Source organism: Rhea pennata, unplaced genomic scaffold (genome assembly GCF_028389875.1).
Source record: "Rhea pennata isolate bPtePen1 unplaced genomic scaffold, bPtePen1.pri scaffold_31, whole genome shotgun sequence".
In the NCBI taxonomy this organism is placed as follows: domain Eukaryota; kingdom Metazoa; phylum Chordata; class Aves; order Rheiformes; family Rheidae; genus Rhea; species Rhea pennata.
This window is the reverse complement of record NW_026907678.1, coordinates 1415855-1486327: the sequence shown is the minus strand read 5'-3', so window position 1 is coordinate 1486327 and position 70473 is coordinate 1415855.

Below are 70473 nucleotides of genomic sequence, written 5' to 3'. Positions count from 1 at the left end.
CCGGCACCGCTACATCTTCCAGCATTCCGCACCTGTCCCCACCCGCCTCCATCACTTCCCCACAGGGCTCTTATCATCCTTGCACACCACGAGTGACTGGCCTCCACTCAGACTTTGTGCCACTGAGCACAACCCTTGGAGCCCAGCAACTCCGTCGGCTTTCAGTCCACCCCCCAGGCCCTTAGCCAGCCTGTAGTGCACCAGTGAGTGCATCCACGGAGGCATGACAAGAGACAATGTGGAGCCATCCTGGAGTCAGCTCAGCCACACTGCCTCTTGCCTCGCTCCCTCTTGGCCAGGCCCTTCCCACCAGAACACCTCCCCGGGGGAGCACCAGCCTGGGGCTGCACTGCCACCAGCAGCCTCCCGCCAGTCCTGGACCTCTTCCTCAGAGCCGGAGCCAGGCACCAGCAGCTCCCACCCTTGCCCACAGCCACAAGACCTTTGTGCTACACATCACCCAGATTGCTGAGGGGGAAGGGGGTCTGCAGGGAGGGCTTGGGGGAGCTCTGCTGGCTCTCCAGAACCCAGGAGGGAGAAAGCAAAGGACATGGTGACTGCTGGAGATACCTTTTGTGTCCTGGTCATGCTGATGGGACAGAAGCCCTGCCCCTGCTCCCTGCACTGGGCCGATCCTCCAAGGGGGTCTTGCTGCCTAATGCCCACACTTCTATTTTGGAAAGAAGAAATGCACGTCACCTAAAAATGCTCCCTAGGCAAGGGGGTGTTCCTCCTGTTGCCCTTGTCTAGAGGAGGCTGTGTCCATTCATGCCCATCCTTTCCCTTCCCTCCACAGCAATGGCAGGAAAAGAGGAAGCTCTCAGAAAAGTGCTACAACGTGACTTGGACGTACATAATTTCTGGCCCTGTTCCTGACCAGGACCCTGTCGTCCTCCCACGAGGCCACAGCATGCTTGCACTCCTCCACAGCTGCTGCCTTGCCCTTGACTTGGGAACTGCAGATCTCAGAACTCCAGACCTCAGCAGCTCCAGGGCAGCAAGAACCAAAAACAGGGCTAGACTGAGTGCAAAAAGAAGTTAAAAAAAAAACACACCATGTGTGCTTCAGAAACAAATAAGCCACCAAGATCTAACAGGCAAAAATGAGAGCGGAAGAGGATGGACGAGGCAGTTTTGGGAGCTGGAAAGAATTCAGGTGACTAAAGCTGGGGTTGAATCCCACCACGAGGGCTGGAGGAGCTGAATCCCACCATAAGGGCTAGAAGGAGCTGAATCTCCCCTGCAAAGCTGGAGGAGGTAAAACCCACCCAGAAATTTGGAGAATGTAAATCCTACTTGGAGACTTGGAGAAGGTAAATGTCACCTGGAAAATCAGATATGAATCCCACCAGGAGAGTTGGAGAAAAAAATCCCCACCTGGAAAAACAGAAGAGAAAGTAAATCTCATCTGAGAAATCAAATATGAATCCCAGCAAGAGGGTTAGAGAAGGCAAATCCCACCTGGAGAGTTGGAAGAAGAGAGAAAACTCACCTGGAAGATCAAGTATGAATCTTATCAGGAGAGCTGAAGAAGTTGAATCCTACAAGGAGAGTCAAAGAAGGTAACTTTCTCCCGGAAAGGAAAAGGAGGTTGGATGCCATCAAAGGATACAGAGAAGGCAGAATTACTGAATGCCTTCTTTGCTGCAGTCTTCACTGCTAAGGGCAGCCCACAGGAGTCCCGGAGCCTGGATGTAAGGGAGAAAGTCTGGAAGAAGGAAGACTTTGCTTTGGTTCAGGAGGACTGGGTTAGAGATCTTCTGGGCAAACCTGACATCCTCAAATTCATGGGCCTGGAAGAGTGTTGGCAGCAGATCGAGGGAGGTGATCCTGCCCCTCTACTCAGTGCTGGTGGGGCCTCATCTCAAGTACTGTGTCTAGTTGGGGGCTCCCCAGTACAAGAGAGACATGGAGCTACTGGAGAGTCCAGCGTAGGGCTATGAGGATGATGAGAGGGCTGGAGCATCTGCCTTATGAGGAACGGCTGCGAGAGCTGGTCCTGTTTAGCCTGGGGAAGAGAAGACAGGGAGGAGATCTTATCATAGAATCATAGAATCAGTAAGGTTGGAAGGGACATCTGGAGATCATGGAAGGGACATCTGGAGATCATCTAGTCCAACCTCCCCACTCAGCAGGGTCACCTACAGCATGTTAGACAGGGTTGCATCCAGGCAGGCCTTGAAGATCTGCAGAGAAGGAGACTCCACCACCTCTCTGGGCAACCTGTTCCAGTGCTCCATCACTCTCACAGGGAAGAAACTCCCCCTCATGTTCAGGTGGAACTTCCAGTGCTTCAATTTCTGCCCATTGTCTCTTGTCCTGTCACACAGGGCAACTGAAAAGAGTTTGTCCCCATCCCATTGACATCCGCCCTTCACGTACTTATACACATTGAGAAGATCTCCCCTCAGTCTTCTCTTCCCCAGGCTGAAGAGGACCAGCTCTCACAGCCGTTCCTCATAGGGCAGGTGCTCCAGCCCTCTGATCATCTTTGTAGCCCTACACTGGACTCTCTCCAGTAGCTCCATGTCTCTCCTGTACTGGGGAGCCCAGAACTGGACACAGTCCTCCAGATGAGGCCTCCCCAGGGCTGAGTAGAGGGGCAGGATCACCTCCCTTGACCTGCTGGCAACACTCTTCCTAATGCACCCCAGGAGACCATTGGCCTTTCTGGCCACAGGGGCACATTGCTGGCTCATGGTCAATTACCAATGTTTACAAGCTCCTGAAGGGAGGGTGTCCAGGAGATGGGGACAAACTCTTTTCAGTAGTGCCATGCGACAGGACAAGAGGCAATGGGCAAAAATCGAACCACCAGAAGCTCCACCTCAATATGAGGAGGAATTTCTTCACTGTGAGAGTGACTGAGCACTGGGAGAGGTTGCCCAGAGAGGTTGTGGAGTTTCCTTCTCTGGAGATCTTCAAGGCCCGCCAGATGCAGTCCTGTCTAACATGGTCTAGCTGACCTTTCCTGAGCAGGGAGGTTGGACTAGATGATCTCCAGAGGTCCCTTCCAACCTTACCGATTCTGTGATCCTACACCAAAAGTTTCACGAGGTCCATCCCACAACAAAGGTTGGATGACATCGATCCCACCATGAAAGCTGGACAAGGTGGATCCCACCAGAAACACTGGAAGAGGTCAATGCCAACAGAGGGGCTGCAGGAGCTGAAACACACCCAAAAGACTGCAAAAGGCCAATCCCACTTCGGAAGCCAGACAAAGTCAACCCCACCCGGCAAATTAGAAAAGGTCAATCGCAGCCCAACAGTTGGATGAGATAGAGCCCAGCTAGAGGGCTGGAAAAGATCAACAACGCCCCCAAATCTAGATGAAACCAATTCCACCACGGAGAAGGAAAAGGCCAATTCCACTCCACAAGATGGATGGGGTCGGTCCCACCAGGGAGGTCAAACCAGCTCAATCCCACCCCAAATGTTGAATGAAGCCAGTTCCACCAAGGAGATCAAACAAGGACAATGTGCCCAAGCATTCAGGAGATTAGTCCATCCTTTGCACACCTCCGTCCCTCGAGCACTGCCCCATGCACACGCCAATGACACACACACACCAACACGGCCACCCCACACACACGCCAATGACACGCACACCAATGACACAGCTGCCCCATGAGCACACCAAGCCCACGCACATGCCAGCCCCCCACACATGCATGTGCATGGCGATGGGGACCAGTGGGGCAACATCCCCCCTGCTCTGTCCCACCCCATGGGCCCGGGCGTCCAGGCACTCCTCTTCCTCCCCCCACCCCAGGGGCCCAGGCACCCAGGCACCCCTCTGTCACCCCACCGCAGGGGTCCACGTGTCTAGGCACCCCTCTGACCCCGCTATACATCCGAAAGGGCCCAGGCATCTGGGCTCCCCTCTGACCCCCCACACCTGACAGGCCCAGGTGTCTGGCCACCTCTCTTCCCCCCCGCAACCGGAGGGGGTCCACGCATCCAGGCACCCATCTGACCCCCCACCCCAGAGGCCAGGTGTCCAGGCACCTCTCTTCTCCCTCTGACTCGAAGGGCCCAGGTGTTCGGGCACCCCTTTGAGCCCCCCATTCCCAAGGGGCCCAGGCATCTGGGTACACTTCTGCCCCCCACAACTCGAGGGGTCCAGGCGTCCAGGCCCCTCCTTCCATGTGCCCAGGAAATCCCCATCCCTTCCCCCGCCAGGGGCCCAGGTGTCCGAGCACCCTCTCCCCCCCACACACCCCGTTACCTGAGCGCCGGCTCGGACGCCTGGGCCCCTCGCCGCGCCCCCTTCCCTCCCCGAGGCCCAGCGATAGCGCTGCCGCCCCGCGCCGGGAACTACAATCCCAGCAGGCAGCGCGGCCGCCGAGCCCCGCCCCCTCCCTGGCCCCTCGCGGGAGGAGCCGCTGTGAGGAGGAGCCTTCCTGGCCCCGAGCCCCGGCTGCTCCGCGCCGCTCTTCAGGCCTCCGCAAAGCTGCCGCGCTGCAGGCGGGCGAGCGCACCGCACACCCAGCCAAGAGCCACCCGATTGGGGCAGCTGGTTTAATTCAGCACACACGAACTTCCTGGGTGCTCGCGTGGCTCACAAGCAGAGCTGCTGCTGCTGCTGCTGCTGCTGCCATTGTGGCTGCTGCTGTGGCCACTGCCGCTGCCCCTGGGGCTCCCACTGCCACTTCCCCTCTGTCTGACATGTGGTCTTCGACTGCCCCTGCCAGTGGGGCTGCCGCTGTGCCCGTCACTGGGGCTTCCACTGCTGCTGCCACCGCCAGTGGATCTGCTGCTGTCCCCGCCACTGGAGCTGCCACTGCCGCTGCCGCTCTGTCTGACACTGGCACTGGAGCTGCCACTGTGCCTGCAGCTGGAGCTTCCACTGCCACTGCCAGTGAGGCTGCCACTGGCACTGGGGCTGTCACTCTGTCTGGCAGTGGGTTTTCCATTGCCACTGGGGCTCCCGGTGGGGCTGTCGCTCTGGCTGCCACTGGAGCTGCCACTGCCACTGCTGCTGTGTCTGCCACTGGCACTGTGGCTGCCACTGGTGCTGCCATGGCCCCTGACACTGCTGCTCTGTCTTCTGTTGCCACCAGGTCTGCCGCTGACACTGCCACTGCCACTGCCACTGCTGCTACTCTTTCTCCTGCTTGTCCCTGTCCCCGCCCATGGCTCTTCTTCTCCCTGGAGAAGGAGGCAGAAAGGAACAGGCTATGCCCGCGTGTGGCAGAAAGGCCAACGTCGTCCTGCTAGGGAGGACAGGGATGTGCACTGGGGGCCAGAGTCGGTCTCTTTTCCCACAAGGGAAAGGCCTGTTCCCTAACTCTTCCCGTGAGCCTTCCTGTCAGCACCCTTCTGCCCTGAAGGGAAGCCCAGCAAGGCTGAACATCCCTTGCTTGTTCACACTAAAGATCTAACTCATCACACAGCTGAAGAGAAACTCTCCATCTTCTAGTGTGGAAACGCCCTGCAGTTCCACAGCCACCAAGAAGAGAGCCCCAGAGGCTTTGTTTTGTTGCTCAGAGAGAGCGCTGGAGAGGCAGATACATTGCAGAAGTAGAGCACAACTGGCATCTCTGAAAACAAAGCCCTGTGCAAAGCCTTCCAGGGCCCAGCAGGCCTCTTGTACAGCCGGTGCCCATAGCACAAGGCCTTGGCAGAGAGCAGGCTGGCACATGAAGGGCCTCAATGAGGAGCACTTACCACTCCAGACCTCTGACGGCCTTCGCTCAGAGGACATACAGCTAGTGCTTGGGCTTCTCTCTGTTCCTTCCTGCCCGGTGCTGCACTCTGTGCAGAGCACTCTGAGGTGACTGGCACTGGCCTGCAAATACACACCGCGGAGAGGTGAGATGAGCACAGGGGGAGTAGGGTCCCTACTTGGCCCTCGCCAGCTTCACACCTGCTCCTGCAGCAGAAGCCCAGGGATTCCACTGGCAGGGGTCACATCAGTGCATCACCCCCACCAAAACACCTGGAGCTGCACATCATGCCTGAAGGAGAGCTCCAGGAGCCCAAGGCAGACTCTCTCCAGGCAGTGAGGAGAGCAGCAGAGTCATCTGTAAGGACAGGCTCCAAGGCACAGCATTACCTGCTGTCCTGCCAACTACACAAGACTGCTCCATGACCCCAAAGACTCTGTGTTCAGGGGTGGGCAATGGATTGTTGCTGGGCACCCAGTGTCAAAGAAGGAGAAAGGTGTCAAGCATTTACACAGAAAGGCCTTAGCAGGTGGAAGATATCACAGAGCTCTGCAGAACCCTCTCCTCACCCACAGAGCCCAGATGAAGGCAGAGCATTTGTGCAGGTCACTGAGACCCAGCTGCTGGGAAGACTTATTCCTAAAGCACTTTCAGAGCAGCCTTCCCCAGCCCTGCCAATTTAGCCCTAACAAACCTGTGATGAAAGGCTGCTGCCTTCATCAGGCAGGGGGAAGGAAGCAAGGCAAAGTACTCACGTTGGAAAAATACTTGGAAGAGGTTCAAGGGACACAGTCGAAGCTGCTTTATTGGCTGTCAGGCTTGAATCCCTGTGTATTTTCATCTGCAAAGGTGAGAAAGAGAGGTGAAATGCTGCCAAGGAAAGGCTCTTGCTGCTGGCAATGGCAGCCCATGTTTGCATGCTTCAGAGAAGAAGCTGCCTCTCAGGACTGCAGAAACACCTTGCTCTTGCTCTTGCTCACAGCAGCCCCTCCATTCCACACAAGAGCAGCTGCAGGGGAATATGGGCAAAGAGCTAAATGTTCTGGCAGGTTTTTGTCAAGGGAAGAGCCAAAAGGCTGATACAGGACAGAATGGAGACGAGAGAGAGGCAAACACAGGGGAAGGCAGCTCACTAAACTCCAGGGCAATGTGCAGGGCAGTCCTGCTAGGGAGGATGAGAGGGGGCAGTGGGGGCTAGAGCAGTTCTGTTTTCCCAGAAGGGAAGGTTCTTCCCCAGCCTCTGCTCTGAGCCTTCCTGTGAGCCTTCCTGTCAGCACCCTTCTGCCCTGAAGGGAAGCCCAGCAAGGTTGAACATCCCTTTCCTGTTTGAACCAAGCAGGAGGGCCCCAGAGGCTCTGCTGGTGTGTTCACGGAGAGCAAGGTGCAACAGCGTGTGCATTCCAAAACTACATTCACCACCGGCGCCTTTGAAGGCAGAACCAGGCGATGTCAGGCAGGGCTCAGTGAACCCATGGGAAGGGCTCTTGCAAGCCAGCGCCCATAGCACAAGGCTTTTGCAGGAAGCACACTGGCAGAAGAAGGGCCTGCAGCAGTGACACTTACCGCTCTGGCATTCTCATCGACTTCATTCCCAGGCCACTCAGTAGGTGCTCCAGCTTCTGAAGATGGCTTCCTCTCACCTGGCACTGCCTTCTGTGCAGAGCACTCTGGGGTGCCCAGGAGTGGACTGCAAATACACACCACGGGGAGGTGGCATGAGTACAGGGGGAGTAGGGTCTCCATTTCAGCTGGACAAGTTGGGCACCTGCTTCTGCCCCAGAAGGCAGGTCTGTAGCAGAAGCACGTGGGTCCACTGACTGGGCTCACATCCACAGATATGGGCATCACCCCCTAACAAAACAGCCAGGGCTGCACGTCATACCCAAAGGAGAGCTCTGGACACAACCACAGCAAAAATTTCTCCCCATGCAGGAAGGCGAGCAGCAGGGTCATCTGCCAGGACAGGCTCCAAGGCACAGCATTACGCGCTGTGCTGCCAACTGCATTAGCCACTGCCCTGTGGCCCCAAGGAGTCTGTGTTCCAGAATGGGCAATGGTTTGCTGCTGGGCACCCAGTGAGAAAGAAGGAGAAAGGCATGAAGGCAGTCCAGAATAAAGCTCTTGCATGGTGGGAGCCAACACAGAGCCTGACCAGAGTCCTACTCCCAACAAACCGCAGAGCCCATATGAAGGCAGAGCATTCGTGCAGGTCACTGGGACTCATCTTCTGGGAAGTCTTGCTCCTAAAGCACTTTCAGAGCAGCCTTCCCCAGCCCTGGCAATGCAGCCCTAACAAACGCGTGCCGAGAAGATACTCCCTTAATCAGCCAAGGGGAAAAAAGTAAGGCAAAGTACTCACGTTGGACAAATCTTTGGAAGAGGTGCAGGGGACACAGTTGGAGCTTCTTTATTGGCTGTCAGGATTGAATCCCTGTGTATTTTCATCTGCAAAGGTGAGAAAGAGAGGTGAGATGCTGCCAAGGAAAGGCTCTTGCTGCTGGCAAGGGCAGCCCATGTTTGCATGCTTCAGAGAAGAAGCTGCTTCTCAGAATTGCAGAAACCCCCGTTGCTCTTGCTCACAGCAGCCCCTCCATTCCACACAAGAGCAGCTGCAGGGGAATATGGGCGAATGGCCAAAAGCTCTGGCAGGCTTTTGTCAAGGGCGAGAGCCAAGAGAGCAGGTTTTGCCAAATGCAGAAGTTGAAAGAGGCAAGCACAGGGGAAGGTACCTCACTAAACTCTAGGGCAATGTTCAGGGCAGTCCTGCGAGGGAGGACAGGAGGGGACATTTGGGGCTACAGCAGGACTCTTTTCCCAGAAGGGAAGGTTCTTTCTCAGCCTCTGCTCTGACCCTTTCCCTGAGTCTTCCTGTCAGCACATTTTTGCCCTGAAAGGAAGCCCAGCAAGGCTGAACATCCCATTCCTGTTCGCACCAAACATCTAAATAATCAGACAGTTGTACAGAAAACCTCCGTAGAGTACCCCTCTTGCTATCAGGAGGAGGGCACGGGGGCTCTGCAGGTGTGTTCATGGAGAGTGAAGGAGTCATGAGAGATGTACTGCAAAACTAGAGCACAAGCAGTGCGTTTGAAGGCAAGCCCCGGGGAAAGTCAAACAGGGGTCAGCAGAAGCAAGGGGAAGGGCTCTTGTCCAACCAGCACCCACACCACAATGCTTTGGCAGGAAGCAGGCTGGCAAAAGAAGGACCTCCATCCGGAGCACCTACCTCTCTTGACTTCTGATAGCCAACCAAGGGCCAGGCAGTTCCCGCTCTGGCTTCTGGCAGCTGCTTCCTCCAGCCCCGTAAATCCCCCTTTGCAGGGCAAAAATGGACTTCTGGCAGCATGCTGCAAATACACACCACGGGGAAGTGTGACACAGAGATTCCCCACCACCCAAACACCCAGGGCTGCACAGCGTGCCTGAAGGAAAGCTCTGGGTGCCCACAGCAAGACTTTTTCTCCAGGCACTAAGGAGAGCAGCATGGTCAGCTCCAAGGACAGGCTCCAGCACACAGCATTACCCACTGTCCTGAGCACTCCAATAGCCTCTGCTGTGTGGCCCCCAACGACAAGCTTTCTTGGAAGCTTCAGAAATGGAACTGGGAATAACTGCTCTGTCCCTTGCAGTCCTTCTCTCTTCACACACTCATGTCCCTCCTTCCCATCCTCTTCAAAGTGCCCAAACAACTCGCCCTCGCCTCTAAGGGCTGCCTGAGCTAAGGGCACACCCTCTCGAGCCTGCTGCTCGCCACCCCTGACTGCTGCCTGGAAATGACCCTCTTTCCTCGTTGCTGCTGGCAGTCAAAGGAAGGGCATTGCCCAAGGGGAAACACCACAGCTTTGGGGAGATATTCACCCAAGGCACTCCTCCCATCCAGCAGCATCCCTTGCAGACCCCTCTTGCACCTCACACCACTTGAGCTTTTCCACTAAGCAGCTCACAAGGCTTGACAAGGGCATGCAGACTCTTCCTCAGCCTCCAAAATTGCCCTGAGACACCCAGCCCTGCTCTCCGGAAATGAGCAGCATCCGCATTACTTTCATCTACGGGCTAGGGGAAAAGGCCCTCCTCTTCCCGAAGGAGCAATTACATTGACTTGCCCAAAGGTCTCGAAGCTGGAAGCAGAGGCAGCAGGGGCAGGAAGCCAAGAGCAGGTTCTGCCAGGCACTTGCTCTTGTCTGCCCAGCCAGCAAGGGAGGCCTAGTCTTTGTGGCAGAGCTTAAAAGGCATTCAGAGCTTGTTGGGACCTTGTGTCCAAGGGAAACATCACCCTCCAAGACACACAAGGCTACAGGGTCACCCTCCGCCATTCCCCTGAGTGTCTCACTTGTCTTGAGGCTCTTCCTCCACTATGCCTTGCCTCAGATTGGTACACCATAGTTTGGGTTCAGGCTGCCTCTCTCGTTGGAGGAGGCGCTGGCCAGACACGTTCTCTGCAATCAGAAGAGAAGAAAAAACTTCAGAGCAGCATCACAGTGGCCCTTGAAACCAGAGTGGCATGTAGATCCTTCAACAAACATCACAGGCCTACGCAGTCAAGCCAAAGGCAGTGCTTTAGCAATGTGTAGGAGAAACACAGAAGGCAAGGGCAGAACGGCCTGCTTTGAAGGTGGAAGGAAGCCTTGGCACAAGTGAGCAGATTGTCAACTCCCCATCAGGGCTGAGCTGCCTTGCCTCTAGTGCCTCATGCTAGGCGAGCCATGGTGCTACAGCCTTGACTCCAATGCCCTGCCAAGGACAACCGAAGGAGAAGGCACAAAGCCCAGCCAGGCATCAGCCACTCCATTACCTTCCTTGCTGCTGGCAACATCTAGTCCCTTCTCCTCTTCCCATGTGGGCTTCACAGCTCCCACAGATGGTCTTCGAGGGGCACTCTCAAGCACATACCTGTACACCAGAAAGACACCACTCACAAGGAAGGGCCCCGCGTGTCCTTTGCTGCTTCTGTGAATTCTGGGTGCACAGGCACATGGCCAAGCTGCTACAAACAGCAGTCTTTCCCAAAGGAAGAATATGCAGGAGAGGTCATCTCCTGGAGGACTCCCTCAGGAAGTGCAGGGACCCAGCACGCCTGCCTGCAGGGCCACAAGCTTCCTCCTCACACTGCCCCAGGCCTTCCCTCTACCCCTGGGGAGAGAGCTCCTTCTCAGCTTTCCAAAGCAAACCCTCCAGGTCAACACTGCAGCCTGTCTGACAGCTCCTGAGCAGGCTCCTGTGCAGGCAGATCAGACAAGGCCCCTTTCCTCCAGCTTTCCACCCTCTTAGGAAATTCTAATCTAGACCTCCACAGCCCTTGCAATCCCTCCCAAGCTCAGGGCAGTGCATCTGCAAAGAACAGCCTCCATTCCTGGGCCACTAATGGAACAAAGGACTTCCCAAGGTGGGACCCAACACAGAGCTCAGCAGAATCCCCACACAGAGCCCAAACAAAGCCAGAGCATGGCTGCAGGACATGGGGAACCAACTCCTCAGAAGACTTGCTCTGCAAGCACAACCTGAGCAGCCTTCACTAGCTCTGGCAACACACCACGACCAAACCTGCAGTGAGGAGCTGCTCCTTTGGTGAGCCAGGGTCTCAGGTGGAAAGGAGCAAACCAAAGTACTCACGTTGGAAAGACAATGAGAGAGCCAGAATGGATCAGGGAAGCCGCGGTTTGGGTGCTTGCAAGAACTGAATGCCTCATCTCTGGCATCTGCAAAGCACAGAGACATGGGTGAGATGCTACGAAGAAAAGGACCTTGCTGTGCACAAGGGCAGACCATGTTTCCACTAATCAGAGAAGAAGCTGCCTCTCAAACAGGGAAACACCCCTCGCTCTTGCTCACAGCCACCCCCACCTCCATTCTACAGACTAGCAGGTGCGGAATAATACAGGCAGATGGCCAGAAACACTGGCAGGCTTCTGTCAAGGGCAAGAGCTAAGAGGCTGATGCAGGAGAGCAGTTGTTGCCTAGTGGAGAAGTCACGGGAGGCAAGCAGAAGCCTTCTGCACCAGAAAGCCCAGGCTGAATGACACAGCTGCACTGGAAACCTGGGGAAAGGCCCTGGCTTGCAATGACGTTGTGACACACCCTGAGAGTCTTCCGCAACTTGAGGAGCAGCTGTTGGACGCACTGCCCCACAATCCCAAACATGACCAGAGGAGGCCTGGATCCAAATGGGATCCTAACACGAAGATCCCAAGTAAAGGCTGACTTTCTGGAAGACTTCTGGAGGAAGCCTAGCGGGAAAGAACTGCCAGGACCTGGCAGTGGGGGGAAAGCGGCTGCTTTGGACTTGGCCAGGCTTGCAAAGGAGTGAGAAGGAGCGCTGTGGAAAAGGCAGACTTACGTCCAGAAGAGCTTTGAGCAGCTGTGGGGAGGCATTCAGCCTGCGCAGAAAGCCTTTGTAAAACCGCATTGTCACCTCTTTGTCTTCGATGAGAAGCACACCAATGCCCTTGAAAAGAAGGGCCACGTTCTTCCCATTGGCCAGGCAGCAAGAGAGGAGGTACACGGTCTCCTCTACGCAGGCCGCCACTGTTTTCCAAGGCACGGAGATGGCCACGGCTACGTGAGGATACTTGAGGGTCTCAGCTTTCCTGCACCCTAGGCAACAAGCAAAGAGCAGCACAGTCACTGACGGAGCCCTTCAGCAGGCTCCCACACAGTGCTGGGCGCCTGAAGGTCTTTCGGCAGCACAGAGCTGCAGAGCTCTCTGCTTTAACCCCCACAAAAGCCCCCACAGGAGGCTCCTGTCAGCCCTCCCTGGCCCAAATTCAAAGCACTCTGCAGCCTCCTGGGCCAAGGCTACCGCAGGGCTTCCTTCCCTGCACAGACACCAAGAGCGAGCCCTGGCCACCTCCTGGGAGCGTGAGGCAGGAGGGCAGGCCAAGCAGAGCAGCAAGGGGGCCAGTTGCCAGCAGAAGGCAGTGCACAGAGGAATGGTGCCGGCACTCAGGCCATGCCAGCTTTGACGAGCCTTAGCTGTGCCGTGTCACGCTGGCTCCAAAGGAGGATGAAAACACATGGGCTGCACAACAGCCTTCCAGGCTGCCTCTTAATCCATTGGTGTTAGGAAGCAATAGGAAGGATTTGTTGTTTTGAGCAGACGGCTGCTGTGGCATCAGCAGGGAGTGATCAACAGTGGCAACTACATGGCATTGGAAGCAGCAGCCATAAAAGCCCCACTCTGGAGGCATCTGTTCGAGCCAGTCCAAGAGAGAGACACACCGAGAGACTCTCGTTGGATTCTGCATTATAATGTTGTGATAATCAAAACACCCTGAAGCTCTGCTCAGCACCTGGGGCAGCAAGTCTCAATTTCTAACAGCCCCTGGGAAACGGCAGAGAGCCACAGCCCCACGATGTTGCCAGGGGAAGCCAAGGTTTCAGTCTGCCTTCTTACCAGCAACAGAGGCCTCCTCATGGCTGAGGCCGTGAAGATCCACAAGGTTGCTTGAGAGGCGAAATGCGGGTCTCCGAACAATCAGAGGACCATTCTTGCCAGCAACAACTTGTTTTGTAACAACACTGAAGGTGCCAAGGGGAGTAATTCTCACGTCCTGCAGCCAGAGAAGTGGGGAGAAGCCTCAGAAGCATGGGAGACAGACAAAGAGAGAGTTGTTCTCCAAGCATGGCCACGGTGCTAGGTGCCCTGCCCACGGCTGGCATGCAAAGGGGCAAGACAGAGCCTTGTGGAAAGCTTGGCTGAAGCCCTGGAGAACTCCCTGAGAAGGCCATTCACCATAGCTTCCTCCCCCTCCTCCTCAACCTCCAAAGGCAATGTTGCCTCCCCTCCAGCACATGAAGAAAAGGCTTTCCTGGAAGGGCTCCTTTTTTTGGCCTTGCACTCTGCCAGGATCTCCAGAGAGGGTCCAGAAAGCCTCCCACCCTTCCAGCAACCGCAGCTGCGCTGCACTTTTGGCATCTCCCTTTTGGGAGAAGTCGGTCTGGGGCACAGCTGTCATTTGCAGCACGCTTCTGCAGGGGGGTTGCTTTTGCTTGGAGAGGAGGGGCAGGACAACTGCGGCCCATGGCCCAGAGGGCCCAGCATGGGTGTAGGAGGGGAGGGAGAGGATGGCACACCCACCTTGTTCAGCACCAGCTTCTCCAGGATGTAGTTGGAGACACCCTCCCAGATGGGCATGGCCACTGCAAAGCAAGGCAAAGACACGTCATGCCCCCTGCACCACAAGGCACCATCAGCAGAGGACACTTGGGGCACCCCCCAGCCTGCCCAGACCCCCCACAGCCCCCGGGCATCTACAGCCCATCTTGGGGCTCAGCCTCTCAACAGCAATCCTGTGCAAGGAGGTCGCGAAGGCCTTACCCCGCGGGGGGATGATGGGCACCCGCTGCTCACGCTGCGTGGCGCGGCCAGCGTCCCGGAGCTCCATGTCCTGCTGGGCGCTCTGGCTTTGCTGCGCAGCGGGAGGGTCCTGGCAAAGGCCTCCTGGCCGCTCGGCTGCTCCTGCTGCGCCCTTCAGCACAGCCTCGCGCTGCCCCGGGCTCCCGTCGCCGGCTCCCGCTGGGGCTCGTCGGCTCCTGGCAGCACAGCAGTGCCCAGAGCAGCCCCAGCGCGTGCGCTACGGCAGGCTGTCTGGGACGAGTGGGGAGGGTGCGTGGGCGGGCGGGAGAGGGCAGCGGTGGCTGTGACCCGGGAGGGATGTCCCCTGTGATGCCAGCCCATGTCACAGAGGGGACTGGGCCCCCTGCAGCCCCCGGGGCCCCCGGCCAGGGCTGGCCCTGCAGTGGGGAGGGGCTGCATGGGGCACTTGTGGGGCTGCCCCAACCCCCGTGGTAGGAGGTCGTGGGGTAGGGATAACCCCACCAAGGAACCGGCTTGTCTGGGCTCTGCGGCTGCGCTCAGCCTGGCCATGGCCCCATGCGGGAAACCTGGCTGCGATGGGAGGGGGGCAGTGGGGCACTGCACCAACCTTGCCCCATGGTGACACAGCACAGGTTGCTTCTGCTGCTGCCCCCAGTGCAAGGAAGTGCTGACAACGGACCGACGGCAGGAAAACCTCCAGCAAGGCCTTGGCAGTCAGCAAAGCCCTGGCTCAGTGACAAAGGAGAAGTTTCTTCTTGCCAGGCATGGGCAGCTGGTGCATCCTGCACAGCCAGGGAATGTCCCCCAGAGCCCCCAGCTGATGCCACACACGGGTCTGTGTCTCTCCACATTGCCCAGGGAGAGCTCGCAGGCACTTGCGCACGCCCTGGATCACCTCTGGCACCTCCAGTGTCACCCAGTGTTTCCACAGCAGCAGCTGACTCCCACCTTCCACCACCTTGGACTGGAATGGGAGGGGGGACAAGGAGCTCGCACACTTCTGTGCACCTCTTTTGGGCACACAACAGCTTAGGCAGGATGAATCCCACAATCGTCCTGTGGGTTGGTGGGGTGCGTGGGATGGAGGTGTCTGTCCTGCCAGCTGGAGGGCTTCTCCCCAAAGAGATCAGCCTTCCCTCCACAGCAGACTGGCAGTGCTTCCCCGGGTTTCTCCAGCTGCCTGTGCTGCTCTCAGCCCTGCTCTGCCCTGGCAGCCGGGACCAAGCCATGGGGCAGCTCTCCAGGCTTGGGAGAAGCTGCTGCACCCTCAGTTGCTGCTGCCGTCTGTGGTGCCGGAAGCCTGGAGTGACACTGCCAGATGCCGCCTCCTGGTGTGCGTGGGAGATGCTGTCTGCGGTTTGGGAAAGCTGGTGGGCAGCAAGAGGGGCTGACGCCAGGGATAGCCCTGGGGGTGCGGAAGTTGTGCTACGGGCAAGCATCCCTTGGCACCGCTGCTGCCTGGGAGCTGCTGAGGTCTGGAGCTCTGAGATCTGCAGTTCCCGAGTCAAAAGCAAGGCAGCAGCTGTGGAGGAGTGCAAGCATGTTGTGGTCTCGTGGGAGAACGGCAGGGTCCTGGTCAGGAACAGGGCCTGAAATTATTTACATCCAAGTCATGTTGTAGCACTTTTCTGAGAGCTTCCTCTTTTCCTGCCATTGCTGTGGAGGGAAGGGAAAGGATGGGCATGAATGGGCACAGCCTCCTCTAGACAAGGGCAACACCTCCTTCCCTGGGGAGTAATTTCAGGTGACGTGCATTTCTTCTTTCCAAAAGAGAGGTGTGGGCATAGGGCAGCAAGACCCCCTTGGAGGATCGGCCCAGTGCAGGGAGCAGGGGCAGGGCTTCTGTCCCATCAGCATGACCAGGACACAAAAGACATCTCCGTCACCAACCCCTCCTGGGTTCTGGAGAGCCAGCAGAGCTCCCCCAAGCCCTCCCTGCAGACCCCCTTCCCTCTCAGCAATCTGGGTGCTGTGTGGCACAAAGGTCTTGTGGCTGTGGGCAAGGGTGGGAGCTGCTGGTGCCTGGCTCCGGCTCTGAGGAAGAGGCCCAGGGCTCACGGGAAGCTGCTGGTAGCAGTGCAGCCCCAGGCTGGCGCTCCCCCGGGGAGGTGTTCTGGTGGGAAGGGCCTGGCCAAGAGGGAGCGAGGCAAGAGGCAGTGTGGCTGAGCTGACTCCAGGATGGCTCCACATTGTCTCTTGTCCTGCCTCCATGGATGCACTCACTGGTGCTCTACAGGCTGGCTAAGGGCCTGGGGGGTGGACTGAAAGCCGACGGAGTTGCTGGGCTCCAAGGGTTGTGCTCAGTGGCACAAAGTCTGAGTGGAGGCCAGTCACTCGTGGTGTGCAAGGATGATAAGAGCCCTGTGGGGAAGTGATGGAGGCGGGTGGGGACAGGTGCGGAATGCTGGAAGATGTAGCGGTGCTGGACTTATGCCAGCACTGTTGGCCATGCCTGTCTGGGAACGGGGTTCCAGGGATGTTGGGGTGGCCACTCCCGGCTGTATGCAGGGCACCAGGCTCTCAGACTACAGTGCAGGCACAACGGCTGCTTGCTATCACATCCAGCTGAGTTTGGAGTATCTGCCAAAGGGAGACTCCACCAGCTCTCTGGGCACTGCAGAGCCAGCACTGGCCCCAGTGCTCCAGCCGGGACCTCACCAGTGCTGAGCAGAGGGGAAGGATCACCTGCCTCCACCTGCTGGCAGTGCTCTTCCTGATGCAGCCCAGGATACCATGGCTGCTCTTTGCCACCAGAGCACATTGCTGGTTCATGGTCACCTTGGTGCCCACCACAACCCCCAGGTCCTTCTCTGAAAAGCTCCTTTCCCGCACAGACAAGTATCAGCACCCCTCCTTGTGTTGTCCCAAAATGTGGGTTCTATTACCCGGTGTGCAAGCAACCAATAGACACACAGGGTCGAGATATTTATTTCTGCGCAGAGATAGGTGCTAGGTGGTAAATCCACAAAGCTACAATACCTTCTCCCCCTCTCATTCTTGATTTATACACACTTTTCAGGGAGTATTTTATACAAATCTTTCTAATGGTTACAATTTAATTCCTCAGGTAATGGCTCTGCGCTTGCGCTTTCACATTCTTGTTAATTAGCATAGGAAATAAAGAAGAGGCAGTAACATCATTATCATGTCATTTCCATCTCATTATTCATTTAGGGGTGTGAAGTTTAATATGTTAATAAGCCTTAATGAACCTAAGGTCACTTCTGGGTTATTCTGTTGGTTTTGTCTTACCTACCCGTCGCAATCTTCAAAGCGCTGTGGTTTCATCAAGGTTATTTAGCCGGAGCTGGTTATCCTTTGCAGTACTGTTTTTCTCTCCCCCTTCTCCTTGAGTCTTGTTAACTATTTGCAATGTTTTTCTCACAGTACTTCTCTAACAATTCCCCCCTTTGAGACTTGTCAATATCACTTATCTAGCAAGTCTCATTTAAATAGCTTCAATTATTCTTACGTGGATGTTAAGTTAATTCTAAGTATTTCCCATGGCATGGGTAATCCGGGAGATTTGAGGAACAGAGAAGCAAGCAGTAATCTGAGTCCCTTTTTCTGAAGGCCCATATAAGCTACCAAATCAGGTTAGTTGTACCAATGAGCATGCATAAGAAAATTAATAGTGTCCTCATTTTCCATCTTAACTCTATAGCAAACTAATTAAATCAAAAATCAAAATCAATATTCTTATAAATCAGCTCTATCTATAATTAACAATACTATCAGAATGCAAAATAACACCTAATAACACTAAGAGCACTCTATTTCCATATAAAAGAGTTCAATTTTCCAAGTGCAATTCATCACTTCTGTAACTTCTGTATTCTTATCTTGAGAGATATCTTGTGGGTGTGGCAGTCCACGAGTCATTCAAAGGTGCCTTCTTTATTTGGGAATAGTGGGTCCAGGAACTTATTCCCTCCACCTTTACTGCAGTGTGAGTTGTCAGAAGCACCAGGTAAGGTCCTTTCCACTTTTCTCTTAGTGGTTCTTCTTTCCACGTCCGAACATAAACCAGATCCCCAGGCTTGAAGTCATGCACAGGGGAATCCAATGGAAGGGGGGTACGTTGATTAAGGTACCTATGTAAAGATGTTAGTACCCGAGACAAAGACAATAAAAACTCTCTCAACATTTCTTCCCCTCTTACATGCATTTGATCTCTTCGTCCCCCTATTTCATTAATTGGGTAAGGTTTCCCGTAAAGTATTTCAAAAGGGCTTACTCCCTCTTTTATTCTTGGGGTTATTCTTATTCTCATCAAGGCCATTCTATATACATATATATATATATCTATATACATCTACCCATTTAGGATGGGTTTCCTGACACAGTTTTGAAATATGTCTTTTAAGTGTTTGGGTCATTCTTTCTACCTTACTGCTAGACTGGGGTCTCCATGGAGTGTGTAATTCCCATTTCATCTTTAAAAAACTGGATGTTCCTTGAACCACCTCTGAAATCAAATGAGGTCCATTATCTGAGGATATACCTTCAGGAATCCCAAATCAAGGAATTATCTCTTTTAGTAAAATTTTAATTACTTCTTTTGCACGATTGGTGGAGCATGGGAAGGCTTCTGGCCAACCAGAAAATGTATCTACCAAAAAAAGTAAATATTTAAACCAACCACATTTAGGCAATTCAGAGAAATCTATCTGCCAGTGTTCCCCTGGGATTAATCCTCTTCTTCTCCCATAGGTGGTTTCTTCTGAATTTTGGGGTTATTTGCACAACAGGTGGGGCATCTTTTTACAATAAGGTCAGCATTTGATAGCATCTTTGATCCCACAGAGTATCTTTTTACGCTGCTTATCATAGCATCTGCTCCCATGTGAGTTTCTTCATGCAGTCCCTTGAGGAGCACTTCCATCATTTTGGCTATGGTTAAAACTTGTCCATTTGGGGTGACCCATCCCCCTTCAGCATTTTTTGCACATTTTAGCCTTTCTGCCAATTGATTTTCTTTGTCTGAATATTCAGGAGGTCTCATTTGTATTTTTCTACTGGGTATTAAAGCCCCAATCACCTGTCCTGCTAGTGCTGCCTTTTTGGCTGCCGTATCTGCTCTCCTGTTTCCTTGTGCCACTTTGCTATTTCCCTTCTGGTGGGCTTTGCAATGCATTATAGCTACTTCTTTGGGTTCCATTATTCCTTGTAACAATCTTAATATCTCTTGTCCATGCTTCATATTACTTCCTTGAGAATTTAAGAGCCCTTGTTCTTTCCAAATTGCTCCATGAGCAAAAAAAGTCCCAAAAAATTTAACAGACTCACTGTCACCTCTAAACATATTTGCTCTGAATCCGCTCCAATCAAGATGTCATCCACATACTGTAAAAAAGAGTGACATTTTTGTTACCTTCCTGCCATTGGGCTAGTTCTTTGGCCAAGATCTCACCAAACAGGGTAGGACTGTTCTTGAATCCTTGAGGAAGAACCGTCCAGCATAACTGCTCCTTCCTCCTCGTAGTGGGACTTTCCCATTCAAAGGCGAAAATTGTCTGGCTTTGTTCTATAGGAATACAGAAAAAAGCATCTTTGAAATCTAGCACTGTAAAACAATTGTTAGTCTCAGGCACCGAGGCTAAAAGAGTATATGGGTTTGGCACGGTTGGATGGATATCTTTTGTTATTTGGTTTACTGCCCTTAGGTCCTGGACCAGTCGATATTCTTGGGAGTACAGGTTCCTTACCAGCAGGATAGGTGTATTGAATTCAGACTGACACTCTCTAGGCAAGCCATACTGCAAGAAGGCATTAATTAGGGGTTCCAATCCTCTACGTGCTTCCAGCTTGATAGGGTACTGATGCACCCTAACTGGCTTCGCTCCTGGTTGTAGCTCTGTTTTGACCAGAGTCACGTTTTTTGCTTTACCTGGCTTTGTTGAGGCCCAAACCAAGGGAATCACCGCATCCAATACACTTGAAGGGATACTTGCACTGTTATCGTCTGGAGTTGATCCCATCAAAAGGCAGATTTGTGCTCTCCATGCCGATTCTGGAGGGCTGTGGAGCTGCACGGAACTCTCAGAAAAGGTCACCTGTGCATTCAGTTTGCATAGTAAATCCCGTCCTAATAAAGGGAGGGGACACTCTGGCATATAGAGAAACTCATGAGCCAATTTAGTACCTCCAGTCGTACACTCCATTGGTTGCAAAAATGGCCTCAAAGCTTTCCTTCCCATAGCCCCAACAATAGTGGTAGTAGTCTTACTTAAGGGTCCTTTACAACTAGTTATCACTGAATGAGTGGCTCCACTATCTAATAAAAAATCTATAGTTTCATTCCCCAGCTTTACTGGAACCAGGGGATCAGCTGAGGAAATTCTAATTTTCTCCCCCGGTCCCCTTCATTCCATATTTGACTCCTCTAACATAATTAGGTCGGTGTTTGCTGGGCTCTGTAGCTTTGTTATCCTTCTTCGATTTGGACCTTCATCTTTCCAGTGCCCTGCCTGTCTACAAACTGCACATTGATTTGGACCCAAAGCGGGTCTAGGGAGGCCTCCTCCTGGCCTCCCTCCCCTTCCACTTCTTCCTCCTCTGTTACCTCTTCTGCTTCCCCTGCCCCTGCCTTGGAATTCATTCCTCTGGACAGCTGCCAAGATAGCAGCCTGTAGTTTCATTCGATTTTGTGTTTCTCTTTTTCTCTTTTCATCTCGATTATTATATACCTTATACGCTATTTCTATCAGCTGTGAAATAGACGTTCCCCCAGCTCCATCTACCTTCTGTAGCTTCTTTCTAATATTCTGAGCTGACTGGCCAATGAATAGCGTATTAAACAGTCTCTGCTTCGTTTCCTCATTTGGATCCAGGTCTGTCCATTTTCTGACTGTTTTGCATAATCTTTCGTAAAAGGCCGAGGGATTTTCTTCAGGCCCTTGCTTTACTTCATACAACTTTGACACATTCTTTGGTTTCGGAACCCCGTACCGAACCCCGTATAAAATTAGCTGTTGATACTGCCTCAATAGCTCCCTACCCCCGCTCCTCTTTGGATCCCACTCTGGATCCTTTCTGGTGGGTAAATAGCCCTCAGGATCCCCCTTTCTGTCCCTTCTCTCACCCTCTTCTTTTGCCTTATCAATTACCAGCCTCTTTTCTTCTCCTGTCAGGAAAGTATTCAGCAGCACCTGCACATCTCCCCAGTTAGGATTATGAGTTATCATAATAGTCTCCAAAAGTTGATGCAGCTTCTCAGGATTTTCCCTATATGATCCAACAGACTGCTTCCAGTTTAGTAAATCCGAGGTTGTAAAAGGAACATGTACAAATACTGGCAGCCCTTCTGGTCCCACTGCTTGTCTCAAAGGAGCCTATATAACAGGTTGTTTCCGTGTCCTAGTTCGGCCAGAAACAGGGCTGGACTCTTTGCTTTCTAGCGGGGGGGGGCGATGCTTCGACTGAGGTGGAATCGTTTCCACAAGAAGGGGGGCACTGTCAGTAGTTGTACATCCTCCTGCTCCTCTCCATTCAGAATTTGTCTGTTAGCACAATACCCACTCTCTTCCTTCTTTTCTACTGCAACCATTACAGATTCCTCTTCACTTATAAGTTCACATTCCCTTGGAATTTCTGGTTCCCTATATAGTGACACAAAAGCCTCCACATAGGGTATCTCATCCCACTTCCCCTTCCGGCAACAAAACAGCAGTAACTGTAACTGTAATATAGTATTATGGTTCAAGGTCCCATTTTTTGGCCATTGCTCATCACATTCCAGCTTATACATTGGCCACCATTGATTACAACATCTTTTCATTCTTTTTTTTTGTCAGCTATCTCCTCCAAAAATATTCCAGTGTTTCAAAATACAACCCAAAGGGCTACAGAGGGGAATAATGGATTGGCTTGATCCTATGTTATCCTATCCTATCCAACCTTATTACCTAGAAATACATTTTTTCCCGTTCCTTTGTGCGCACTCGGCTCTGACCCCTCTGGTCAATTTAAGGCAACCCTTGCCAAGCATCTACGTGCAACTTTATTCCTTTATGCACACTCAGCTCTGAACCCCTGCCGAGCGTCTACGTGCGACATAATCCAACATAACCTTCTGTGGAAGTAAGTAAATTTTATACTCACCAATCCAAAGATTCACCCCCCTTTCGCCCTGGCACAAATATCTCTGGTTGGCGTTGCACCTTTGAGTTTATTGTCATCCCGACTTTGGAGGGTGGTCGGAGGACTCTCCGATCAACAGGTCGGTGCACACTGGAGCTCAATCCGATCCAGTCCGCTGTCAGGAACGGCAAGATGATCCGGGCAAGGCCTTCTGGCAAGTCCCATCTGGATCGCCAAACTGTTGTCCCAAAATCTGGGTTCTGTTACCCGGTGTGCAAGCAACCAATAGACACACAGGGTCGAGATATTTGTTTATTTCATTTCTGCGCAGAGATGGGTGCTAGGTGGTAAATCCACAAAGGTAGCACACCTTCTCCCCCTCTCATTCTTGATTTATACACACTTTTCAGGGAGTATTTTATACAAATCTTTCTATTGGTTACAGTTTCATTACCTCAGGTAATTGCTCTGCGATTGTCATTTCCATCTCATTATTCATTTAGGGGTGTGAAGTTTAATATGTTAATATGCCTTAATGAACCTAAGGTCACTTCTGGGTTATTCTGCTGGTTTTGTCTTACCTACCCGTTGCAATCTTCAAAGCGCTGTGGTTTCATCAAGGTTATTTAGCCGGAGCTGGTTATCCTTTGCAGTACTGTTTTTTTCTCTCCCTTGTCCTTGAGTCTTGTTAACTATTTGGAAGGTTTTTCCCACAGTATTTCTCTAACAACGGAGCACTGGAACAGGTTGCCCAGAGAGGTTGTGGAGTCTCCTTCTCTGGAGATATTCAAGGCCTGCCTGGAAGCAACCCACTCTAACATGCTCTAGGTGGCCCTGCTGCATGGGGAGGTTGGACTAGATGATCTCCAGAGGTCCCTTCCAACCTTACTGATTCTATGATTCTATGAGTGAGGTGAGACTCTTGTGGGCATGTCTGTGTGTCACCTGGGCATGTGCGAGGCAGCCCTTTCGCTGGTGATGTTGTCTGTATCAATGCTGGGAGGTTATGAGCACATGCTCCAAGGATGTGAGTCGTCTTTGGTGTGCAGGGAAGTGTGCAGCAGTTTTTTGGTAAGACTCTCCCATGAGGCTTCATGTGTGTGTCCTTCTGATTTGCAGGTTTGCAGATGAGCAGTGCCTGAGCAAAGCCAAGCAAGAGGCTGCCAGCCAATCTGTTGAGCCCACCCAGAAAGAGAAGGCAAGAGAAGGCAGCTCTGGGGAGCAGAGGGGCTGAAGAGGTAAGGTAACAGCTGTCATGCTTTTGAGAATGTGGCCCTGGGTAAGCAGTGGGACAAGGCAATGCCCTTGTGCAATGTGTTGATTTAGGAAAGGGATGGGGGGTGGGGAGCAAAATGGGGAATCGGAAAGGTCCAAGGGCCTCCTTGGAAGTGTGCGCTCAGGTTACAGTCACCCAGGAATGGACAGGGTTGCCTGTCCTTCCTGTGGTCTCCATCCCAGAGAAGATCTTGAGAAGACCTTCCTTGTCCTGTACTTCCAGAAGGTCTTGCTGGTGAGTGGGTCCTCTGCTGAGACTCTCTTGTCCACTCCAAACAAGTGAGGAGGAGGTAACAGGAGAGAAGAGAGCGAAGGTGTGTGCTGGAGTGTACGGAGTGAGATGAGACTCTTGGGAAGTGGCTTTGGGTGCACCCTGTGTTCTTGCATGTGTGTGAGGGAGCTGTTTCCTTTTGCCCTGTTGCCTGTAGTAGTGCTGAGAGGTTGTGATCAGGTGGCCAAGGACTCAAGGTCTCCTGGCTGGATTGGCAGCATGTGTCAGTTTTTGGAGCGACTCCTGTGGGAGGTTTCATTTCTGTGTCTTGGTTTTCAGGATCGCAGATGAGCAGTGCGTGGGCAAGGCTGAGGCACAATGAGCTGCCAAATCGGTAGAGCTGATGCAGAGAAAGAAGGGAGAAGAAGGCAGAGTGCTGGACACAGTGAGGATTGTGCGAGGGCCAAGGAGCAGACGGAAAAGGGGACTCCAAGGTTGGAGGAGTCTATGCTCAGTCTGCAGTAGCCAATGCGTGAGCAGACCAGTACGTGCTTCTTGTGGCAACCGTCCCAGCGATGCAGGTGTGCAGAGCTTCCGTGTTTTGTACTTCCAGAGGGGGTTGCTGGCAAGCGCCTCCTTTCCCGAGGACATGTTCAGGCAAAGCTGATCCGTGAGATGGAGTTGATGGGAGAGGAGAGGAGAAAGGCCCGGGCTGGAGTGCCTGGAATGAAGGGAGACTCCTGGAGAACTGGCTTTGGGTAACTCTGTGCTCTGGGATGAGTGTGAGGCAGCCATTTCCCTTGGCAGTGTTGTGTGTCCTTCTTGAGGGATCCATCCTCGGGAGGCAATTGTGAAGAGCTTCCTGAGAGATTATGCTCATGTGCCCCCTGGGCATAAGTCTTCTGACTCGGTGGGAAGTGTGTAGCAGCTTGTGGTGAGTGTGCCACCTGACGTCTCCTTCTGGTTGCCAAGCTTTTAAATGAGCAAGACCTGGGCAAAGCCGCAAAGGAGGGTGTCCCCAAATCAGAAGAGCTTGCACAGCAAAAGAAGGGAGAAGGCAGGTCTGAGGGGCTGAAGGATGTAAGAGAGGATGTATAAGGTGACTGCTTTTCAGACTTGTGAAGCAGGGAGAAATTATGACAAGAAGTGCCGTGGGAGGAAGGTGGTGGGAGAAGGGGAGGGTTGGACAAGCTCTGTGAGTGATGTATTTGCATTGAGTATGGCTTTGTAAGTCTAGGCTTTAATCTGAAGGATTCGGGTTGACTCCTAAGCACACTGGTGTAAAAAATGAAGAAAGGAAGAAGTCTCTTGGCTCCATTGGCAGAGGCATGGACCCATTGATGTGGACTTGTTTGGAAAAAGCAGGCCTTGGAGTTGAATGTTGTGCAATTGACTGTCCAATCAGGTGATGCCTCCTGGTCTGCTGAGCGGTGTTTCCTCTGATCTCCGGTCCATCTGAAATGCTTCCTCCCTGCTTGCCTTGCAGCATGGTTGCTCCTTGAGGCAGAAGAGCATCAGAAAAATATGGTGGCTTCTGCCCAGAGAAGCTCAAAACAAAGAGAAGAAAGATTTAAGAGCTGTCGGCCAAAACTACAGCTTCCTCTCCCTGCCCCGAGCAGAGAAGCAGAAGAAAGTGACCCAGGGACTGGAGATGTCACAACAAGAGTTAAGTTTATGCCAGATCCTGCCAAGGCCCAGGGGAGTGTAGCAGCATGGAGCACTGTGCTGCAGGGTCACGGATTCTGAGCCCTGGGGTGGATGCAGCAGCCACTGCTTTCCCCTGTTTTGGGGGTGCCCTGGGTCAGCCCCCGATGCTCTGTGTCTCTGTGCAGCCCCAGGGAGGGCCTGATGCTGGTGCTGCATTGGAGGGGGTGGAGATCTGCAGTGGCAGCATCTGTGCAGGGTCTGGGGGCAGGCAGGGACAGGAAGGGATGCAGTCAGCGTGCGAGAGGGAATCTGTCCTTTGCATTGCAGCATCCTGCCAAGATGAGGAAGCTGGCATCTGCAAAGCCTGGAGGCATCTGAAGCCTGCCTGGCAGAATGGAGGAGGTTGGAGGCCAATGGAGAGTGGAGAATGGGCCAGAGCCTTTGCTCTGGTAGAGGTCTCCAAATTTGAGTGGCGTTTCCTCTCTGGTGAGCCGCAGGGCCAGAGCGGGGCTGGGCTGCTGCCAGCAGCTGGGCAGGGTTGGGCAGCAGCAGCCCCACAGCATGGCCCGGCCCCTAGGCCCAAAGTACCTTGGGGGTTGCACAGAGTCCCGTCTACACTGGACCTGCCCTGCTCTTGGGGACCCTGCTGCACCCTGGGGTGCTGGTATTTCCTGCTGTGACATTGCCCTGGGCATGACTTGCAGCACACAGCCAGAGGCATGGATGGAGCCCCCAGACTGTTAGAGCTTGGCGAGCGCCTGTCCCTGTGCAAGCTGGGGCTGGGTAGAGCCCTGCTCCACGATCCACCACAGGACACACAAAGCCTACAGCTCTCATGCCATGGCTGTTTTGTAAGTGACACCCACAGCACAGCCCCAACAGCCCTCACAAGTGAAGAAACACACAGCTTGCACCTCTTTGGCAGCTGCAGCCTGCTGTTTTGGAAAGAGCAAGCAAATACGGACTTCCAGAGATGTTTAACACGTTAGAGAAGGCTCTAGGACTGCGTTTGCTCATGAGATAGTGGGTGACCTAAACAGAGCAGCCTGCAGTGATTCACCCCCACCAACGGTGGCACCAGGAAAAAGGGTCCCCTAGCTCAGCGTGTTGTCCAAAATCTGGGTTATGTTACCCGGTGTGCAAGCAACCAATAGACACACAGGGTCGAGATATTTATTTATTTCATTTCTGTGCAGAGATGAGTGCTAGGTGGTAAATCCACAAAGCTACAATACCTTCTCCCCCTCTCAGTCTTGATTTATACACACTTTTCAGGGAGTATTTTATAGAAATCTTTCTATTGGTTATAGTTTCATTACATCAGGTAATTGCTCTGCGCTTGCGCTTTTACATTCTTGTTAATTAGCATAGGAAGCAAAGAAGAGGCAGTAACATCATTATCATGTCATTTCCATCTCATTATTCATTTAGGGGTGTGAAGTTCAATATGTTAATAAGCCTTAAGGAACCTAAGGTCACTTCTGGGTTATTCTGCTGGTTTTGTCTTACCTACCCGTCGCAATCTTCAAAGCGCTGTGGTTTCATCAAGGTTATTTAGCCGGAGCTGGTTATCCTTTGCAGAACTGTTTTTCTCTCCCGCTTCTCCTTGAGTCTTGTTAACTCTTTGCAAGGTTTTTTCTCACAGTATTTCTCTAACAAGCAGACAGGAACAAGGTTTTGTTTTGCTCATGGGTATGTGGTGTGAAATGACAGCTGCTTTGCAGCCACCTGAAAGCAAGCCAGACCTTTGCACTGTGTAGGGCAGTCCAAACTTCCAGAGCAAGTTGTGGGCTGCAGTGAACTGTGAGCAAGTGGGAAGGAAGTGTTTTCCTTCAAGTAGCGTGCAGCTACGGAAGGTCTAAGTAGCTCCTGTTGCTTCCAAGAGTTACAGGAGGCTCTAGTTCTGAAAATGAACTGCATTTGGGACTTGGGCTAAGGCCAGTGGGGCTGTGACAGGGCAGAGCCCCAGGCCACTGGGAGCCCAAGGCCCCTGGAGCCAAAGGGAGCTGGGGACAAAACCCTCTGGGGCTGTAGTAGTAAATACATATCCTGCGTGACAAAGGAGTCGATGTGCTTTGGCATATAGTCAGGTGTTCCCAGGGAGGGGAGGGAGGGTGCAGAAGACTTTAGGGATCCCTGGGCATTTGGTGCTATCCCAGGGTGTCCCAGAAGACATGGCAGGAGAGGGACCCCAGGGGACATGGGGCTCCCAGAGGTGTCCCGGGGGGGATATAAGGTTCCCATGGTGTCCTGGAGGAGATGGGAGAGAAGGGAGGTGTAGGAGTTTCCCGCGGTGCCCTGAGAGACACAGGGAGTCCCAGAGGACTCCTGTGAGGGAGTCCCAGGTCTGGGGACAGGGATCAGAGGTGTTCCAAGAGATGCGGGGGAGGGGTTGCGGGAGTGGGAGGAGGAGACATGAGGATTAGGGAGGATTATGGAGGCATGAGGGTTCCAAGTTGGTGACAGGGAATTCGAGGACCTGGAGAGTGTGCTAAGGGCTGTAAGGGGGTGCAGGGGACATGTGGGCAGCAGAGGTGCCCCAGAGAATATTGTGGGAGTCCCAGGGCTGTCCCAGAGCACATGGGAGTGGGTCCCGGAGAGGACGGCAGCGTCCAAGGCCTTTATTGCCATGGCTGTAGGGGCACTCAAGGCTTTCCCTGCCCAGAAGGAGGCCTGGGGTGTCCCAGGTGGGATCATCAGCCCTGTGGCCTCTCCAGGGAGCCCAGGGAAGCCTTAAGCCGGTCTTGACCATGCTGAATGCCTCTATGCGTCTCCTGGCACAGCCCCTGAACCACCTGGGCCAACTCAGCCACTGCTGCCTCCTGCAGTGGGGAGCCTGGGGACAAGGGGACACAGGTTACACCATGAGAGCAGGGAGGAGAGGGACAAGGGAAAGGGGGAGACAAGGTTCAGGGCCTGGCACCAAGGAGACAGGGGCCATAAGGCCCTGACTGGGGCCAAGGAGGGCGTATGAGGGAACAGAGCTCAGGGCCTGGAGCTGGAGACATACAGGGGATACAGGGCAACAGAAGTCAGGGGTTCGGGCTTGTCTTCAGGGCTGGGGAGATATGGGCACACAGGGAGATGCGAGAGATAGAGCAGAGGCCTGGCACAGGGGACAGGAGGGACACAGTACACAAAGGGAGGGGTCAGGGCCTGGCGCAAGGGACACAGTGGAGCCTGGGGATTTCCAGGGTCACCCACGGTCCCAGTCCCCCGATCCGAGGTTGACCGCAGCCCTCCTCTAGGATGCGAGGCTGCCCTCCAGAGCCCTTGCAACATCTCATGACACCAAGGGCCCCCTTTGATGCCACCAGACCACAAAGCATTCCCTATGACCCTCCCCACAAAGCCAAGGTGCCCCTTGGACAGCATTAGACCCCTGTGTGCCCAAATGAACCCTGGGTGCCTCCCATCAGCCTCCCCATCACCCTCCAGCCCTCCAAGATCCCAGGATGCCCCCAGGACCCCGTAGTCCCCCCATGACTCCATGTTCCCTCTAGCCCCCTGAGACACCAGGCCATCCCCCATGACCCTGAGCCAGGGAGAGTCCACCTGTGCTGGGCTTCCTAGGGGTTTCCCCTCCTTCCTCCTGGGTGAAGGCAGGCTCAGGGCCTCCTAGGTAGACCAGGTTCAGGTCAAGGCAGACTTGCTGACAAGGACGTAAGCCGATGGGGACAGGGGCATGCTAAAATTCGCATCACACATCTCACCGCACACCTACCTCTGACAGTGCCAAGGTCACCTGGGGCGTGAGGGCGTACACATAGAGCTTTGCATGTTGAAGGACCATGTTGAAGATGTAGGCTGGCATATGGCCGCAGGCCTTGGCCCAAACATGTCCACACTGGCTGGGGGGCACTGCAGAGATGGCATCAGAGGCAGGGGAAAGCAAAGGATGGGCAGGGGCTGGGCAGGCTGCAGGCAGTGTGCAAGGGGAGGGGAGCATACAAGGAGCCTGCGGGCATAGGGCAGAAGGAGAGCAGCATGCTGGTAGCGTGGAGGAAAGAGTCCAAGGAGCGTGTGGGCAGTGTTTGGGTTCTGGTAAGTCTGTCGCAGGTAGGGAGAGAGTGTGCGGGAGCATAGAGCTTCATGGGGATAGTCCCAGGACCATGCAGGCAGCGATAAAGCATGCAGGGATTGCTGAGGCACTAAGCATGTGGGCTGCGTGCAAAGAGCACATGGGCCCCCTCTAAGTGTGCGGGGAGCATGTGAGGACCACGAACCCTGTGACAGTAAACCTCCAACAGGCATGCAAGGACTCATGCACGGTGTGGCACAGCAGCAGCTGACTGAAGCAGCTGTAGCACTCATCCTGGTCAGGCAGAGGGGTCTCTGAGGTCCCTGGAGGACCAACAGTGAGCACAGCTCTGTGCCAGCATTTCTCCTGCACTTCTCCAGCCCTGCACTCACCTGCGTGTGTGGCAACGGTGTGATGTATGATGCACAGCAAGGCCGACAGCAGCCCTGGGGTGAGGCCCAGCTCTTGGCTCAGCTCTCAGCCCAGCTCCAGAGCCCCCTCATAAGCATCCAGGGGGATAAGGACAGGGGGCCCTGGCAGAACCTCTGCCAGCACCCTGTAGGAAGAAGGACACCCTGGGAGGACATGACAGGGACACTGGGGCACAGGGACAGCCTGGGAGACATGATGGGACACCCTGGGTAGACACAAGGAGGACCCTGTGTGGAGGGGTGTATCCATACTAGGTGATACTTGCTGGGAATGCTCTGTGTTGTAACTTTTTGGTGTCTGGAACAATACAGCTGTGTCAAGTGGAATACAAATAAGTAACCAACAAAGTCTTGGAAAACTGTGAGAAAAAACAGCAGGTGGTTACATCTAGATTCTGTGGCTGGACCATGAGAAGCAGTCAACATGAAGGTCAGAAGTTGAAGACTAATGAAATAGCGACTCCCAAAGTCAATGTGGCCCCCAAAATAAGTCTGCATGCATGTGCAGTATTATAGCCCGGTTATGCAACCAAGGAGGAGTTGGGCTAGACTCCCTGCACTTGCTGGCCCCAGGTTCCGGGACTCCCGCCTACAACAAGTAACCACAAATACTGGAATTTTTCCGAAGGAGAGGAAGGCTGCTACACAACAGAGGACCATGTTGCCTCCTCAGGGATGCCCGAAAGGAATGTGCCTGCTGACTCTCTCTCATCATGCAGACGATCGGGGCAAGCGTTGAGGTGGTCCTTCTCGAGATTACCATTAGGTCGGTCTGTTTGTAAGTATCTACCAATAAACTGCTTGCTACTGAAGAGTGTTTGTCTGTGTGTGTGTTTGTGAGTTTGTGCTGGCTTGCCAAACGTTTGGCCCCTGGGAGTCTGGAACAAGCCTTTCCTCTTGTGCTAGGTTATAAGCATTTGGGAAAGGGACTGGTTTTGTCTGCTGACTTCTCTGTCCTGACCTTACTAGCCAGGCCCTGGAGCCTATGACTACGGTCTGCAAGGTTAGACAGAGATGAGAATTGACAAGAAATGTCCAGCTGTTCAGCTCATTTCCATTGTTTCGGAGGAGGCTTTTGACCAGAACACAGAAAATAATTTGGAAAGCCAGAACTATTCTGCAGTGCCACCTTGAGTGTTAGGGATTTCTTCATCAGTTCTTTACATTTCTTTCCTGTTCTTTTCTCCTGGGGAGTATTCATGCAGGTTCTCCTAATGACAAGAAACATGAAGGATCAGTCACGAACAGGAAGACAATCTGACATGTGCACACTTGGTGCCTACACAGTAACTTTATGAAGGCTCCGCATATACACAAAAGATTAGCACACAGTTCCATTAGGCACAAAGCAAGCAAGGATCCCTGGAATCCTATCATCTAGCTTTACTTACTGTCATAAGAGACACATTCTACTTTAGGCCTGTACCTGTCAGTCTAACAGAGATGTGAAAAATGGATGCATGGATACAGAAAGCCTGTCCTTTGAAATTTAGCTCATGGCCTGCATTGCATTAACATGCTGATTACGTGTTCAAATGCCCAGAACATGTTTAGAAAAAAAGACACAAGACGTCCACAGAGATTCACAAAATCATACAATGGTTGAGCTTGGAAGGGATCTCTGCAGATCATCTAGTCCAACCCCCTGCTCAAGCAGGGTCACTTAGCACGTGTTGCCCAGGAACTTGTCCAGATGGTTGTGACTCTCTCCAAGGAAGCAGACTCCACAGCCTCTCTGGGAAATCTGATCTACCGCTCAGTCACCTTCACAGCAAAAAATTTTCCCTCAAGTTCAGGTGGAACTTCTGGGTTGCTGTGTGTGCCCGTTGCCTCTTGTCTTATCACTGGACACCACTAGAAAGAGTCTGGCCCCATTCGCTCTACGACCTCCCTTCGGATACTTATACACAGTGATAAGACACCCCCACCAGCCTCCTCTTCTCCACGCTGAAGAGTCCCAGCTCGCTCAGCCTTTCCTCACATGAGACATGCTCCAGTCCCTTCAGCATCTTAGAAGGCTTTGCATGGACTTCATCCAGTAACTCCCTGTCTCTCTTGTACCAGGAAGCCCAGAACTGCACACACTACTCCAGATGGGGCCTCAAACAACAGGGCAACAGTACCTGCAAGGAGCAACCAGAAACAGAACAGCAACTTCATTCTGGCTTGCAGGATTAACCACAAGAATTTCTGCTCTAAACCAGAGGTCAGGAAATGTGGAGGCTGCTGCGAATTCTTATCCAGATAACAAACAGAGTGCAACAGCTAATATGATCCCCAAGTAGAATTGTGAAGAAAGAAATATTCTCCCAGCAGACACAGAAGTATTCCTACTGGCACTTGAGACATATCACATAAAATACTACGGGTAATTGTGATCTCCTTTGAAGAAAAAAAAAAGAGAAATTGCAGCAAGAAAGGAACAAAGGCAGGCTAGGAAGATGCTCCAGAAATGAAGTGCCAATCATCCAAAAGCACACTAGGATAATTCCATCTGACAGAGCCAGACTAAGACAGAGGAAGTAGGATTGTTCCATACAGGCAAAGTTCCTCTAGGGACACAGAACCAGTTATCCTCACAAACAGTGCTGCCACAAGAACAAATATCCATAAAGTTGCCAGCAGGAAATGCCATCGGGATTTGAAAAGGCTTCACATCCTTGAAAAGGAAATTCTGCATGTGGATTTCAATCAAGAAAACACTTCACAAGGGAGCTTAAGTCTATTTGTAACATCAATGCTAGGATACCTTTGCCTGTGACAGGTGACTAAACCACAGCACCCAGGAGATTCTCTGGTAGGTGATGAGATGTCAAAGAAAAACAGGCAAACAGGAACCCAAACCTGAGTCACCGGGACAGGCACAGGAAGCTAAGCAGTGCCCGTTAGCCTCTAGTCTAACCCCACTGCCCAAGCACACATCATTCTTTTGTGCATGAGGAACCACAAGATTTAGTAACTGAGGAGCAAACCACAACAAATAAAAAGCTGCTTCTGCCTCTGCAATGGAAGGCATCAGGCAGTCTTCTTGCCTCTTTCAACCCCAGCCATCATTTGGGTAAGTTCCAGAGTGAAAAATGAAGCCCCGAAACAGCGGTTTGTTTTTCACATTTTCCATACCTCTAGTACAGTCATACTTATCAGTTTGCAAGATATAATTAGACAGGAAATATAAAAGTTCTCTCAGACCGTGACACTCTTTGGAAGAAGACATTACAGTGAAATTAGCACTCCTCTTTTGCTGTGTAAAACATATTACTTACAGAAAAAGAGAGAAATAAATACTTACTCTCTCGGCATCACTAAACAGCCCAAGATATTTCACCATCTTCATGTCATGCACTGGTTTGCATCAGAGCCCAAACACAGATACTTCCAAGAGCTGCGGTGGAGGGTCAGCAAAGACCTTGGAAAAGAAAACTCATAGACGTAGTCAAGGGAGACTTTTCAATATACACTGCAGGAGAACAGCACTGCACTGCAGCATACGTTCCTTCATCCCTGAACCAGCAAAGGTTGCTTACTGTGTGCACATCCTCAGGGGTGCCAGTGAGGCTGAAAGCACTGCTCATGACCTCTGGCCTGCCTTCCTCCAATGTGCAGCAATCCCTCTGACCATGGCCTGAAAAAAACACAGTTACAGCAGAAAGGGCTTACGAGGGAAAATACTGAGCACAGGAACCTTTGCACAGCAGTCAGCTGAAACAAGGCCCATTAAAAGCCTGACAAGTTAGACCCTGGAAACAGCAACAGTGTTTCAGAGCAAAGGATCACCCTCTTCCTCAGCTTGCTGCTCAGGTAGCAACAGCAGCCTGGTTCTCTGTTTCAGGAGGGCAGGGGTGTTTCAGACCATGCTCACTTCAGCAGTAACAGAGGAAAGAGAGGAAGCTGACAGAAAACAGGAGGACTAGTAAGCATAAGCAAGCAGCTCAGGAATGAACACAAGAGCAGCAAACGCCTCTTCTGCTACATTACGCTGCAGCCTGCACAACCCTGAGGTTTCAGCCAACCACAGCAGGCATTCCCCACACCAAAGAACCTGAGACAGGAACCCAGAAGAACTTGAGGCTGATGAGCTTCAAGGGGTGCTGAGCTGACAACACAAGGCGGAACAGAGGACAACACTGGAGTCAGGCAATCGGAACACCGTGGCGTGCATTAGACTGGTTGCAGTACGGCTTTTGGCATCCAAGTGTGCTTAAGGCAGGCAAACAGCCCATGGGCCTGTTAGGATAAAATAATACTCAGATCTGCAATAGCATCTCCCTCCTGGCTGAGGCTGGGTTCACAAAATACAATAAACAAAGAAACAAACAAACAAACCCCTTTTCCTCAGACTGTAGCATGACTCTGCAGGCTTTAGTAAACCCTTGATTTCCTAGCCCTTTCCAAGCCAAGTGCTAGCAAGCAAGGTCAGACTGTCTGACTAGCAGACAGTGTGAAAAGTCTTCCTCCTACATCAAAGTGCAAGAAGGATATTTTGTATACACAACCAACCAAACAGCAAATTCCTCCCTTTCCAAGCTTCCAAGGTCCTTTTTAGAGATGGCCCCTTTCAAACTGGGCCCCCGTGTCCTACGGTTTAGACAGTTAAATAGAGGCCAGAGAAGTCCTAAGTTGGATGGATTTCAACAAGCATGCAGAAGCTCTGCAAAACCTCCCTGTATTGGTATTAAGCCGAGACTGAGATCCCTATTTCTCCCTTCCGTGGCTGAGCTGCTATTTTGAATGTCATCCTGATCAGAGATGAAAGTCTAAGAGATGTACCACGCATCTCACAACAAAAGTCAGAGAAGACAAAATATATGTTGCTGTGAGTCACTAAGCCTGTGCAATGCACACCTTATGCTCTGGCTTTAAAATGTAGGTTTAACCAAGGGCCTGGGAGAAAGGAATAAGGACACAGGTGTCAAGGAACTGTAGAAACTAACAGAAGAAAATGGGCCCTCACCTGGAAGTTGTCTGAAAAAGATCTCCAGGCAAGGGTGCGTTCACATCCTTCTCCTTGGTCTAGCGAGGACAGTGCCCGTTTGCGGCCATCTTTTTCCTTTCCTCATTAGCAACTGCAGGAAGAGAAGAAGCTACCAAAAGAGTGCTAGAGCTCTACATCTACATACCTCAGGGCTCAGGCCCTGCTGCTTTCACAGCCCTCTTTTCTCATTATCACAGAGGACAGACTGCTAAGGTTTGTAAGTTAAAGCTGAAAATAAATCACAGGTGAACAATGAAAATTGAATGCTGCGCTACCCCAGCACAGTACAACAGCAGCTCCTGCCTATCTGCTTTCCCCAACAGCTTCCCAAACACACACCCAGGGCGTTACATCTTTCCACAAGGGGAGAACATCCCGGGGCAGAAGCAGCACGGGAAGCGGCTGCTCTGTTCCTCTCCCTCCTGCCCTGCTGCCTGGGTGTCACTAGTGCTGCAGCTCTCACAACTCAGGGCTTCTCAGCACCCGTCAGGCCACAACGCGGGCAAAACCCCCGCTGTGTCCCCGGGATGGTCACAGGCAGCAGCTGCCCCCAGCGCAGCACACAGGTTTCTCTCCCGTCCCTCCCCCCCCCTCCCGCAGACTCCCCCAGGCCCCAGAGCAGAGCAGGGCCCTGCGGCAGCAGCGCCCGGCAGCAGCGTTTCACCACGCACCAGCACCGGCAGCCAGCGACACACAGGCCCCGCCCCCAGGGCCGGAAGTGACGCCTCCAACACTGCAGACCCTCCCACCCCGCGCTCTCCCATTGGCTCCCGTGGGGCGTTGCCTCCCCGGGGCGGGACAGCAGGGAGGGTCGGGAGGGAGGCGGCAGTGCGCGTGCGCGGTGCAGGGGCCGGGTGGGGAGGTGCGGGCAGGGCTGTGCGGCAGCAGCGGCTGCGGAAGGCCCGGCCCGGCCCGGCCTGGGCTGCGTCTGGTCCCCGGCATCCCCCAGCTCTTGCGCCCCTTCTGCTGGCGGAGCTGTGGCTGTTGTCTCTGCCTCCGAGGCCTAGCAGCAGATACCAGGGCCTCCTGGTCTGTCCCTTGCGCCCCGGGGACTCTGAGAGGTGTCACCCCGTGGTCCTGCACTCAGCATTGCGCACCCCCACCTGCACGCTGGCACCAGGAGGAGCCCTGGGCAACGCAGAGGGAAAGGATCTCCCTTCCCAGGGGCTCTGGGGTTCTCTGCTCCAATTAGCCCTCGGTGAGTTGTTGTTGCTAAAATGGCCCTCGGATCTGTTAATGCTCTATGAAACTTTGGGATCTGCTGCTGACTTTAATGTTTTGTTCACTCTCAATAGATGTGATTCATGGACTCAGCACCAAGAACACCAAGAGGGTCACTGAAATGCAAAAAGCCCTGGTGAACCACACCTCCCTATCATTTTCTTTGAGTCTTGTATGGCTAATTTAGGAGGTTTCTGTTGTGTAGATGCAAGGTGGAGTCTTCAATAATACACAAATATTTCTGCTTTTGAAGGTTTTATTATTGTTATTATTGTGCCCTCCAGAAGGGCACACATCCCCCGCAGCTAATTTGCCACGATAACCGAGAGCCTGCCTCTGGCCATGGCTGTCAGGAGCCTCCACGCATCCTGCTCCTCACGGTGCCCACAGCCGGGCTGGGCTCAGAGAGGAGCTGGGAGCTGCCCCAGGGAAAGCAGCGCTGTCAGCAGCCACCTCTCGCCCCCTGCCTGCCCGCAGGGCCTGGAAAGCCCGGGACCCGCCCCCTGCCCCGCCCCTCACCGCCCTCCTCTATGCCAGTGCGCATGCTCCGCCCTGCCCGGCCCCGCCCCTCCCCTCTATGTCCCGCCCCTCCCCCCCTCTCAGGGCCCCTCCCCTCAGCTCCCCTGCCCGCCTCTCCCCACCCCTGTACTGCGCACGCGCACTGCCACCTCCCTCCTGCCCCTCCAGCCCCGGGAGGCCACGCCCCACGGGAGCCAATGGAGGAGGGCTGAGTGGGCGGGACCGCAGGGCAGGGGGCGTCACTTCCGTCTGTGGGGCCTGCATGGTCTGTAGCTCTGTGGTTCTGTGAAGCCCCTCGCTGCCCCACACAGTTCCCCAATGCACCGTGCAAAACTGCCAGGCATTCCCCCAGCACCCTCCTAGGTGCCACACACACCCACGGGGCACCCAGACAGCCCCAAGGTCCCCAAATCCTGTCTTGAGGCACCTTGGTTGACTGCCTGGGAGCCCAAACTGCCCCCAAACACCCCGGGGAGCCCCAAGGAGCACAAGACTAAGCAACAGAAACTCCTCAAGAACCCTCAGAAACCTCCAATACTCCTACAACCTCACAGGGACACTCCCAGGCAGCCTCCAATTGCCCGTCCCCCACCAGAACTGGGAAGGGGCACCGATGCCACCAGGGATGCTGCTGGGTGGCCAGCTGTGGCCAGACGTGCTGAGGGGCCAAGCTGGTACATCTGGCTTCCTTCCCAAGCCAGGAGACACCAGCCCTCTTCCTCCCTGCACAGACACCCTGGGCTCTCTGCTGCAACAGGGAACCCAGAGTGCATGTGTGGGAGGGTCCTCGAGATCCCTAGTGACCCCAGACCTCTGTGGGGGTGGGGGGAGTCTGGTCATCCTCCCAGGCCCCCAGAGAACCCACGTGCTGGGGTCTCCTGTGGAAAAAGGCTGATGCTAGAGGGAAGGCGGCTCACAAGAATCCACTGCAAGAGGGCCCAGGTGGGTTTTGACACACCATTTTAGAAAATAATCCCCCCAGCAAGGCCAAGGCAGCATGCTCACGAGCGTTTCCCAGTGCCAAAATCTTCCAGGATGGATGGAGCAGAGGGGAATTCCCCCAAGGATGCCTGGAGGTGTTTTTCTCAGCTTTGGGCACTGTTTGGAGACACTCATGGCAGCTCTGCCTGAAATCCCCCTGCCCTCTCTCCCTCCCCTTGCCTTTCTTCATCTCTCCTTCTGCCCTCCTTTCTTCCTTTCCTTCCTTCCTTTTCCTTGTTCTCCTTCCTTCTCTTTGCTTTTGCTTTTCCTTCCTTTTTGCTTCTCTCCATCCTTATCTTTCTATTTTCTCTTCTTTCCTTTCCCTTTCTGCTTTCTCTTCTTTCTCTCTTCTTTCCTATTCCTTCCCTCTCCTCTTCCTGTGCTTTTCTTCTTTCTCCTTCTTCTCCTGCCCTTTTCCCCTAATCTTGCCTTTTCCTTCCTTTTGTTGAGGGCTCTTCTCTCCCTCCAGCAACTGCCCCTCCACGTCTCCCGCTCAGCGGACCTTGCAGGGCTCAGCCCCCAGCATGCACGAGGTGACCCCAGCCTGGGGATCCCCTTGAGGCTCTCTCTGCCCCATAGCCTGCCTGGGGAGCAGGCAGGGGGTGTGGGCAGCTCCCCACAAGGCTCCGGGCAGCCCCTGCCCATGGCATGGCCCCCCTGGCTGGGGCCGGGGCCCCAGGGGGTCCTGCAGCCCCTCTGTGACACGGGCTGGCCTCACTGTGGGGCTCTCCCGCATCACAGAGACAGCTGCCCTCTCCCCATGGTGCCCAGCCCCCTCCCCACACTTCCCTGCCAGGCCTCCCGCAGCCCCAGCACGGGGGGCTGCTCTCGCGTCCGCCCGCTCGGCAGCAGCTTCTCTGCAGCTGGACGGCCAAGGCCGAGGGAGGCGGCGGCACCGTGCGACAGACGCTTTGGGGAAGGGCCACACGGGAGGAGGAGAGCCCAGAGGAGCAGGTTCTTCTGGGCAAAGGAGAAAAGCCCATTCTCCCGGCCGGGCAGCCGGGTCTTTGCGGGCAGCCATGGGGATGCCCCAGAGGGAGGGCAGGGACAGCATGCACCGTGCCCTCGGGATGGCCGGCAGCTTGCCGTACGCAGTGTTGCGTGACCACGGAGCGGAGGGTAAGGCCTTGCGGAGCTCTACCGGGAGGGCTGTCCCAGACACTCTTCCCAGCACAGGCGCTGCACGGAGCCAGGAGATGGGGGGACATGCATGGGGAGGGCTGGCGACAGTGCCCAGAGCCCTGGTGGAGCGCGCCTGGGGGGCGAAGGGGACAGTGTGGCCCCGGGGAGTCCGACTGCTGCAGAGATGCTAAGAGACGGCCCCTCATCCCCACTGGGCTGCTCGTCCATGGCCAGGCCGCTGCCGGGGCTTTCTCCCCGTTGCCTCTTCTTGGGCGTCCGGAGGGGCAGAGCAGGCCCTGCACTTGCAGACCCCTCCCCGCCGCGCTGGGCAGGCGGCAGCTCGCCCTTGTGCTGTGCACAGCTCTGCTCGGGTCCCTGCTTCTGGGACCTGTGTCAGGCCGCGGGGGGCAGCGGGCTGCAAGAGCCCACCCGTGTGTCCCCGGAGTGGGACACAGCGCTCCCCCAGGGGACACGCTTTCCCCCAAAGCAGACTCTGCGAGGTCCACAGGAGCTCCCGGCGAGACCAACGTGGCCCAAGGTGGCCGGCACAGGGGTGTTCTGAAGGGTCTCCTCTTTCAGCTCGCGCAGAGAAATGTGTGGCCAAGGACTCCCGCTCCCGAGGGAAGCACCATCTGCCCCAAATACCCGGGGCCACTGAAAGTAAACCCGGGGAGGAGAGAGTCCCAATCAAAATGCCTGCAGCCAGGTGAGACTTGCCGGGGAGGGTGCTGCTGTCGCCAGGGGAGTGAGCTCTTGCTTTGCACACAGTGTCCCTGTGAAGCCTAAAGGGGAGTTAGTTTTCTTCCCGCTGAGGACAGTGTCACTTCTGTGCTGACTCTCTGCTCCCAATAGGCCGAGCATTTGGGGAACGCCCTGGAAATCGGGAAGGGGGAAGTGGGGCCTCGTGGACGCCTTTGTCTGGGGCTGAGCAGGATGTGTTTGCTTCAGGGACCTGTGCTCAGAGTGCCTGGAGACTGCAGCAGGGACAAGGGGGGCAGAGGCTTTTCTCCTGGCTTGCCAAGGGTGCAAGCGTTTCTCCGAGCTGTGCTTGCCACTGGGCTCTTGCCGGAGAGGACTGAGCCTGTTGGGATTGCCAGTTCCAATGGAAAGGATGTGTCCAAAGGCGGTGCATAGCTTGCGAGCACAGAGTGGAGAGCAAAGTCCTCCTGCGCTGCTACCCACTGCCCATGGTGCTTCTCCCTAGAGTGCACGTGCCCTGTCTGGCCGGCTGCCCCTGGGTAGAGGAGGATGGCAAAAGGAGACTCCTTTATCCAGCTGAAGTCCAGAAGATGCTGCAGGAGTGCAAAGCCTGCCGGGAAATAGCAGCGGTAGGTGCTCTGGCTGGATGCATTTCTTATGGCAGCTGTCCCTGGAGAAAAGCCTAGTGGCCTGGTGGTCCCTTTGGGAAAAGTGCTTCCTTTGGGCCTTGCTGCAGGAGAGGGAAGCCGCTCGGTAGTTCTGCAGGACACTTTTGTCTCCTGCGTTTCTGTGGAGCACAGCAGGATCCCTTTTGTAGGCACTGTTGATGCCAGCAATGACAATGGTGGGCTTTCCTGTGAGGGCAAGCGTCCCAGCTCTCCTGAGCGCATTGACTGCCGTGGTCACTGCTCATGGCAGAAGAGACCCTTGTGGCTGGATGGAGTTTGGGAGCCCACTATATGTCCATGGCTCAGTAGTGGTGAACAAAACCCCACGGGCAGAAAGGTTTGTGCCAGAGAGCAGGAGAGAGGGGGAGCTACCCAATTCATCCCTGATGGTATTGCCATGCTGTGGCCCTGCAGAAGATCCGCAAGCTTCTGAAGAAGTGGGATGTGGGCTACTTCTGGGACGCATATGCCAACCAAACTACACGGCCAGGCTGGAGGAACGAGGTACTGGCAGCCTTTGAAGCCATTCAGCCCTGCACACCTGCCTCATGTGACGGGAGGTTTCTTCTCGCCGCACCTCCATCTCCACTGCTTTCTCTTTTCCCTCCCATGCCTGACAGTATCACCACTGGACAGGAGGGATCAGTGTGGAAGACACTTCCCTGGATGTGCGCAATCCACTGCTGGCCAAAAGGGAAAGGCTGGAGAGCACGGCCAAGATGCGGGACCGTTACGTAAGGCTTTTCTTGGGGAAGGAGGGCCTTCGGGCAACCCTGGGTGATTCTGCGTCAAAGCTCGGGAGCTCTTCTCCAGAAGCCCAGGTGACAGGCAAAGGAAGAGCAGCCAGGCTTGGTGCGCTCCTCACAAGCTGGTGTGAGGAGATCTCATGCTGGAGGCGCAGGGTGGGTGCCGGAGGGCACCTCTGCCCCAAGGCACCCAGGAAACAGCCCAACTGCTTGCAGACTTACTTCTCCCGGCCTCACTTCCTCAGCAGCATTTGGGCCCTCCGGTGCAAAGGATTCCCCATCCTCCAGACGAGCCCAGGAGACAGAGCAAACCCAAAATGCAGGGTGGGAAGCCAGCTGCTCGAGCAAAGAGAGTGACTTTCCAGCTGCCGGAGCCCTGGCAAGAGTAAGCGCGCACAGCTGCGGCAAAGGCCTGGCACAGCCCCGTGCCCATAGCCCTGCGCATGCGACGTCCCCTTTCCCTCTCCCTCATCTGCAGGGCTGGGGGCAGCATCCCCGGCTTCTGGGGGTCCCCAAAGGACCTGGGGGAGACCTTCCCTCCAGGAGCCTCTCTGCTGCCCTAACTTCAAGCCCCAAATCCCTCCAGGGCCAAAAGGGGCTCTGGGTACCAAAGCAACGGCGTGTGCGGGGGCTGTGGGATGGCAGTGGCAGCAGGGCTGTCAGCCAGCAGGTGAGAGAGGATTTGTCACCTCTGTCGCAGGAGCGCTTCACCGTGGGGAACGCAGGCTCTGCCCCCACTCAGCGCCCAGGCGTCTCCGCGGCAGAAGTGGCCGGAGGCCCAACGAAAACTCCCAGAGCAGAATCTACGGCAGCAGCACTTCCCTGCGTAAGTACCTGCCAACAAGGGGGTGTTTGCTGCTCCCCTCAAAGGCCTTCCTTCCCCCACCAGCAGCACCTGGGAAAGAGGGTCTGCTCCTCAGGCAGCCTGGCCTGGGAGCGCAGCAGGCTCGGGAGCCTGGCACCTGAGTGGGACACCCCTGCCGTCCCCACAAAAGGTGTTGGGCCCCGAGAAGGAGAGAAGAAGCTGCGAGCTTCTCACCATCAGCAACAGCGTGAGCATGGCCAGCAGCTTTTCTCGGCTTCTTTCCTCACGCTCAGCCCCTTCCTGTTTAACTCCACAGCCCTCAGCAGACGTCTCGCCTCCTGGAAAAGAGGGAGAGGTACCGCTGATCACCAGCCGGGCTCCTGCGCTTTGGATTTTCCTCTGTTGCATTAAACCAAGTGGCCACATCATGGGAAACTTTGTTGGAGGGGATGTGAAACGGGCACTTTGCAGCGTGGCTGCTTTGGAGGGGAAGTAAAGGGCAGCTGAGGGCACCGGGACTGTGCACCCACTTGCTGTGCACAGATGTGCACGTGTGTGCCCACACTCATGTACTGCGGGGCCTCCTGTCCCCATGCAGTTGGAAACTGCCTTGTGGCAGCAGGACCTTTGGGGACTGACAACATCTGCCCTGCATGTTTCTCCTGGAGCACAATCCTGGCCGCATGTGAAATCTCAGCCCAAGATTTCTCCCACGAGCAGGATGGGGCAGGCAGAGCTGCACGGGGCGGGGGGAGACAAGCACCTCTCCCAGAGCCACCTTTCCACTTCTGTTCTCTCTCCGGCTCCCAGAGGGTTCCAGTCCAGGGGCTTCCCACCTTCCCTTTCCTCCCTGTGCCTTGGCTCTGGCCATTGTAAGGATAATCTAGGGGTTCGATCATGAGAGACATGAGGCTCATTAATATAAATACATTTTTTAACAATTAGGTAAAAAAAAGGAGCAATGTTACCAATGCAGGAGGGCTCCCCGTAGCTCCCATGGCGGCCGGTGACAGAGACAGCAGGGCCGCCCCAAGCACGGCTCTGATGTGAGGAACTCCCATCATGTCTGATTTTTACTTTTTATAGACAGCTTAATGAATATTACAATCATCACATTATCTTTTCACACAGATTTATGGGGTACATGTGTATTACATCTTTATCCTAAGGTACATAATATAAACAGCTTCGCACATCCACAAGCACATATTTATAGTTGCTGATTAGTAACGTTTGCCTTGACACCGGGTTATTCGTTGGACTTGCGTGTCGGACGAGGCAATTTACATAATGTTGAAAGTAATACACATAGTGTTATGATAGCCAGCAATGCTATGAGACCTAATTATGTTAGAGGAGTCAAATATGGAATGAAGGGGACCGGGGGAGAAAATTAGAATTTCCTCAGCTGATCCCCTGGTTCTAGTAAAGCTGGGGAATGAAACTATAGATTTTTTATTAGATAGTGGAGCCACTCATTCAGTGATAACTAGTTGTAAAGGACCCTTAAGTAAGACTACTACCACTATTGTTGGGGCTATGGGAAGGAAAGCTTTGAGGCCATTTTTGCAACCAATGGAGTGTACGACTGGAGGTACTAAATTGGCTCATGAGTTTCTCTATATGCCAGAGTGTCCCCTCCCTTTATTAGGACGGGATTTACTATGCAAACTGAATGCACAGGTGACCTTTTCTGAGAGTTCCGTGCAGCTCCACAGCCCTCCAGAATCGGCATGGAGAGCACAAATCTGCCTTTTGATGGGATCAGCTCCAGACGATAACAGTGCAAGTATCCCTTCAAGTGTATTGGATGCAGTGATTCCCTTGGTTTGGGCCTCAACAAAGCCAGGTAAAGCAAAAAACGTGACTCTGGTCAAAACAGAGCTACAACCAGGAGCGAAGTCAGTTAGGGTGCATCAGTGCATCGACTGGTCCAGGACCTAAGGGCAGTAAACCAAATAACAAAAGATATCCATCCAACCGTGCCAAACCCATATACTCTTTTAGCCTCGGTGCCTGAGACTAACAGTTGTTTTACAGTGCTAGATTTCAAAGATGCTTTTTTCTGTATTCCTATAGAACAAAGCCAGACAATTTTTGCCTTTGAATGGGAAAGTCCCACTACGAGGAGGAAGGAGCAGTTATGCTGGACGGTTCTTCCTCAAGGATTCAAGAACAGGCCTACCCTATTTGGTGAGATCTTGGCCAAAGAACTAGCCCAATGGCAGGAAGGTAACAAAAATGTCACTCTTTTTTACAGTATGTGGATGACATCTTGATTGGAGCGGATTCAGAGCAAATATGTTTAGAGGTGACAGTGAGTCTGTTAAATTTTTGGGGACTTTTTTTGCTCATGGAGCAATTTGGAAAGAACAAGGGCTCTTAAATTCTCAAGGAAGTAATATGAAGCATGGACAAGAGATATTAAGATTGTTACAAGGAATAATGGAACCCAAAAGAAGTAGCTATAATGCATTGCAAAGCCCACCAGAAGGGAAATAGCAAAGTGGCACAAGGAAACAAGAGAGCAGATACGGCAGCCAAAAAGGCAGCACTAGCAGGACAGGTGATTGGGGCTTTAATACCCAGTAGAAAAATACAAATGAGACCTCCTGAATATTCAGACAAAGAAAATCAATTGGCAGAAAGGCTAAAATGTGCAAAAAATGCTGAAGGGGGATGGGTCACCCCAAATGGACAAGTTTTAACCATAGCCAAAATGATGGAAGTGCTCCTCAAGGGACTGCATGAAGAAACTCACATGGGAGCAGATGCTATGATAAGCAGCGTAAAAAGATACCCTGTGGGATCAAAGATGCTATCAAATGCTGACCTTATTGTAAAAAGATGCCCCACCTGTTGTGCAAATAACCCCAAAATTCAGAAGAAACCACCTATGGGAGAAGAAGAGGATTAATCCCAGGGGAACACTGGCAGATAGATTTCTCTCAATTGCCTAAATGTGGTTGGTTTAAATATTTACTTTTTTTGGTAGATACATTTTCTGGTTGGCCAGAAGCCTTCCCATGCTCCACCAATCGTGCAAAAGAAGTAATTAAAATTTTACTAAAAGAGATAATTCCTTGATTTGGGATTCCTGAAGGTATATCCTCAGATAATGGACCTCATTTGATTTCAGAGGTGGTTCAAGGAACATCCAGTTTTTTAAAGATGAAATGGGAATTACACACGCCATGGAGACCCCAGTCTAGCAGTAAGGTAGAAAGAATGACCCAAACACTTAAAAGACATATTTCAAAACTGTGTCAGGAAACCCATCCTAAATGGGTAGATGTATATAGATGTATAGATCTATGTATATAGAATGGCCTTGATGAGAATAAGAATAACCCCAAGAATAAAAGAGGGAGTAAGCCCCTTTGAAATACTTTACGGGAAACCTTACCCAATTAATGAAATAGGGGGACGAAGAGATCAAATGCATGTAAGAGGGGAAGAAATGTTGAGAGAGTTTTTATTGTCTTTGTCTCGGGTACTAACATCTTTACATAGGTACCTTAATCAACGTACCCCCCTTCCATTGGATTCCCCTGTGCATGACTTCAAGCCTGGGGATCTGGTTTATGTTCGGACGTGGAAAGAAGAACCACTAAGAGAAAAGTGGAAAGGACCTTACCTGGTGCTTTTGACAACTCACACTGCAGTAAAGGTGGAGGGAATAAGTTCCTGGACCCACTATTCCCAAATAAAGAAGGCACCTTTGAATGACTCGTGGACTGCCACACCCACAAGATATCTCTCAAGATAAGAATACAGAAGTTACAGAAGTGATGAATTGCACTTGGAAAATTGAACTCTTTTATATGGAAATAGAGTGCTCTTAGTGTTATTAGGTGTTATTTTGCATTCTGATAGTATTGTTAATTATAGATAGAGCTGATTTATAAGAATATTGATTTTGATTTTTGATTTAATTTAATTAGTTTGCTATAGAGTTAAGATGGAAAATGAGGACACTATTAATTTTCTTATGCATGCTCATTGGTACAACTAACCTGATTTGGTACCTTATATGGGCCTTCAGAAAAAGGGACTCAGATTACTGCTTGCTTCTCTGTTCCTCAAATCTCCCGGATTACCCATGCCATGGGAAATACTTAGAATTAACTTAACATCCATGTAAGAATAATTGAAGCTATTTAAATGAGACTTGCTAGATAAGTGATATTGACAAGTCTCAAAGGGGGGAATTGTTAGAGAAGTACTGTGAGAAAAACATTGCAAATAGTTAACAAGACTCAAGGAGAAGGGGGAGAGAAAAACAGTACTGCAAAGGATAACCAGCTCCGGCTAAATAACCTTGATGAAACCACAGCGCTTTGAAGATTGCGACGGGTAGGTAAGACAAAACCAGCAGAATAACCCAGAAGTGACCTTAGGTTCATTAAGGCTTATTAACATATTGAACTTCACACCCCTAAATGAATAATGAGATGGAAATGACATGATAATGATGTTACTGCCTCTTCTTCGTTTCCTATGCTAATTAACAAGAATGTGAAAGCGCAAGCGCAGAGCCATTACCTGAGGAATTAAATTGTAACCATTAGAAAGATTTGTATAAAATACTCCCTGAAAAGTGTGTATAAATCAAGACTGAGAGGGGGAGAAGGTATTGTAGCTTTGTGGATTTACCACCTAGCACCTATCCCTGCGCAGAAATAAATATCTCGACCCTGTGTGTCTATTGGTTGCTTGCACACCGGGTAACAGAACCCACATTTTGGGACAACACAAGGAGGGGTGCTGATACTTGTCTGTGCGGGAAAGGAGCTTTTCAGAGAAGGACCTGGGGGTTGTGGTGGGCACCAAGGTGACCATGAACCAGCAATGTGCTCTGGTGGCAAAGAGCAGCCATGGTATCCTGGGCTGCATCAGGAAGAGCACTGCCAGCAGGTGGAGGCAGGTGATCCTTCCCCTCTGCTCAGTGCTGGTGAGGTCCCGCCTGGAGCACTGGGGCCAGTGCTGGCTCTGCAGTGCCCAGAGAGCTGGCAGAGTCTCCCTTTGGCAGATACTCCAAACTCAGCTGGATGCGGTAGCAAGCAGCCGTTGTGCCTGCACTGTAGCCTGAGAGCCTGGCACACAGCATACAGCCGGGAGTGGCCACCCCAACATCCCTGGAACCCCGTTCCCAGCCAGGCATGGCCAACAGTGCTGGCATAAGTCCAGCACCGCTACATCTTCCAGCATTCCGCACCTGTCCCCACCCGCCTCCATCACTTCCCCACAGGGCTCTTATCATCCTTGCACACCACGAGTGACTGGCCTCCATTCAGACTTTGTGCCACTGAGCACAACCCTTGGAGCCCAGCAACTCCGTCGGCTTTCAGTCCACCCCCCAGGCCCTTAGCCAGCCTGTAGAGCACCAGTGAGTGCATCCATGGAGGCAGGACAAGAGACAATGTGGAGCCATCCTGGAGTCAGCTCAGCCACACTGCCTCTTGCCTCGCTCCCTCTTGGCCAGGCCCTTCCCACCAGAACACCTCCCCGGGGGAGCGCCAGCCTGGGGCTGCACTGCTACCAGCAGCTTCCCGTGAGCCCTGGGCCTCTTCCTCAGAGCCGGAGCCAGGCACCAGCAGCTCCCACCCTTGCCCACAGCCACAAGACCTTTGTGCCACACAGCACCCAGATTGCTGAGAGGGAAGGGGGTCTGCAGGGAGGGCTTGGGGGAGCTCTGCTGGCTCTCGTGAACCCAGGAGGGGTTGGTGACTGTTGGAGATGTCTTTTGTGTCCTGGTCATGCTGATGGGACAGAAGCCCTGCCCCTGCTCCCTGCACTGGGCCGATCCTCCAAGGGGGTCTTGCTGCCCTATGCCCACACCTCTCTTTTGGAAAGAAGAAATGCACGTCACCTGAAATTACTCCCCAGGGAAGGAGGTGTTGCCCTTGTCTAGAGGAGGCTGTGCCCATTCATGCCCATCCTTTCCCTTCCCTCCACAGCAATGGCACGAAAAGAGGAAGCTCTCAGAAAAGTGCTACAACATGACTTGGATGTAAATAATTTCAGGCCCTGTTCCTGACCAGGACCCTGCCGTTCTCCCACGAGACCACAACATGCTTGCACTCCTCCACAGCTGCTGCCTTGCTTTTGACTCGGGAACTGCAGATCTCAGAGCTCCAGACCTCAGCAGCTCCCAGGCAGCAGCGGTGCCAAGGGATGCTTGCCCGTAGCACAACTTCCGCACCCCCAGGGCTATCCCTGGCGTCAGCCCCTCTTGCTGCCCACCAGCTTTCCCAAACCGCAGACAGCATCTCCCACGCACACCAGGAGGCGGCATCTGGCAGTGTCACTCCAGGCTTCCGGCACCACAGACGGCAGCAGCAACTGAGGGTGCAGCAGCTTCTCCCAAGCCTGGAGAGCTGCCCCATGGCTTGGTCCCGGCTGCCAGGGCAGAGCAGGGCTGAGAGCAGCACAGGCAGCTGGAGAAACCCGGGGAAGCACTGCCAGTCTGCTGTGGAGGGAAGGCTGATCTCTTTGGGGAGAAGCCCTCCAGCTGGCAGGACAGACACCTCCATCCCACGCACCCCACCAACCCACAGGACGATTGTGGGATTCATCCTGCCTAAGCTGTTGTGTGCCCAAAAGAGGTGCACAGAAGTGTGCGAGCTCCTTGTCCCCCCTCCCATTCCAGTCCAAGGTGGTGGAAGGTGGGAGTCAGCTGCTGCTGTGGAAACACTGGGTGACACTGGAGGTGCCAGAGGTGATCCAGGGTGTGCGCAAGTGCCTGCGAGCTCTCCCTGGGCAATGCGGAGAGACACAGACCCGCGTGTGGCATCAGCTGGGGGCTCTGGGGGACATTCCCTGGCTGTGCAGGATGCACCAGCTGCCCACGCCTGGCAAGAAGAAACTTCTCCTTTGTCACTGAGCCAGGGCTTTGCTGACTGCCAAGGCCTTGCTGGAGGTTTTCCTGCTGTCGGTCCGTTGTCAGCACTTCCTTGCACTGGGGGCAGCAGCAGAAGCAACCTGTGCTGTGTCACCATGGGGCAAGGTTGGTGCAGTGCCCCACTGCCCCCCTCCCATCGCAGCCAGGTTTCCCGCATGGGGCCATGGCCAGGCTGAGCGCAGCCGCAGAGCCCAGACAAGCCGGTTCCTTGGTGGGGTTATCCCTACCCCACGACCTCCTACCACGGGGGTTGGGGCAGCCCCACAAGTGCCCCATGCAGCCCCTCCCCACTGCAGGGCCAGCCCTGGCCGGGGGCCCCGGGGGCTGCAGGGGGCCCAGTCCCCTCTGTGACACGGGCTGGCATCACAGGGGACATCCCTCCCGGGTCACAGCCACCGCTGCCCTCTCCCGCCCGCCCACGCACCCTCCCCACTCGTCCCAGACAGCCTGCCGCAGCACACGTGCTGGGGCTGCTCTGGGCACTGCTGTGCTGCCAGGAGCCGACGAGCCCCAGCGGGAGCCGGCGACGGGAGCCCGGGGCAGCACGAGGCTGTGCTGAAGGGCGCAGCAGGAGCAGCCGAGCGGCCAGGAGGCCTTTGCCAGGACCCTCCCGCTGCGCAGCAAAGCCAGAGCGCCCAGCAGGACATGGAGCTCCGGGACGCTGGCCGCGCCACGCAGCGTCAGCAGCGGGTGCCCATCATCCCCCCGCGGGGTAAGGCCTTCGCGACCTCCTTGCACAGGATTGCTGTTGAGAGGCTGAGCGCCAATATGGGCTGTAGATGCCCGGGGGCTGTGGGGGGTCTGGGCAGGCTGGGGGGTGCCCCAAGGGTCCTCTGCTGATGGTGCCTTGTGGTGCAGGGGGCATGACGTGTCTTTGCCTTGCTTTGCAGTGGCCATGCCCATCTGGGAGGGTGTCTCCAACTACATCCTGGAGAAGCTGGTGCTGAACAAGGTGGGTGTGCCATCCTCTCCCTCCTCTCCCACACCCATGCTGGGCCCTCTGGGCCATGGGCCGCAGTTGTCCTGCCCCTCCTCTCCAAACAAAAGCAACCCCCCTGCAGAAGCGTGCTGCAAATGACAGCTGTGCCCCAGACTGACTTCTCCCAAAAGGGAGATGCCAAAAGTGTAGCGCAGCTGCGGTTGCTGGAAGGGTGGGAGGCTTTCTGGACCCTCTCTGGAGATCCTGGCAGAGTGCAAGGCCAAAAAGGGAGCCCTTCCAGGAAAGCCTTCTCTTCATGTGCTGGAGGGGAGGCAACATTGCCTTTGGAGGTTGAGGAGGAGGGGGAGGAAGCTATGGTGAATGGCCTTCTCAGGGAGTTCTCCAGGGCTTCAGCCAAGCTTTCCACAAGGCTCTGTCTTGCCCCTTTGCATGCCAGCCGTGGGCAGGGCACCTAGCACCGTGGCCATGCTTGGAGAACAACTCTCTCTTTGTCTGTCTCCCATGCTTCTGAGGCTTCTCCCCACTTCTCTGGCTGCAGGACGTGAGAATTACTCCCCTTGGCACCTTCAGTGTTGTTACAAAACAAGTTGTTGCTGGCAAGAATGGTCCTCTGATTGTTCGGAGACCCGCATTTCGCCTCTCAAGCAACCTTGTGGATCTTCACGGCCTCAGCCATGAGGAGGCCTCTGTTGCTGGTAAGAAGGCAGACTGAAACCTTGGCTTCCCCTGGCAACATCGTGGGGCTGTGGCTCTCTGCCGTTTCCCAGGGGCTGTTAGAAATTGAGACTTGCTGCCCCAGGTGCTGAGCAGAGCTTCAGGGTGTTTTGATTATCACAACATTATAATGCAGAATCCAACGAGAGTCTCTCGGTGTGTCTCTCTCTTGGACTGGCTCGAACAGATGCCTCCAGAGTGGGGCTTTTATGGCTGCTGCTTCCAATGCCATGTAGTTGCCACTGTTGATCACTCCCTGCTGATGCCACAGCAGCCGTCTGCTCAAAACAACAAATCCTTCCTATTGCTTCCTAACACCAATGGATTAAGAGGCAGCCTGGAAGGCTGTTGTGCAGCCCATGTGTTTTCGTCCTCCTTTGGAGCCAGCGTGACACGGCACAGCTAAGGCTCATCAAAGCTGGCATGGCCTGAGTGCCGGCACCATTCCTCTGTGCACTGCCTTCTGCTGGCAACTGGCCCCCTTGCTGCTCTGCTTGGTCTGCCCTCCTGCCTCACGCTCCCAGGAGGTGGCCAGGGCTCGCTCTTGGTGTCTGTGCAGGGAAGGAAGCCCTGCGGTAGCCTTGGCCCAGGAGGCTGCAGAGTGCTTTGAATTTGGGCCAGGGAGGGCTGACAGGAGCCTCCTGTGGGGGCTTTTGTGGGGGTTAAAGCAGAGAGCTCTGCAGCTCTGTGCTGCCGAAAGACCTTCAGGCGCCCAGCACTGTGTGGGAGCCTGCTGAAGGGCTCCGTCAGTGACTGTGCTGCTCTTTGCTTGTTGCCTAGGGTGCAGGAAAGCTGAGACCCTCAAGTATCCTCACGTAGCCGTGGCCATCTCCATGCCTTGGAAAACAGTGGCGGCCTGCGTAGAGGAGACCGTGTACCTCCTCTCTTGCTGCCTGGCCAATGGGAAGAACGTGGCCCTTCTTTTCAAGGGCATTGGTGTGCTTCTCATCGAAGACAAAGAGGTGACAATGCGGTTTTACAAAGGCTTTCTGCGCAGGCTGAATGCCTCCCCACAGCTGCTCAAAGCTCTTCTGGACGTAAGTCTGCCTTTTCCACAGCGCTCCTTCTCACTCCTTTGCAAGCCTGGCCAAGTCCAAAGCAGCCGCTTTCCCCCCACTGCCAGGTCCTGGCAGTTCTTTCCCGCTAGGCTTCCTCCAGAAGTCTTCCAGAAAGTCAGCCTTTACTTGGGATCTTCGTGTTAGGATCCCATTTGGATCCAGGCCTCCTCTGGTCATGTTTGGGATTGTGGGGCAGTGCGTCCAACAGCTGCTCCTCAAGTTGCGGAAGACTCTCAGGGTGTGTCACAACGTCATTGCAAGCCAGGGCCTTTCCCCAGGTTTCCAGTGCAGCCTGGGCTTTCTGGTGCAGAAGGCTTCTGCTTGCCTCCCGTGACTTCTCCACTAGGCAACAACTGCTCTCCTGCATCAGCCTCTTAGCTCTTGCCCTTGACAGAAGCCTGCCAGTGTTTTTGGCCATCTGCCTGTATTATTCCGCACCTGCTAGTCTGTAGAATGGAGGTGGGGGTGGCTGTGAGCAAGAGCGAGGGGTGTTTCCCTGTTTGAGAGGCAGCTTCTTCTCTGATTAGTGGAAACATGGTCTGCCCTTGTGCACAGCAAGGTCCTTTTCTTCGTAGCATCTCACCCATGTCTCTGTGCTTTGCAGATGCCAGAGATGAGGCATTCAGTTCTTGCAAGCACCCAAACCGCGGCTTCCCTGATCCATTCTGGCTCTCTCATTGTCTTTCCAACGTGAGTACTTTGGTTTGCTCCTTTCCACCTGAGACCCTGGCTCACCAAAGGAGCAGCTCCTCACTGCAGGTTTGGTCGTGGTGTGTTGCCAGAGCTAGTGAAGGCTGCTCAGGTTGTGCTTGCAGAGCAAGTCTTCTGAGGAGTTGGTTCCCCATGTCCTGCAGCCATGCTCTGGCTTTGTTTGGGCTCTGTGTGGGGATTCTGCTGAGCTCTGTGTTGGGTCCCACCTTGGGAAGTCCTTTGTTCCGTTAGTGGCCCAGGAATGGAGGCTGTTCTTTGGAGATGCACTGCCCTGAGCTTGGGAGGGATTGCAAGGGCTGTGGAGGTCTAGATTAGAATTTCCTAAGAGGGTGGAAAGCTGGAGGAAAGGGGCCTTGTCTGATCTGCCTGCACAGGAGCCTGCTCAGGAGCTGTCAGACAGGCTGCAGTGTTGACCTGGAGGGTTTGCTTTGGAAAGCTGAGAAGGAGCTCTCTCCCCAGGGGTAGAGGGAAGGCCTGGGGCAGTGTGAGGAGGAAGCTTGTGGCCCTGCAGGCAGGCGTGCTGGGTCCCTGCACTTCCTGAGGGAGTCCTCCAGGAGATGACCTCTCCTGCATATTCTTCCTTTGGGAAAGACTGCTGTTTGTAGCAGCTTGGCCATGTGCCTGTGCACCCAGAATTCACAGAAGCAGCAAAGGACACGCGGGGCCCTTCCTTGCGAGTGGTGTCTTTCTGGTTTACAGGTATGTGCTTGAGAGTGCCCCTCGAAGACCATCTGTGGGAGCTGTGAAGCCCACATGGGAAGAGGAGAAGGGACTAGATGTTGCCAGCAGCAAGGAAGGTAATGGAGTGGCTGATGCCTGGCTGGGCTTTGTGCCTTCTCCTTCGGTTGTCCTTGGCAGGGCATTGGAGTCAAGGCTGTAGCACCATGGCTCGCCTAGCATGAGGCACTAGAGGCAAGGCAGCTCAGCCCTGATGGGGAGTCGACAATCTGCTCACTTGTGCCAAGGCTTCCTTCCACCTTCAGAGCAGGCCGTTCTGCCCTTGCCTTCTGTGTTTCTCCTACACATTGCTAAAGCACTGCCTTTGGCTTGACTGCGTAGGCCTGTGATGTTTGTTGAAGGATCTACATGCCACTCTGGTTTCAAGGGCCACTGTGATGCTGCTCTGAAGTTTTTTCTTCTCTTCTGATTGCAGAGAACGTGTCTGGCCAGCGCCTCCTCCAACGAGAGAGGCAGCCTGAACCCAAACTATGGTGTACCAATCTGAGGCAAGGCATAGTGGAGGAAGAGCCTCAAGACAGGTAAGACACTTGGGTGAATGGCGGAGGGTGACCCTGTAGCCTTGTGTGTCTTGGAGGGTGATGTTTCCCTTGGACACAAGGTCCCAACAAGCTCTGAATGCCTTTTAAGCTCTGCCACAAATACTAGGCCTCCCTTGCTGGCTGGGCAGACAAGAGCAAGTGCCTGGCAGAACCTGCTCTTGGCTTCCTGCCCCTGCTGCCTCTGCTTCCAGCTTCCAGACCTTTGGGCAAGTCAATGTAATTGCTCCTTCGGGAAGAGGAGGGCCTTTTCCCCTAGCCCGTAGATGAAAGTAATGCGGATGCTGCTCATTTCCGGAGAGCAGGGCTGGGTGTCTCAGGGCAATTTTGGAGGCTGAGGAAGAGTCTGCATGCCCTTGTCAAGCCTTGTGAGCTGCTTAGTGGAAAAGCTCAAGCGGTGTGAGGTGCAAGAGGGGTCTGCAAGGGATGCTGCTGGATGGGAGGAGTGCCTTGGGTGAATATCTCCCCAAAGCCGTGGTGTTTCCCCTTGGGCAATGCCCTTCCTTTGACTGCCAGCAGCAACGAGGAAAGAGGGTCATTTCCAGGCAGCAGTCAGGGGTGGCGAGCAGCAGGCTCGAGAGGGTGTGCCCTTAGCTCAGGCAGCCCTTAGAGGCGAGGGCGAGTTGTTTGGGCACTTTGAAGAGGATGGGAAGGAGGGACATGAGTGTGTGAAGAGAGAAGGACTGCAAGGGACAGAGCAGTTATTCCCAGTTCCATTTCTGAAGCTTCCAAGAAAGCTTGTCGTTGGGGGCCACACAGCAGAGGCTATTGGAGTGCTCAGGACAGTGGGTAATGCTGTGTGCTGGAGCCTGTCCTTGGAGCTGACCATGCTGCTCTCCTTAGTGCCTGGAGAAAAAGTCTTGCTGTGGGCACCCAGAGCTTTCCTTCAGGCACGCTGTGCAGCCCTGGGTGTTTGGGTGGTGGGGAATCTCTGTGTCACACTTCCCCGTGGTGTGTATTTGCAGCATGCTGCCAGAAGTCCATTTTTGCCCTGCAAAGGGGGATTTACGGGGCTGGAGGAAGCAGCTGCCAGAAGCCAGAGCGGGAACTGCCTGGCCCTTGATTGGCTATCAGAAGTCAAGAGAGGTAGGTGCTCCGGATGGAGGTCCTTCTTTTGCCAGCCTGCTTCCTGCCAAAGCATTGTGGTGTGGGTGCTGGTTGGACAAGAGCCCTTCCCCTTGCTTCTGCTGAGCCCTGTTTGACTTTCCCCGGGGCTTGCCTTCAAACGCACTGCTTGTGCTCTAGTTTTGCAGTACATCTCTCATGACTCCTTCACTCTCCATGAACACACCTGCAGAGCCCCCGTGCCCTCCTCCTGATAGCAAGAGGGGTACTCTACGGAGATTTTCTGTACAACTGTCTGATTACTTAGATGTTTGGTGCGAACAGGAATGGGATGTTCAGCCTTGCTGGGCTTCCTTTCAGGGCAAAAATGTGCTGACAGGAAGACTCAGGGAAAGGGTCAGAGCAGAGGCTGAGAAAGAACCTTCCCTTCTGGGAAAAGAGTCCTGCTGTAGCCCCAAATGTCCCCTCCTGTCCTCCCTCGCAGGACTGCCCTGAACATTGCCCTAGAGTTTAGTGAGGTACCTTCCCCTGTGCTTGCCTCTTTCAACTTCTGCATTTGGCAAAACCTGCTCTCTTGGCTCTCGCCCTTGACAAAAGCCTGCCAGAGCTTTTGGCCATTTGCCCATATTCCCCTGCAGCTGCTCTTGTGTGGAATGGAGGGGCTGCTGTGAGCAAGAGCAATGGGGGTTTCTGCAATTCTGAGAAGCAGCTTCTTCTCTGAAGCATGCAAACATGGGCTGCCCTTGCCAGCAGCAAGAGCCTTTCCTTGGCAGCATCTCACCTCTCTTTCTCACCTTTGCAGATGAAAATACACAGGGATTCAATCCTGACAGCCAATAAAGAAGCTCCAATTGTGTCCCCTGCACCTCTTCCAAAGATTTTTCCAACGTGAGTACTTTGCCTTACTTTTTTCCCCTTGGCTGATTAAGGGAGTATCTTCTTGGCACGCGTTTGTTAGGGCTGCATTGCCAGGGCTGGGGAAGGCTGCTCTGAAAGTGCTTTAGGAGCAAGACTTCCCAGAAGATGAGTCCCAGTGACCTGCACGAATGCTCTGCCTTCATCTGGGCTCTGCGGTGTGTTGGGAGTAGGACTCTTGTCAAGCTCTGTGCTGGCTCCCACCATGCAAGAGCCTTATTCTGGACTGCCTTCATGCCTTTCTCCTTCTTTCTCACTGGGTGCCCAGCAGCAAACCATTGCCCATTCTGGAACACAGACTCCTTGGGGCCACAGGGCAGTGGCTAATGCAGTTGGCAGCACAGCGCGTAATGCTGTGCCTTGGAGCCTGTCCTGGCAGATGACCCTGCTGCTCGCCTTCCTGCATGGGGAGAAATTTTTGCTGTGGTTGTGTCCAGAGCTCTCCTTTGGGTATGACGTGCAGCCCTGGCTGTTTTGTTAGGGGGTGATGCCCATATCTGTGGATGTGAGCCCAGTCAGTGGACCCACGTGCTTCTGCTACAGACCTGCCTTCTGGGGCAGAAGCAGGTGCCCAACTTGTCCAGCTGAAATGGAGACCCTACTCCCCCTGTACTCATGCCACCTCCCCGTGGTGTGTATTTGCAGTCCACTCCTGGGCACCCCAGAGTGCTCTGCACAGAAGGCAGTGCCAGGTGAGAGGAAGCCATCTTCAGAAGCTGGAGCACCTACTGAGTGGCCTGGGAATGAAGTCGATGAGAATGCCAGAGCGGTAAGTGTCACTGCTGCAGGCCCTTCTTCTGCCAGTGTGCTTCCTGCAAAAGCCTTGTGCTATGGGCGCTGGCTTGCAAGAGCCCTTCCCATGGGTTCACTGAGCCCTGCCTGACATTGCCTGGTCCTGCCTTCAAAGGCGCCGGTGGTAAATGTAGTTTTGGAATGCACACGCTGTTGCACCTTGCTCTCCGTGAACACACCAGCAGAGCCTCTGGGGCCCTCCTGCTTGGTTCAAACAGGAAAGGGATGTTCAACCTTGCTGGGCTTCCCTTCAGGGCAGAAGGGTGCTGACAGGAAGGCTCACGGGAAGGCTCAGAGCAGAGGCTGGGGAAGAACCTTCCCTTCTGGGAAAACAGAGCTGCTCTAGCCCCCACTGCCCCTCTCATCCTCCCTAGCAGGACTGCCCTGAACATTGCCCTAGAGTTTAGTGAGCTGCCTTCCCCTGTGTTTGCCTCTCTCTCGTCTCCATTCTGTCCTGTATCAGCCTTTTGGCTCTTCCTTTGACAAAAACCTGCCAGAACATTTAGCTCTTTGCCCATATTCCCCTGCAGCTGCTCTTGTGTGGAATGGAGGGGCTGCTGTGAGCAAGAGCAAGAGCAAGGTGTTTCTGCAGTCCTGAGAGGCAGCTTCTTCTCTGAAGCATGCAAACATGGGCTGCCCTTGCCAGCAGCAAGAGCCTTTCCTTGGCAGCATTTCACCTCTCTTTCTCACCTTTGCAGATGAAAATACACAGGGATTCAATCCTGACAGCCAATAAAGCAGCTTCGACTGTGTCCCTTGAACCTCTTCCGAGTATTTTTCCAACGTGAGTACTTTGCCTTGCTTCCTTCCCCCTGCCTGATGAAGGCAGCAGCCTTTCATCACAGGTTTGTTAGGGCTAAATTGGCAGGGCTGGGGAAGGCTGCTCTGAAAGTGCTTTAGGAATAAGTCTTCCCAGCAGCTGGGTCTCAATGACCTGCACAAATGCTCTGCCTTCATCTGGGCTCTGTGGGTGAGGAGAGGGTTCTGCAGAGCTCTGTGATATCTTCCACCTGCTAAGGCCTTTCTGTGTAAATGCTTGACACCTTTCTCCTTCTTTGACACTGGGTGCCCAGCAACAATCCATTGCCCACCCCTGAACACAGAGTCTTTGGGGTCATGGAGCAGTCTTGTGTAGTTGGCAGGACAGCAGGTAATGCTGTGCCTTGGAGCCTGTCCTTGCAGATGACTCTGCTGCTCTCCTCACTGCCTGGAGAGAGTCTCCCTTGGGCTCCTGGAGCTCTCCTTCAGGCATGATGTGCAGCTCCAGGTGTTTTGGTGGGGGTGATGCACTGATGTGACCCCTGCCAGTGGAATCCCTGGTCTTCTGCTGCAGGAGCAGGTGTGAAGCTGGCGAGGGCCAAGTAGGGACCCTACTCCCCCTGTGCTCATCTCACCTCTCCGCGGTGTGTATTTGCAGGCCAGTGCCAGTCACCTCAGAGTGCTCTGCACAGAGTGCAGCACCGGGCAGGAAGGAACATAGAGAAGCCCAAGCACTAGCTGTATGTCCTCTGAGCGAAGGCCGTCAGAGGTCTGGAGTGGTAAGTGCTCCTCATTGAGGCCCTTCATGTGCCAGCCTGCTCTCTGCCAAGGCCTTGTGCTATGGGCACCGGCTGTACAAGAGGCCTGCTGGGCCCTGGAAGGCTTTGCGCAGGGCTTTGTTTTCAGAGATGCCAGTTGTGCTCTACTTCTGCAATGTATCTGCCTCTCCAGCGCTCTCTCTGAGCAACAAAACAAAGCCTCTGGGGCTCTCTTCTCGGTGGCTGTGGAACTGCAGGGCGTTTCCACACTAGAAGATGGAGAGTTTCTCTTCAGCTGTGTGATGAGTTAGATCTCTGGTGTGAACAAGCAAGGGATGTTCAGCCTTGCTGGGCTTCCCTTCAGGGCAGAAGGGTGCTGACAGGAAGGCTCACGGGAAGAGTTAGGGAACAGGCCTTTCCCTTGCGGGAAAAGAGACCGACTCTGGCCCCCAGTGCACATCCCTGTCCTCCCTAGCAGGACGACGTTGGCCTTTCTGCCACACGCGGGCATAGCCTGTTCCTTTCTGCCTCCTTCTCCAGGGAGAAGAAGAGCCATGGGCGGGGACAGGGACAAGCAGGAGAAAGAGTAGCAGCAGTGGCAGTGGCAGTGGCAGTGTCAGCGGCAGACCTGGTGGCAACAGAAGACAGAGCAGCAGTGTCAGGGGCCGTGGCAGCACCAGTGGCAGCCACAGTGCCAGTGGCAGACACAGCAGCAGTGGCAGTGGCAGTGGCAGTGGCAGTGGCAGCCAGAGCGACAGCCCCACCGGGAGCCCCAGTGGCAATGGAAAACCCACTGCCAGACAGAGTGACAGCCCCAGTGCCAGTGGCAGCCTCACTGGCAGTAGCAGTGGAAGCTCCAGCTGCAGGCACAGTGGCAGCTCCAGTGCCAGTGTCAGACAGAGTGGCAGCAGCAGTGGCAGCTCCAGTGGCGGGGACAGCAGCAGATCCACTGGCGGTGGCAGCAGCAGTGGAAGCCCCAGTGACGGGCACAGCGGCAGCCCCACTGGCAGGGGCAGTCGAAGACCACATGTCAGACAGAGGGGAAGTGGCAGTGGGAGCCCCAGGGGCAGCGGCAGTGGCCACAGCAGCAGCCACAACGGCAGCAGCAGCAGCAGCAGCAGCAGCTCTGCTTGTGAGCCGCGCGAGCACCCAGGAAGTTCGTGTGTGCTGAATTAAACCAGCTGCCCCAATCGGGTGGCTCTTGGCTGGGTGTGCGGTGCGCTCGCCCGCCTGCAGCGCGGCAGCTCTGGGGAGGCCTGAAGAGCGGCGCGGAGCAGCCGGGGCTCGGGGCCAGGAAGGCTCCTCCTCACAGCGGCTCCTCCCGCGAGGGGCCAGGGAGGGGGCGGGGCTCGGCGGCCGCGCTGCCTGCTGGGATTGTAGTTCCCGGCGCGGGGCGGCAGCGCTATCGCTGGGCCTCGGGGAGGGAAGGGGGCGCGGCGAGGGGCCCAGGCGTCCGAGCCGGCGCTCAGGTAACGGGGTTGTGGGGGGGAGAGGGTGCTCGGACGCCTGGGCCCCTGGCGGGGGAAGGGATGGGGATTTCCTGGGCAAATGGAAGGAGGGGCCTGGACGCCTGGACCCCTCGAGTTTGTGGGGGGCAGAAGTGTACCCAGATGCCTGGGCCCCTTGGGAACGGGGGGCTCAAAGGGGTGCCCGAACACCTGGGCCCTTCGAGTCAGAGGGAGAAGAGAGGTGCCTGGACACCTGGCCTCTGGGGTGGGGGGTCAGATGGGTGCCTGGATGCGTGGCCCCCTCCAGTTGCAGGGGGGAAGAGAGGTGGCCAGACACCTGGGCCTGTCAGGTGTGGGGGGTCAGAGGGGAGCCCGGATGCCTGGGCCCTTTCGGATGTATAGCGGGGTCAGAGGGGTGCCTAGACACGTGGACCCCTGCGGTGGGGTGACAGAGGGGTGCCTGGGTGCCTGGGCCCCTGGGGTGGGGGGAGGAAGAGGAGTGCCTGGACGCCTGGGCCCATGGGGTGGGGCAGAGCAGGGGGGATGTTGCCCCACTGGTCCCCATCGCCATGCACATGCATGTGTGGGGGGCTGGCATGTGCGTGGGCTTGGTGTGCTCATGGGGCAGCTGTGTCATTGGCGTGCGTGTCATTGGCGTGTGTGTGGGGTGGCTGTGTTGGTGTGTGTGTGTCATTGGCGTGTGCATGGGGCAGTGCTCGAGGGACGGAGGTGTGCAAAGGATGGACTAATCTCCTGAATGCTTGGGCACATTGTCCTTGTTTGATCTCCTTGGTGGAACTGGCTTCATTCAACATTTGGGGTGGGATTGAGCTGGTTTGACCTCCCTGGTGGGACCGACCCCATCCATCTTGTGGATTGGAATTGGCCTTTTCCTTCTCCGTGGTGGAATTGGTTTCATCTAGATTTGGGGGCGTTGTTGATCTTTTCCAGCCCTCTAGCTGGGCTCTATCTCGTCCAACTGTTGGGCTGCGATTGACCTTTTCTAATTTGCCGGGTGGGGTTGACTTTGTCTGGCTTCCGAAGTGGGATTGGCCTTTTGCAGTCTTTTGGGTGTGTTTCAGCTCCTGCAGCCCCTCTGTTGGCATTGACCTCTTCCAGTGTTTCTGGTGGGATCCACCTTGTCCAGCTTTCATGGTGGGATCGATGTCATCCAACCTTTGTTGTGGGATGGACCTCGTGAAACTTTTGGTGTAGGATCACAGAATCGGTAAGGTTGGAAGGGACCTCTGGAGATCATCTAGTCCAACCTCCCTGCTCAGGCAAGGTCAGCTAGACCATGTTAGACAGGACTGCATCCGGCGGGCCTTGAAGATCTCCAGAGAAGGAGACTCCACAACCTCTCTGGGCAACCTCTCCCAGTGCTCAGTCACTCTCACAGTGAAGAAATTCCTCCTCATATTCAGGTGGAGCTTCTGGTGGTTCGATTTTTGCCCATTGCCTCTTGTCCTGTCGCATGGCACTACTGAAAAGAGTTTGTCCCCATCTTCTGGACACCCTCCCTTCAGGAGCTTGTAAACATTGGTAATTGACCATGAGCCAGCAATGTGCCCCTGTGGCCAGGAAGGCCAATGGTCTCCTGGGGTGCATTAGGAAGAGTATTGCCAGCAGGTCAAGGGAGGTGATCCTGTCCCTCTACTCAGCCCTGGGGAGGCCTCATCTGGAGGACTGTGTCCAGTTCTGGGCTCCACAGTGCAAGAGACACATGGAGCTACTGGAGAGAGTCCAGCGTAGGGCTACAAAGATGATTAGAAGGCTGGAGCATCTGCCTTATGAGGAACAGCTGCGAGAGCTGGGCCTCTTCAGCCTGGGGAAGAGAAGACTGAGGGGGGATCTTCTCAATGTGTATAAGTACCTGAAGGGAGGGTGTCAAGGGGATGGGGACAAACTCTTTTCAGTTGCCCTGTGTGATGGGACAAGAGACAATGGGCAGAAATTGAAGCCCTGGAAGTTCCACCTGAACATGAGGGGGAGTTTCTTCCCTGCGAGAGTGATGGAGCACTGGAACAGGTTGCCCAGAGAGGTGGTGGAGTCTCCTTCTCTGCAGATCTTCAAGGCCTGCCTGGATGCAACCCTGTCTAACATGCTGTAGGTGACCCTGCTGAGTGGGGAGGTTGGACTAGATGATCTCCAGATGTCCCTTCCATGATCTCCAGATGTCCCTTCCAACCTTACTGATTCTATGATTCTATGATAAGATCTCCTCCCTGTCTTCTCTTCCCCAGGCTAAACAGGACCAGCTCTCGCAGCCGTTCCTCATAAGGCAGATGCTCCAGCCCTCTCATCATCCTCATAGCCCTACGCTGGACTCTCCAGTAGCTCCATGTCTCTCTTGTACTGGGGAGCCCCCAACTAGACACAGTACTTGAGATGAGGCCCCACCAGCGCTGAGTAGAGGGGCAGGATCACCTCCCTCGACCTGCTGCCAACACTCTTCCAGGCCCATGAATTTGAGGATGTCAGGTTTGCCCAGAAGATCTCTAACCCAGTCCTCCTGAACCAAAGCAAAGTCTTCCTTCTTCCAGACTTTCTCCCTTACATCCAGGCTCCGGGACTCCTGTGGGCTGCCCTTAGCAGTGAAGACTGCAGCAAAGAAGGCATTCAGTAATTCTGCCTTCTCTGTATCCTTTGATGGCATCCAACCTCCTTTTCCTTTCCGGGAGAAAGTTACCTTCTTTGACTCTCCTTGTAGGATTCAACTTCTTCAGCTCTCCTGATAAGATTCATACTTGATCTTCCAGGTGAGTTTTCTCTCTTCTTCCAACTCTCCAGGTGGGATTTGCCTTCTCTAACCCTCTTGCTGGGATTCATATTTGATTTCTCAGATGAGATTTACTTTCTCTTCTGTTTTTCCAGGTGGGGATTTTTTTCTCCAACTCTCCTGGTGGGATTCATATCTGATTTTCCAGGTGACATTTACCTTCTCCAAGTCTCCAAGTAGGATTTACTTTCTCCAAATTTCTGGGTGGGTTTTACCTCCTCCAGCTTTGCAGGGGAGATTCAGCTCCTTCTAGCCCTTATGGTGGGATTCAGCTCCTCCAGCCCTCGTGGTGGGATTCAACCCCAGCTTTAGTCACCTGAATTCTTTCCAGCTCCCAAAACTGCCTCGTCCATCCTCTTCTGCTCTCATTTTTGCCTGTTAGATCTTGGTGGCTTATTTGTTTCTGAAGCACACATGGTGTGCTTTTTTTTTAACTTCTTTTTGCACTCAGTCTAGCCCTGTTTTTGGTTCTTGCTGCCCTGGAGCTGCTGAGGTCTGGAGTTCTGAGATCTGCAGTTCCCAAGTCAAGGGCAAGGCAGCAGCTGTGGAGGAGTGCAAGCATGCTGTGGCCTCGTGGGAGGACGACAGGGTCCTGGTCAGGAACAGGGCCAGAAATTATGTACGTCCAAGTCACGTTGTAGCACTTTTCTGAGAGCTTCCTCTTTTCCTGCCATTGCTGTGGAGGGAAGGGAAAGGATGGGCATGAATGGACACAGCCTCCTCTAGACAAGGGCAACAGGAGGAACACCCCCTTGCCTAGGGAGCATTTTTAGGTGACGTGCATTTCTTCTTTCCAAAATAGAAGTGTGGGCATTAGGCAGCAAGACCCCCTTGGAGGATCGGCCCAGTGCAGGGAGCAGGGGCAGGGCTTCTGTCCCATCAGCATGACCAGGACACAAAAGGTATCTCCAGCAGTCACCATGTCCTTTGCTTTCTCCCTCCTGGGTTCTGGAGAGACAGCAGAGCTCCCCCAAGCCCTCCCTGCAGACCCCCTTCCCCCTCAGCAATCTGGGTGCTGTGTAGCACAAAGGTCTTGTGGCTGTGGGCAAGGGTGGGAGCTGCTGGTGCCTGGCTCCGGCTCTGAGGAAGAGGTCCAGGACTGGCGGGAGGCTGCTGGTAGCAGTGCAGCCCCAGGCTGGCACTCCCCCGGGGAGGTGTTCTGGTGGGAAGGGCCTGGCCAAGAGGGAGCGAGGCAAGAGGCAGTGTGGCTGAGCTGACTCCAGGATGGCTCCACATTGTCTCTTGTCATGCCTCCGTGGATGCACTCACTGGTGCACTACAGGCTGGCTAAGGGCCTGGGGGGTGGACTGAAAGCCGACAGAGTTGCTGGGCTCCAAGGGTTGTGCTCAGTGGCACAAAGTCTGAGTGGAGGCCAGTCACTCGTGGTGTGCAAGGATGATAAGAGCCCTGTGGGGAAGTGATGGAGGCGGGTGGGGACAGGTGCGGAATGCTGGAAGATGTAGCGGTGCCGGACATATGCCAGCACTGTTGGCCATGCCTGTCTGGGAACGGGGTTCCAGGGATGTCGGGGTGGCCACTCCCGGCTGTATGCTGTGTGCCAGGCTCTCAGGCTACAGTGCAGGCACAACGGCTGCTTACTACCACATGCAGCTGAGTTTGGAGTATCTGCCAAATGGAGACTCCGCCAGCTCTCTGGGCACTGCAGAGCCAGCACTGGCCCCAGTGCTCCAGGCGGGACCACACCACCACTGAGCAGAGGGGAAGGATCACCTGCCTCTACCTGCTGGCAGTGCTCTTCCTGATGCAGCCCAGGATACCATGGCTGCTCTTTGCCACCAGAGCACATTGCTGGTTCATGGTCACCTTGGTGCCCACTACAACCCCCAGCTCCTTCTCTGAAAAGCTCCTCTCCAGCACAGACAGGTATCAGCACCCCTCCTTGGTTACTCACCAAGTCTCTGCTTCATCAGGACGTCGATGAAGAAGCAATGGGAGAAAGTGTGGAGCCATCCTGGAGGCAGCTGCACAACACCTGCTGCTCTCCCCTCCTGCACCGAGCTTGCCAACACCCCTGCTGCCTCCCCACGCTGGTTGCTCCCTCCCAGGCACTAACAGCAGCCTTGTGGCCACTGGTGGCCTCTCAGGTCTTGAGGCACAAGTGAGCTCACTAGAAGAAGCAGCAGCAAGGTTCCTCCTCCTGGCTTCAAAGTGGGTGGGGCTTGAATCCCCTCGCTCTCAGCACTGACACCATTTTCCTGCCACGAGGCTTCCAGGTGCAAGGCACAAGTGCCCTCACACTCAGCATCAAAGCCTTGTGCCTGCCAGTGCCCATTTGGGCTGCACTACAGGGTTTTCCAGTGCATGAGGACTGAAGTAGGGGACACAGAACAGATCCAAGAGCAATGTGCTCAGTGCTAAGAGAACGCTGAAAACGCTACATGTCAGTAGCAGGAAGAGAATGGAAGGGAGCAGAGGGAGTGCTTTGGCTAAAAGGCAGCACCTGACTTGAGCAAGACCACACATGTGCTTCCATACAAAATACTTAGGCAGCTCCATCATGCTGCAGAAGAAAGGATAGCCAGTTGGTTACTCACACGAGAAGGGACATGGACTTTTCGGTGCCAGACAAGCTCCATATCTCTGCAGGCTTGTTAGAGGGAAGTGCAGTGTGCCTGGCAATTTTTGAATACCCTTGGAGTTTAGGTTCACCCTGCAGCAAGGATTTCTCACTGCCAGACCATTTAGTGGGAAACCATTACCATGCTGTGTAAAGAAAATGATTTTCACCAGCTTTGCATAGTGTTTTGTGCCAGTCACATCCTTTCTGCTCAGGATATCACAAGGCCTCTGTATTGCCCTGGAAAGTGGAGTCCTGGGGTACATCTGCATTTGCTGAAGATCCTTCAGCAGACGCCTGGAGGCCAACACCTGCACTTTCAACTTCACCTGCACCTGGGAGAGGGAAATAAAAATCCAGTGTTAGTTTTACAGCACACATAGCCCAAAGCGTTTGTGGAAATAAATAGTACATGGGACTGGACAGTGCAATAATGTAGAGAGATGTAAAGCCCTCAGAGGAAATCCAAATGAAAGGGGCCCATACAAAGGAAGGCATTTGATTTCTTCATGTTTGATTATCACTCAACATGCTCTTGAGAGAGAGTGAAGGAAATTCCACTGGATATGCACCACACATCCCACCGGGCTGGGATGCAGCTCTGGCAGGTGCAGCAGTGGAGCCAGCTGCAGCTGGGCTTCCTGCTGCGGGAAGCAGCGTGACCTGCTCCAGCAGCTCGGGAACAGACATCTCTGGCTGGAGCCCCAGGAGACTAAAGCCCCGCGAGCTCTGCAAACGCAGCCACGTCTTTCCCCAGCTGGAGCATGCAGAGCCCCGAGGGCTGGGGGAGCGGCTGCTGCCGGCGCTGCTGCCAGGCCAGGAGCTGCCGTGTGACCGTGCTGAGGGGAAGGCGGCCGAGCTGCAGCCCCGGTGCCTGGGGCGAGATCCCTGCCCCGAGGTAGGGCAGGGACAGCTGGGTTGATGGTGAACATGAAGGTGTCAGGTGCACATTGGCCTAGCACTGTCTGCTTGTGGGTGCTGTGCGTGGGCCTCGCCGGGGAGGGCTGCGTGCCAGAGACAAGGGTCCACGCCTGGCCCCAGTGGCAGGGCAGCACCTGAGCAGGCTGCAATGACCCAGGCTGCAGCCCTGCTCCACCTGGGCCGAGGCTGGGCTGAAGTCTCACCTCAACCTCATCTACAGGTGGACACAGCGACCTGACCAGGCCATCAAGCAGCCCAAACACCTACACAGAGCCTCCACAAAGGCTCTCTCTGCCTTGCATCCCACACAACATGTCAGCATGTGAGCAGAAGCTGTAGTGATGCCGGGGCCATGGCAAGACTCAGCCAGCCCTGGCATGACAGGAGCTCTCCCTGCACAGCCCTGCGCAGGACCTGGCCTCAGCTCTCAGAACCACAGAATCACAGAGCGCTTGAGGTTGGAAGGGACCTGGAGAGCCTCTAGTGCACCTGCCCTGCTCACGCAGGGTCACCTAGGGCAGCTTGCCTAGGACTCTGTCCAGACAGCTTCTGACTGTCTCCGGGCATAGAGACTCCACAGCCTCTCTGGGCAACCTGTTCTAGTGCTCTGTCACTCCTCCCAGGGAAAAGGCTTATTCCTTTGACTTCAGATGGACCTTCCTGGGTTTCAGTCTGGCCTGTTGCCTCTCAGCCTATCGCTGGGCTCCACTGAACAGAGTCTGGCCCCATCCTCTTGACACCCACCCTGCAGATACTTATACACATTGATGAGATTTCCCCCCCTCAGCCTTCTCTGCCCCAGGGTGAACAGGCCCAGCTCTCTCCACCGTTCCCTGTGGGAGAGGTGCTCCACTCCCTTCCTGATCTTAGTAGCCCTTCTGGAGCAGGGCTCCACCTGGTAGCTCCATGTCTCTCTTGTGTTGTGGAGCCCAGAAGTGAACACAGCCTGGAGGAGGAACTCCAGGACTCCAAAGAAGCTTTCTTTGATTTCCCTCTTACTTTGGGGAGCTTCTGGCATGGGGTTCTCCCAGGCAGCTAGCTGTAGAGGCCAAAGTCTGCTCTGCTGCAGTCTAGTATTGACATCCCACTTTTTGTGCTCTTCCATCCTCTCAGAATCCTCAGCTCCACCCTCTCATGGCCACTGCAGCCAAGGTTGCTGCCAGTCTTGATATCCATATGCAACCTACCCTTCTTTTTAAGGTGGAGGTCCAGCAGAGCCCGTCTGCTTGCTGGCCCTGGGGTGCCAAGGAGAGCAGCCCTGAGCCCTGCAGCTCCCTCCCCATGGGTCACCCTCCAGGCGCCAGAATCCTCCATGGGGCAGAACCAGGCAGGGCCCTTGTTGGGGAGGACCGAGCCAGGCGTGCCATCTCCATGGCCCTTCCGTGTCAGCAGTGACCTCAGCACTGCTGTTCCAGAGCTGTTAGTGTGGCCAGCAGTGGGAGAGAGCGGAGGATCAAGCTGCCTGCTCCTGCCCACAACAGGGGCTCCAGCCATGAGCCAGGCAGAGCAGCTGTGGGAGAGGGGGAAGGCAGCACTGTTGACCAAGAAGAAGGTGGGCAGAGCCATCTGGGATGGCTGCATCTGCCCAACAGCCCATGGAGGTAGACGCCGCAGAAAAGGAGGAGCCGCTGGAGGTGGACAAGCTGCAGGGCAGCCTGCCCCACACTCCACCGTCCAGCCCCAGGGGCCCAAGAGGACAAACCCTATTCTCAGGGTGCAGGTGGTTATAGTTAGGTAGGTAGGTACCATAACCTTTGGGCAGTTTGAGGATTCATCATTTAGAGTAAGCTATAATATTTTTAGAGGATTCTTAGGGGAGGGAAGTTAATGGGAGAGTGCAGCATTAGGATAGTTAGCTTAGAGGAGGTTACAGTATTCTGAGTGGGTAGGTAGCTAGGGTGAGTTACAGCAGCTTTAGGGCACGTAGAGCAGGCTTTCTTCAGAGCTTCTTGAGCTATGGATAGTGTCTTTGTATCCATAGTGACAGAGGAACCCAGAAGAATGGAGGGACTAACATGGGCTAGACCTTTATAAAGTCTCTCCTTTCACAAGATCTTTAGCGTGGAAGTGTTAGGGCTTGCAAGCGCTCAGCAGAGCCACTGGCAGCATCAGCCCTGGCACAAGGGAGGCCCCAGCCCCAGCCTCAGCAGGGCCACGTCTCTGCCCAACCCTGAGGAGAAGGATAAGGTGTTCCGAAGCCCTGCAGGGACCTTGCATGGCCTGTCCCTCCTGGGGCTGGGCGTGCTGATGGCATCACTGCTGCTCATAACCTCCCTCAGCTCCACAGTGTTGCTCTGTGAGCCCACTGAGCATGACTTAGAGCCTTGTGCTGGCAGCTGCCACTACATGCCTGGTGTCTTCTCTGCCTGGCCAGCACTGGAAGCACGGTGGGACTGAGCCCAGGAAGCATATATGGTGGTGTGGTGATAGCAGCCGCATAGTGCTGTGACTGGGGTGTGCAGAGGACAGGGTGAGGAGGGCTGGAAGAGGAGACAGTGTTGGATTTCGCTGAGCACTGGTGGGCACATATGCAGAGGCAAACCGTTGGGGTGGGCCCTGGCTGCATAGGAGTGGTGTGTCCAGGACCCAGTGCCCCTGGCACAGGCTTGCATCTCCCGGGGCTTTTTCCCTGCCTGACCCCATGAGAAGGACAGAGAAAGGTGGAGAGGAGCAGAGCAGGCAAGGTCTTCCAACGGTGCCTTGCAAGGGGCCTGAGACGTTCCCTGTCCCTCCCCACCTGTAGAGGGGAAATGGCCACCCAGCCTTTTGTGAAACAGGATGCTGCGTCCTTCTGAGCAGTTGTGCCATTTGCTGCCTTACAGAAAAAAGCCTGAATACTGACTAGGCTTGTGCTGGATTCCACAAGTTCCCAGGTGATTACAAGTTGTTTTTGGCTACAAAAGACAAGTCTGTCTTGGATCGTCTGGAAAAGGAGAAGAGCTCTTAATTTGTTGAGTTGTTTCTGCAAGACGTGCAGGCTGTGGGAGTTTCCGTGTCCATTTTCAGATAAGTCCTCTTCCAGCAGCATGGAAATGCCTACCCATGCCTAGTGGAAATGCTGCCCTTCCTTCAGCTTCTTGCAAGCTCCAGCGACTGAAGGGACCAGAAAGCCCCCCGCCAAGGCTGCAGCACTCGTGAGCTGGAGGAGGACCTAATGGGCGTGTGCTGGGTGATGTGAGACAAGGAGGTGTTCAGCAAGGCCCTGGAGGTGCCTCCATTCTGCTTTTGGTGCAGCCCATGGCCCTGCTTCCTTTCCATTGTGCCTGCGGTGCCCTGAGGAGCTCTCCCTGTGCCTTTCGGTGCTCCCGGTGGGTTCTGCTGCACCGAAAGGGGACGGGAAGGCATTTCCCAGTGGGATTTTCCATCTGGAATAGTCAACCACATGCTCTGAGTTTGGCGGCATGATCCTTTGCTCTGTGCAGTTGAGTGTGGAGGATGTTTCCAGCCAGTCCCCATCCTGCCTTTCCCAGGTATTTCCTGCTGTCTGGAAAACCGTTGCCTGCATTATTGCTTGTGGTGCCGCGCAGGCTCCTTGGGGCCTGCTGCCTCCCTGCAGGGCACTGCAAGCCAACGCCAGGCCTGCCAGCGGCTCCCGCGTCCCCATCCCATGACGTCTTTTGTCCTTTGCGCAGGATCATGCAAAGACCCCCCAGCTGCCCCAGGGTGGCCTGTGTGGAGGCCGGGGCTTCCCAGGGGAGCAGCTCTCCCCCAGAGCCCCGTGAGCTGTGCACTGCTGGTGGGTGAGTGAGCAGCGCCACACGGGGAGACCTGGGGGCGAGGAGCCCAGCCGGCCCCCCAGCAGTCGCGGATCTTTTTCAGGCTCGGATCCTGATTCTTCAGTCTTTGGCTGCCTGGACCTGCAGGGAGAGGAGAAGGAAGTGCTGACGTGAGGTAACTGCAGGCGTTGCCTCCCGGCTGGGACCCTCAGTGTCTGCTCTGGGCTGCAGGGCTCTCTGCTGGCTGCTGGCTGTGCAGAGCTGTGCCCTGCCCATGCCCCGCAGGCAGCTGCATCCCCGCAATGCCTCGGTTGTGCCGGCCGTGCCTTGTCCCTGTCTGCATGTTTTGGTCTCTCTCCTCCCTGGCTGGCAGGGTGAGGCACAGGAACTGAGGTTTCTGCCTTCCGCCTGCATGCTCTGCCGAGCTGTGGGCACCGCGGTCGTGACATGGGCCCTGGCTGTCTTCTGCAGCACCCAGGAGCTGGCAGAGGAGATCAAGGTAAGGGGCAGGCAGCAGGGCTGGGGAAGGTGGTAGGGCCAGGCAGGCAGTGGCACCAATCTGAGGAGAGGTCTTGTGTACCAGGAGGGATAGGAGAGGCCCTTGTCACCCTGGACCTCCATGCCACAGCACTGTGGAGTCCGTGGGGAGTGCTTGGGGCTGAGCCCTAGGTAGTGGGGGTCTGCTTGGGGTGCTGGTGCTGGACGGGGGCACCAGGGCTCTACAAGTGCTGCCGACTGCTTGCTGGGTGCTGGTAGCTCCACCTCCCATGGGAGTTTTGCTCCCCAGGTGCTGCTGCAAGAGGAACCCCCTGAGCGCCTGGACACTTTGGTGTGGCAGCAAGCCATGCTCACCATTGCTGCAAAGAGGTACCTGCCCCAGCCCCTGGCATGGTCGGGACTGTCCAGCACGGGTCCGATGGTGCCGGTCCTGCCTGGAAAGCATTGCCCATGCTGGGAGGAGTCCAGTGGTGCTGTCTACTGGACCTCTGCTGTGCCCTGGCCTGGACACCTCAGTGGGGCAGGTGGGAGGGCAGAGGAAACCCTTGGGATGCCCAAGAGGCTCTGAGCTTCCCCCTCCTACCCCTCCAAGATGAGTCAGGATATGGAGATGGTACCACGCCCCACCAGCTAGGACTGTTTGTCCCTGGCCTGGTGTCATGGGGAGAGGAGAAGCCTCCCCACAGCACTCCTCCACCTACTCTCCATAGCACCCCAGGGTCACCTGTGCCCAGGATGTGCATCCAGCTCCCTGGGGCATTGTGGCACCACTGCTGAGCCTAGCGGCCACAGGCCCCTCTCTCTTTGCTGCAGAGCCAAGCTGACTGTGGAGGGGGAAGGAAAGCAGAGGCTCCTGCAGGCCTGCTTCTGCAGTGACTTCTTCCTTCCTCCACCAGAGCACATGCGGAGCCTGGATGCATCCCTCTGCTTGGAGGTATGCTCTGGGGGAGCCCTGGCGAGGGAGGCACTCCATCCCAATGGGCTTGCTGCTGGGCCACCCTGTGCTGAGAGATGCCTGTAACAGCCCAAGCAGGACAGGATCTCAGCTGTGTTTCCCCACCCTTCTCCTTTCTTCTTCCTTTTCCCCTGTGCTGGGCCACAGGCAGCACAGGCACCATAGGCTGTTCTGTGCACAGGAAGCAGCTCTCCTGCCCTGAGGCCTCTGTCAGGGCACTGCAGGGTGGTGGGTGTGCTCCTGCGAGGGAGGGGGGCTGCTGAAGGAGCACCGCCACCCTTTGCCTCCTTGCAGACCCT